The following is a 72,089-nucleotide window of genomic DNA, read 5'->3' as shown; positions in this document are numbered from 1 at the left end:
ACCGTTCCTCCGGACCGTACCCCTCCCACTCCACGAGGTACTGAAGGCCCCCCACCCGATGCCTCGAATCCAGGATGGCCCGGACAGAGTACGGGGGGCCCCCTCGATGTCCAGAAGAGGTGGAGGAACCAACCACCACCGGCCTGAGGAGAGACACATGAAACGAGGGGTTAATACGGTAATCAGGGGGAAGTAACAACCCATACGTAACCTCGTTGATTCTCCTCAGGACTTTGAACGGCCCCACAAACCGCGGGCTCAGCTTCCGGCAGGGCAGAAAGAGGGGCAGATTCTGGGTCGAGAGCCAGACCCGATCCCCCGGTACGGAAACCGGGGCTTCACTGCGGTGACGGTCAGCATTGGCCTTCTGACGATGCACGGTGCGCTGGAGGTGAACGTGGGCAGCATCCCACGTCTCCTCCGCGCGCCGAAACCAGTCATCCACTGCAGGAGCCTCGCTCTGGCTCTGGTGCCATGGTGCCAGAACCGGTTGGTAACCTAAAACACATTGGAATGGTGTTAGGTTAGTAGAGGAGTGGCGGAGAGAGTTCTGGGCATATTCTTCCCATGGCAAGAACACCGACCACTACCCCGGCTGGTCCTGGCAGTAGGACCACAGGAACCTACCCACATCCTGATTTACTCGTTCCACCTGCCCATTTGACTCGGGGTGGAACCCAGAGGTCAGGCTGACCGAGACCCCCAGACGTTCCATGAACGCCTTCCAAACCTTGGACGTGAACTGGGGACCTCGGTCGGACACGACATCCTCTGGCACCCCGTAGTGCCGGAAGACTTGAGTAAACAGGCCCTCCGCAGTCTGCAGGGCGGTGGGGAGACCGGGCAGAGGGAGGAGGCGGCAGGACTTGGAGAAGCAGTCCACAACGACCAGGATGTTGGTGTTACCTTGGGAGAGGGGAAGATCAGTCAGAAAATCAATACTAACATGAGACCATGGTCGTTGTGGAACTGGTAATGGTTGTAGCTTACCCGTTGGGAGGTGCCTAGGTGCCTTACTCTGGGCGCAAACCGAGCAGGAGGAGACGTACACCCTCACGGCCTTAGCCAAGCCCAGAAGATCAGACGATCACGGATAAGAGCAGGCACGTACCTCAGCCCAGCTGGACACTGCGGTGGAGATGGATCTGTGCGTAATGCCTGCTCTATATCCGTGTCCATCACCCATACTACCGGGGCCACAATGCTGGAGGCCGGGAGCATGGGGGTGTTGTCTCTGGGCCTCTCCTCTGTGTCATACAGCCGGGACAGTGCGTCTGCCTTCACGTTCTTCGTACCCGGAATGTATGCTAGTGTAAAATCAAACCAAGTGAAGAATAGGGCCCACCTGGCCTGGCGAGGATTCAGCCTCCTCGCTGCCCGTATGTACTCCAGGTTACGGTGGTCCGTCCAGACGAGGAAAGGGTGTTTCGCCCCTTCGAGCCAATGCCTCCACACGGTCAAGGCTCGGACAACAGCCAACAGCTCCCGATCACCAACGTCGTAGTTCTGCTCCGCCGGGCTGAGCTTCTTAGAGAAGAACGCACAGGGGCGGAGCTTGGGTGGCGTACCCGAGCGTTGAGACAGGACAGCTCCTATCCCAACCTTGGATGCATCCACCTCCACTACGAATGGTAGTGATGAATCGGGGTTGGCCAGTACTGGGGCTGAGGTGAACAGACCCCGCAGTTTGCTGAAGGCCAGGTCAGCCTCAGCAGACCAGCGGAGCTGGGACAGCCCACCCTTCAACAGGGAGGTAATGGGAGCTGCGACCTTGCCAAAGCCCCGGATAAACCTCCGATAGTAGTTGGCAAAGCCAAGGAAGTGCTGCATCTCCTTAACCGTGGTTGGAGTCGGCCAATTACGCAATGCTGAAATGCGATCTCCCTCCATCTCCACACCTGAGGTGGAAATGTGGTATCCAAGGAAGGAGACAGACTGCTGGAAAAACATACACTTCTCTGCCTTAGCATAAAGGTCATTTTCCAACAGTCGGGCCAGCACCTTGCGAACCAGGGACACATGCTCGGCGCGTGTGGCGGAATACACTGGGATGTCATCGATGTAGACCACTACACCGCGACCAAGCATGTCCCGAAACACCTCGTTCACAAAGGACTGGAACACTGAGGGAGCATTCATCAAACCATAGTGCATCACCAGGTATTCATAATGCCCCGTGGTTGTGCTGAATGCTGTCTTCCACTCATCTCCCTCTCGGATACGCACCAGGTTGTACGCACTCCTGAGATCTAATTTGGTGAAGAAGTGCGCCCCATGCATTGATTCAATCACCGACGGAATGAGGGGGAGAGGATAACTAAATCTTATCGTCTCCCTGTTCAGTGGTCGATAATCAATGCACGGGCGCAGACCTCCGTCCTTCTTCTTCACAAAGAAGAAACTCGAAGAGGCGGGTGAAGTGGAGGGACGTATATACCCCTGACGCAGGGACTCGGTGACATAGGTTTCCATAGCCACCGTTTCAGCCTGTGACAGGGGGTATATATGACTCCTGGGAGGTACAGCATCTACCCGGAGGTTTATCGCGCAATCCCCCGCCCGATGAGGTGGTAATTTAATCACCTGCGTTTTAGAGAACGCTTGCGCCAGATCAAGGTATTCAGGGGGAATGCGCACGGTGGCGGTACTGTCTGGACTTTCCACCGTGGTTGCACCAACGGAAACATCTAGACACCTACCCTGACACTCTCGCGACCACCCCGTGAGAGCCCTCTGCGGCCATGAGAAGGTGGGGTTGTGGAGTGCTAGCCAAGGGATACCTAATACCACAGGGAAAGCAGGAGATTCAATAATCGAAAAAATTTCCTGCTCAAAATGAGTCTCCTGGGTGATCATGGTGACTGGTATCGTGACTTCCGTAACAAACCCGGACCCTATAGGTCGACTATCGAGTGCTCTGATGGGGAGTGGAATGGATAGGGGAACCAATGTTATGCCTTGACGGCGTGCAAATGCCCTGTCCATAAAGTTCCCAGCTGTGCCTGAATCGACTAGCGCCTTACACTGGGGAACTACCATGAGATCGGGAAAGTGGATAGGTAGGGTACAGTGCGCAGCAGAGGGCTCTGAACAAGTGTGGGTGTTCGATACCTGGGGTGATGCGTGAATGCCCTGCCTGCCACCTCCCGGCCCAAAAGAACGTTGACTACGACGTGTGGTGGATGGTCCCTTCGTGCCACCAGAGTGGCACTGTCGCTGTCCTCCTCCGCTCTCTCAGCCGGCGGCTCCACCCAGCTCCATCCGCTCGGGATCCGAGTCGTCCAGAGTGGAAACGGGCAGACCCCTACCAGGACGTTCTCTGGCTGCCAGCAGGTTGTCCAAACGAATGGCCATGTCCACCAGTTTGTAGAAGGACAACATGGTGTCTTGGCAGGCTAGCTCCCGTCGGACGTCCTCCCGCAGATGGCACCGGAAATGGTCGATCAGGGCCCGCTCGTTCCACCCAGACCCCGTTGCCAGCGTCCGGAACTCCAACGCGAAGTCCTGCGCGGTCCTCGTCCCCTGCCTTAGATGAACCAGTCGCTCACCCGCCTCTCTACCCTCGGGTGGGTGATCGAAGACCGCCCGGAAGAGGTGAGCGAACTCCCTGTAGTCCTCCAACGCGGCTCCTCCCTCATTCCACACCGCGTTGGCCCACTCCAGGGCTTTCCCACAGAGGCAGGAAACGAGGACGGACACCTTCTCCCGCTCCGATGGTTCCGGCCTGATGCTGGCGAAGTAAAGCTCCAATTGAAGGAGGAATCCCTGGCACAGCGCCGTCGTCCCATCAAACGCCCGTGGTTGGGATATCTGGATCCCTCCGGGTGCTGGGGTGTAGGTGGCTGGATCCGGTTGGCCAGCTGGTCTCGACAGATCGGGTTCTCTCCTCTCCAGGCGTTGCACGACCTGAAGAACCCGATCCATCGCTTCCCCCATGGCACGGGTCCAGGAGCATCGTGGAATGCTCCTGGACCTGTGCCACGACTCCAGGCATGCGCTCTTCTCCCGCTGACTCCATATTTCGGGTGGGTGATTCTGTGATGTGGTGGTGTTGAAGGAGTCAGGCGCAGGAGGGTAAATCACAGAAAAACAGGCTTTAATCTGCAAAATGCAGGTTTACGCAGAACTGCGTCAAACACACTACAGGGCACAAAACAGGTGCACTGGAAAATACAAGGCACACGGGAAAATACTCCCGTCGAACAAAATACACAAGCTCCACCGAGCTTCACTAACCTTCACAATAAACAATCACCCACAAGGACAAGGGGGCAGAGGGAACACTTATGCACAGACTAATTAGGGGATTAGAAACAGGTGTGTGTGATAACGAGACAAGACAATTGTGATGATGATTGGGGCGGCAGTGGTTAGTACTCCCGTGACGACGAACGCCGAAGCCTGCCCAAACAAGGAGGGGAGGCAGCCTCGGCCGAAGTCGTGACACCTTGGCATTTTTCCTATTTTGTTGCCTTACAACCTGGAAATAAAATAGATTTTTTGGGGGGGGTTTGAATTATTTTATTTACAACATGCCTACCACTTTGAAGATGCAACATATTTTTTATTGTGAAACAAACAAGAAATAAGACAAAAAAACTGAAAACTTGAGCGTGCAGAACTATCTGTGGAGTGTATAGCTTAAAGTGGTCCTATGGACAGATACTCCAATCTCCGCTGTGGAGCTTTGCAGCTCCTTCAGGGTTGTCTTTGGTCTCTTTGTTGCCTCTCTGATTAATGCCCTCCTTGCCTGGTCCGTACGTTTTGGTGGGCGGCCCTCTCTTGGCAGGGTTGTTGTGGTGCCATATTATTTCAATTTTATAATAATGAATTGAATGGTGTTCCGTGGGATGTTCAAAGTTTCAGATCTTTTTTTATAACCCAACCCTGATCTGTACTTCTCCACAACTTTGTCCCTGACCTGTTTGGAGAGCTCCTTGGTCTTCATGGTGCCGCTTGCTTGGTGGTGTTGCAGACTCTGGGGCCTTTCAGAACAGGTGTATATATACTGAGATCATGTGACAGATCATGTGACACTTAAATTGCACACAGGTGGACTTTATTTAACTAATTATGTGACTTCTGAAGGTAATTGGTTGCACCAGATCTTATTTAGGGGCTTCATAGCAAAGGGGGTGAATACATACGCACGCACCACTTTTCCGTGATGTATTTTTTTGATTTTTTTTTTAACAGTTATTTTTTTCATTTCACTTCACCAATTTAGACTATTTTATGTATGTCCATTACATGAAATCCAAATAAAATCCATTGAAATTACAGGTTGTAATGCAACAAAATAGGAAAAATGCCAAGGGCGATGAATACTTTTGCAAGGCACTGTAGCATACATAACACTGTCATAAGAATGACATTGTTTCCATCACGGCAAACACAAGCAATAGGAAACTAATGTGATTTCTAAATTACATAAAAAGCCACTTGAGCAACACTTAAGAGATAGCACTGAACCATTCATTTCCCCCCAAGGTCTCTATCTACATATAAATAAGTTATGCTGCTTATTTTATATGCATAATTCACCTCTTCTGATGTAAATTTGAGTCTCCTGACATTTGGAGTATGATTTTCATTTTCCCTTCCAGTCATGTCGACTCGTAGCCTCGCTATTAGGATAAGGCTGTTTTGCCGTCCTCTCAGACACTTACAGTACTGTGTTTGAATTAAAAATATATAAATCTCCTTAACACTCACAAATATAGGAACAACTTAAATGTGGTTGAGTTGAGTTGAGTTTAAGTTTATTTTTACAGGGACAGTGCACATTAATCAACGTTTCAGTAAAAGTGCCGGTTTTAGCCAGCCGGCTAATTTTCAACCGCAGTCCCTGGTTGCATACAGCCTGAACATAAAAAGCCATGACAATTCACAACACCAACTAAAAAGTAAGAAACCTAATTTAAATGATATGAAAACAGATATAAAATTGCTATAATTAGTCCCTCCAGGATTTCACAGGGATTTTTTTTAGATGTTTGCGGGCAAAAATGCTTGATTTTGCTACGTCAGTTGTGAGAATTTGCAATATGCAATATTTTTGTCCTATTTGTCACGAAAATGCGCTGACGAGGGAAAAGGTTTGTTGATGAGTGGCTTGATTTAACCATATATTATGCTATAAATGTCGCATAATATGCGGGGAATTGTTGATTTAGCAAAACATTTTGCGATCTCTCTGTGTTTCATTATTTTCCTTAAATTCACAAGAGGCTGAATGTACAGTATCTCACCGAAGAAAGCATCGGAGTGAGGGAAACAGCGCCCCTCTGTCTCATTATGTGTAGCCCATCTATCTGATGCTGTCTGGTCAAAAAGAGTATGACATTGTTGCCGCCTGTAGCGTTGAATGCAAGGGAAGCCAGCGAGCATTTAGCCTCCCTTGAACAAAAAAATTTATAAAATTAAAGCCATTCAGCATTGAGCTAAACTGATTGAGCTCAACTGTGAATGGTCCTGGCACACCAAAAAAATAAAGTGTCAAGGGAAGCCAACTTGGATTTGGCTTCACACCAATCGCATCACATCAAAAGCAGAACAAAATTTACAGAAAAAACTTGAATTGTTGCATCTCGTTGTGTTGTTGTCCTCGGATGGAGATAGGGATTTTAGCCAGGTTGCGTAGGACAACAAAAAATAAAAGTGTGCACTGTATGACAGAGTCATAGACTGTTTCGGCAACATGAAAGAGAGGAGGATGTCATTGACATTTCTTTACAAGTCGGGTGAGTCAACATGTTTTTTCTACTTGCACGCACACGCACACGCACACACACACACACACACACACACACACACACACACACACACACACACACACACACACACACACACACACAAATCATTACCATGTACAGGCACATCATATTTAGCTTTGTTTGATTGGATTAAATAGTTTTTGGTATCTTTTAGTTGTCACTGTATTAAACTAAGCATAGGTGATTTGATGATGTTGAAGTTGAAATGGTGTTGGAATAGTGGAGACAGCTCTTGTTTTCTTTTCCACTTGCGGAAATTCTTTGTGGTTCTAAATCAATGGTTCTTTAGTACTCCGAAAATGTCGTAAAACATTAACTTGCTGGACCATACTGTAGGTCATGTAACTGTTTGTTACATGCAAAATGCTTTGTGGACATCACCGGACAGATGTTGCTCTCCAGTTTTGTGATGAAACAAAGGTGTGGTTGAATTCATTCTGCCACTGTGTCTTCTTATTGCCTCGGCCTTAGGCCTATGTATCATGGTGTCAAGGCATATTAACTAAAAGGTTATAGAGCAAACAACGCAATTATCACAACAAATAGATTGTAATATGGCTTTTTTTCCTCTGGTTTGGCTTCCCCGGTGATTTTACCCACGCACCCCTACTGTTCCCTACTGGTGCAGTAAAAGCAGCCTTGCCCTCAAAAGCCACATGTATGGTGTCCATATTAGGAAAGTCCATGAAAGCGGACGTCCATAGAAGAGTAGAACTTGTGACTGTCCTAATATGGACATGTTTTGTATCTCAGATAATATCTATATTTTACATTTATGTAATTTAGCAGACACTCTTATCCAGAGCAACTTACAGTAGTGAGTGCATACATTTTTATACCTTTTTCATACTGGTCCCCCGTGGGAATCGAACCCAGAACCCTGGCGTTGCAAGCACCATGCTCTAACAACCGAGTCATACAGTGTAAACTGCCGTACAACTAGTGTAAAATTATTGATCATTTACTGTACCTTTCAAACTCAATTCAAACAAATCCACATTGAAGTTATATTGTGTTACACGATAGTTATTTTTCCAACTGTGAAATAATATTACATAATGGTTTTGGATACTGTAAATACCTGCTTCTACTGGATAGACTCCCCTTACAGGTGGGAGTGCCTGCGTGTGCAGGCAGCGTTAGTTTTATAATGAATTCCTAAGTGCCTTTGTAAGTTATCCATCCAGCTAAAACGTCAACTCTGTAACTATTATGTGAGAGTGTGCAGCAGGGGGGAATCCTTTCCGTTTGTAGTTTAGTATCCAGGAGCATATAGGGAATTAGATAGGGGTTAGCCAAATTTGCATCTCAATCTTCACTGCTTCACTAATATTAATGGAGAAAAGCACAGAGTGAGATTGGGTTGAAGGAAAGTATATTTTTCATATAATATACATTCTACCTCTTACTTGATTTGCAACACCTTCCATTGCCTGCACTCTAATACAGATCTATCACAACCGCAATATTATTACACTCTACTGAAGAAGGTTAGTCCGTGAACAAGGTGAGCAAATGTTATTATTTCGACATCAAATACAGAACTTCTTCTTCTTCTTCTTCTTCTTCTTCTTCTTCTTCTTCTTCTTCTTCTTCTTCTTCTTCTTCTTCTTCTTCTTCTTCTTCTTCTTCTTCTTCTTCTTCTTCTTCTTCTTCTTCTTCTGTGCATTGACCACAGGACAAAAAGTATGGAAAGGATGACCAGACTGCAAAGTTATCTGAGACGAGAGCATCAGGAGGAATCTCCTCAGGCTTCGTAATGTATCTAGAATATATAGCATATCTACTGTATGTTGCTTCCTGATACAAATACAACAACGATGACTTCATACAGTACCACACCATTTTTGTTATTGACTGTCTTCATCACTTAGTGTTGTCTGGGCTAGTCCATACGTATTAATTGATTGGTTCACTGACAGAACTGGGAAAATAATGTCTGTCTGCGCTCTTTCATGCAAATAAACAAAGAAAATAAAAACAAGAACATAGGGTAAAACCTTTTTCCACGTGGAATCAGCTCACTGACTGTAAGTAATGTGTGATGTGGCTGTCATCAAGTTAGACCATGACCCCGTCCCCAGTCCCCCATCCTTTTGGTGTGAAACTGTGCACAGCCTAACAAGGGAAAATGTGTTCCCTGAGCTCTCTCCTTGGGAAGTAAGTGAGAAATTGGTTCCAATGGGGAAGGAAGACCCCCTGCAAGAAAGTCTGGGCCTTTCCCTCGCCATAGATATTGCATCAAACCCACTGGAACCTGATCCAGTTTCTGCTTTAGGTTCAGTCCTTGGGTACTACTGTATGTTGGGGAAACACATTAATACACTATGAAGCGGTAGAGCTGTAAAGAACACTGGTGGTGGCACCTGGTAACTCATCAATCAGGGAGACTGGTGATCCCCAAGGCTGCCTTGCATTGTGCCTGGCCCTTCTGCTATGGCCCCATAGCCTGTGTGTAAAGCTAGACAGACACTATCACGCTGTGGCTTCTCTGGTCCCATCGGGACCACTTAGCTTGCATGCCTACGTCCATGAGGGTACCAAGGATTTGGCTGAACGCAACCCCACCTGGGTTGTTGATACCTGTTTAATGGCGATCACCTGTGCTTCTTTTGAACAGGATCCGGCACCTCTCCGTTTTGGACTGTTTCGTTCCGGAACCTACTGTATTTGGCCGGATCCGATACCTCTCGTGGTATGAAAACGAATTGTCACTATTTGCAATGTAATAATTCGAATAAACGCGATCAAAGTTCATTCGAGTTGCCTCTTCATTAACACAGGTTGGAAAGCAAATGGCTCCTGCTGAAAATAGAAGACTCTAATCTGTCAGCAGTAGGCTACCCAAATATTTGATGAACTTCCAAATATTGTTTTACAAAGTAAAACGAGAGAGAGAGAGAGAGAGAGAGAGAGAGAGAGAGAGAGAGAGAGAGAGAGAGAGAGAGAGAGAGGCTTTTGACACGAGCGCATATGCCATCACCAGCGAGTGAGCTGCGCATCATTGGGTGAGTCAGTGAAACTGGAAATCATTTTTAGGACTATAATTTCCTCTTCATATTGTAGCATACAATAGGTCTCCACACACCTAGGCCTAGGCTATTGAAGGATTCAAGACAAGGTATTTTTCATTGATCTCAGATTCTCAGTTTTTCAGTGTCAAAGTAGCCTGTCATTTAGATCATTTGTGCGGTATTATGGTGCTTTCAAGACAACTGGGGTCGGAGCTCTAGAAAGAGGCCAGAGTTCCCCACTTGGAATTCCGAATTGGATGACCGTTCAAAATGAATTTTCCCAGTCGGAACTATTTTTTTCCCGATTTCCCAGTTGTCTTGAACGCATTGAAGTCGGAAGTCTGAGATTTCCCAGCTCTGAGTTCCCAGTTGGTTTGAACGCGGCATCAAAAAAGATTATGCCAAAGTCTCCAGTCATGTAAAATGATGTAGAATTGCATGAAATGCGTTCATAAAAGGCCAAACATTTCCAAAACCCTAGACCACAAACAGTTTCCAATGTGTGCAACTTCTGTAAGTGCCTCTACTCTACTGCTCTATGCCACTACACAAATGTAATGATATGCATGCAATGCTTTATTATAAAGGTGATTTTCTTTCTCATGCGTTCCGGTACCTCAGAGCTCCCTTCTCGTGCTCACTTTTTGTTCCGGCACCTCCCGATTTACAAATTAAGCACTGGCGACCACTATACCAGTGGCTCAACCAGAATGTAATTTCACCTTTAAAGATGTACTTCATGCTAAATTGAATCAGTCCTTTTGCTGTTAGTACCGCATTTACTTAGCTGTAGATGTAACAATACTGTCCTTGGAAGTACACTGATCAGAATTCTGCCCTATGCTCCTCAGAAACTCAATTTAAATGTGATTGATTTAACGCTGCTTACATGTGCAGTGAGCCATAGCGCCACTGTCCCATATTTCAATAACCGTTCAAAGCGAAGCCTCAAACATGTCTCAAATTTGCATATCACAGGAATTGATCTACACTGTCAAAGACGGTTCAAAAGAGCAGGTTTCACAAACTGTGTTTGTTTTCGTGCCTCTGTCGCGGTGCACGATAGGGAAAGCCTCCATATCAAACTCCAATCAAACACACTAGGGGCTTCAGGATCCTGATTCGTTGTAATATTTTCTAAAGGCTCCTGTGATACAGAGCACACACGTGCTGTTGACCTGGCGAAGGCTCATATATATCTTTCTTGTTAAGAGCTTATGCATGTTCCCTTATTCAACAGCGTGTTGAATTATTGATATGAGGTGATCTCTGCTGTGTATAGGTCCTATGCATACACAATAGAGGGTTTTTTCATTCATGTTCTGGGTGAACGAGGTATCCAACAGAGAGGTACAAATAGGGGGGGCTGTTATACTGACATACAGTCTGGCACCAGTTTTTATGCCTTAATATATACTATATATACAAAAGTATGTGGACGCCCCTTCAAATGAGTGGATTCGGCTATTTCCGCCACACCCGTTGCTGACAGGTGTATAAAATCGAGCACATGGCCATGCAATCTCCATAGCCAAACATTGATAGGAGAATGGCCTTACTGAAGATCTCAGTGACTTTCAAGGTGGCACCGTCATAGGATGCCACCTTTCCAACAAGTCAGTTTGTCAAATTTCTCACCCTGTTAGAGCTGCCCCGGTCAACTGTAAGTGCTGTTATTGTGAAGTGGAAACGTCTAAGAGCAACAACGTCTCAGCCGCGAAGTGGTAGGCCACACAAGTTCACAGAACGGGACCGGCAAGTTCTGAAACGCATAGCGCGTAAAAACCGTCTGTCCTCGGTTGCAACATTCACTACCGAGTTCCAGACTGCCTCTGGAAGCAACGTCAGCACAATAACTGTTTGTTGGGAGCTTAATGAAATGGGTTTTCATGGCCGAGCAGCCGCACACAAGCCTAAGATCACCATACGCAATGCCAAGAGTCGGCTGGAGTGGTGTTAAGCTCGCAGCCATTGGACTCTGGAGCAGTGGAAACGCTTTCTCAGGAGTGATGAATCCCGCTTCACCATCTGGCAGTCAGACGGACAAATCTGGGTTTGGCGGATGCCAGGAGAACGCTACCTGCCCGAATGCATAGTGCCAACTGTAAAGTTTGGTGGAGGAGGAATAATGGTATGCGGCTGTTTTTCATGGTTTGGGCTAGTCCTCTTAGTTTCAGTGAAGGGAAATCTTAAGGCTACAGCATACAATTACATTCTAGACGATTCTGTGCTTCCAACTTTGTGGCAACAGTTTGGGGAAGGCCCTTTCCTGTTTCAGCATGACAATGCCCCCGTGCACAAAGCGAGGTCCATACAGAAATGATTTGTCGATATCAGTGTGGAAGAACTTGACTGGCCTGCACAGAGCCCTGACCTCAACCTGATCAAACACCTTCGAGATAAATTGGAACGACTACTGCGAGCCAGTCCTAATCTCCCAACATCAGTGCCTGACCTCACTAATGCTCTTGTGGCTGAATGGAAGCAAGTCCCCGCAGCAATGTTCCAACATCTAGTGGAAAGCCTTCCCAGAAGTTATAGCAGCAAAGGGGGGACCAACTCCATATTAATGCCCATGATTTTGGAATGAGATGTTTGACGAGGTGGTGTCCACATACTTTTGGTCATTTAGTGTATCTATTGATGTCACTGAAAAGGAGTGTCCAAGATATGCTTGCTTGAGATATTACACTATTATTTGGCAGTTCATGCTCGATCTGAAGAAATAATGGCATGGCACATTTCATTTTCTTTTTATTCCACTGAAGCTGATCGTGCCTCCTCCTTCCCCTATCTCTCTCCCTCTCCTTCTCCACATCCTCGTGAATATTTCACAAAGTACCTAAAGAGACTACTGGTCGTATCCACTTCGATTATCTTTTTTTAAATTTCCTGGTAATATGTCCCCATCCAAGATGGAGTCTAATCCTTCTCCAAATGATCCCTATTACTGTGAGGCAAGGCAGAGAGTGCGATGATCATTATTCACCTAGCCAGGCCATCTACACTGTCACAAAGACTGGCACAAAGTCAGTCAGGTACCAGACTGTTTCAACAGGATGCCCCCTCGTCTAGGAAACCCAGACCTAGGAGCCAGATCACTAGGTCTGGGGAGGATGTCAAAAATCGAAAGGGTAAACATATTGTTCCGGGAGGGTCCTCTTCAGGCAGACAACCCATTTCAGACTCGTCCTCTCTGTCCCAACTGACGGTGTAACTTCTACAGATGTGTAAGCTGGAACATTGGTACGTTGTCGGTGGCAACCCGTCTGTCTAGAGAGACTAGTTTCCCCCACCCAGATTTAACCTATTCCAGGACTAAAAAGCGTGCTCAAAGGAGAATCTCAAAGGAGAATCTCCATAGACTATCAAAGGAGAATCTCCATAGACTATCAAAGGAGAATCTCCATAGACTGTCAAAGGAGAATCTCCATTGAAAGTGCTTTTTAGTCCAAGACTTAGTCTATGTCCAGGAAACCTGCCCTTTATGTTTTCTTTTGATATTTTAATATTTCATCTCGTTACAGAGAGATGAGTCATTGTTAGGATTTTCTAATCAATTTGTTCCATTCACTAACGTATCAAGCTTTGAAGTGTTTTAAACAAACCATACATTGAAATCCATGAATTATAGTATAATCAGGAATTTGGCAGGTCACATTAATTAAAACACAACAATTGTGACAAAATCATCAAGACTAACTTCACAAATTGACTGTCAATTGAGTCAGTGCCCTATCTTTGTCATTTACACAGACTTTCTTCTACTGAGACTTTTCTCGCATTGTGTATTTTTCTTTATTTCATGGACTAACATTGGAAATCTCACACACAATACCCCATAATGTCAAAGTGGAATTCTATTTTTAGAATTTTTTACAAATTCATTGAAAATGAAAAGCTGAAATGTCTTGAGTCAATAAGTTTTCATCCCTTTTTTTAATGGCAAGCCTAAATAAGTTCAGGAGTAAAAATATGCTTAACAAGTCACATAATAAGTTGCATGGACTCACTCTGTGTACAATAATAGTGTTTAACATGTACCACCGTGTGGACTAACATTGGAAATCTCAGCGGGCCGTGTATCATTGGGTGTCTCCTGTGGTATCAGCCAAAATAATAAACCATGAAAGACAGATCCAATTACTCCACACACTAGGCAATGGGCTGGGTACGGGCTGGTGCAGGACCCTTTTCAAACGCTATTCCTGTCATATTACCCCTCGAAGCATCCAGATAGACGATCTTTTTACATAACAAAGGACTTCCAGGAGTATTCTCAACACTACTTTTAGCCAATATTTAAACATAACAATCCACACCAGAATCGACAAATGTGAATCGTTTCAGGAAACTGGGCGTATGCCGCACGTCACTACTTCACAGGAGAGGCATTTGAACATAAAAATTTATTTTTTATCAAAATTCGTTTTTGTGCAGAAATGCCTTCTGGAACATGTGAACTTTCATGTGCTATAATAACGAACTTGTATGCCATTTGTAAATACGAATAACATTTTTAAATTACGAGCCTAGTTGGTTTTGACAGGAACCTTCCCGCTAGCCATGATTGGCTGAGATATGGGGTGGACATGTCGAGAGATGAGTTTCGGATTGGTCTGCCATGTAGCATGCTTCTGTCTATAACATGAGCAGTATGTGTAAGTAATCCTTTCTAATGCTACTTTTTTGAAAGATATCACGAAGAACTGCAATGAAGAAGTTGACAAGTTTTGAAATCAGTGGAATGCCTGGTGGAAGCAGAGTATGATAGCTAAGGAGATGGAGAAAATTCTGGTATTTGATTGCAAATGCAGAGGGAGTCGAAAAGAGAAAACACAGAAAACTGTTGTATAAAACACCTTTCTCCGGATTACATCTTCAAACTAAGGGCAACCATGGCATCCGTGACAGAGAGAGAGAAGCGTTCTCCATGTATACGGGTAAGAGAGTCTGGCTAGCTACATTTTCAGATATTATATGTTTCTAATTTAGTCAGAAAGTCATTTTCATTTCAAGTTAAAGTGTACTGTTAGCTAGCTAGCGAACATTAGCTGGCTAGCTCGCTAGCTAATGTTACATGTATGATCTGTGTAATAAACATTTTTTTGTATCTCAGAAAGAGATTTGCATTGCTAGTTATAGCCTAATGTTAGCTAGCTAGCTAACATTGAACCTAGTTGGTTAACTTTAGTTATCTGCAGATTAATTCATGGTAGTAACATTTTGAGTTGGGATTATGGTTCATTGTTTAGCTAGCTATCTAGCTGATTAGCTAGCTAGCTAGCTACACGTCTAAACAAAAGACTCCACTAAGCAAGTAACCATTTCACTGTACTGTTTACACCTTCTGTATCCTGTGCATGTGACAAATAAACATTGATTTTATTTGATATTGTTTGTGTTTACCAGAGCCGGTAATGTGAAGATCAACATGACCAAAGTCAAATTAGGATATAACGTTAGGCCAACGAGACAGTGTCCAAGTTCTAAAATTCTCCGGTAGAATGCCCTGCTTTTATTTCATCATAATCGTAAGCTATTTTCTGTAATTAGCTCGCCATTAAAATGTAAATAATTATCTTGTTGTGAGTTTATTTTCCTGTAATAATGAATAAAATTAGCTAAAGTTAAGACGTTGTCAGCTATGATATGGTCATTATTTGAACTGGCGAGCCAGCTAACTTAAAGTTAGCCAGCTAGCTAACAAGCTAGAAACAAACCAAAACATTGTTTAGAAAGTTGCTTTTAGTTGCCTGGTTTGCTAGATTGACATATCCTCAATTCATTTTGAAATGGATGGGTTTATTGGTGTTAAAATACACCAGTTATGCTATTTTGGACCACCATGCTGCTGATGTCATGCAGCATGTCATTTTTGTGTTTATACTTTTTCATAGCGACAACGACAATTTTGATGTCGGACGACAATAGAATGTTCATGATGTCATTGTGACAACTGTCTACAGACATGTCAATAGACGTAGTATAAACCAGCCCTTAGTCTTGAAATCTTTGGTTGTTTAGCACATGGCCTCACATGTGAATCCTTAAAGAGTTGGGTGGGGCTGAGGCTTAAGAGGGTGTGAATGATGCTGAATGGGTGTAGACAAAGAAGAGCTCTCCAGTAGGTGTACCAGTTTATTAATGTTCAAAGCATAATTACTTTCCCATTGTTCCTCAACTGTAGTGTATGATATACAATTTTCTAGCTCTGAGTCTATACTTTTATCAAATTTCAAATGTTGCTACATAGGACCGAATCCAGGTGGTCGGTTACAAATGTCAGTTCACTTTTCCTGTTCACAGAACAACAGCAGAAGAAGGAGTGTACCGTTGCCTGAGTGACTCTGTGCCCAGCAAGAACCGCTGAATATAATCTGAGGGGGAAATCTCTCACTGGTTAGGGGTTGTGGTGCGCAGTGGAAAACATCTTGCTTAAGGACTTGACACAATGGATTTGCGTTACCACTGAGTGGATTGGAGACGTATAAGGCCTACGGTGCACTCTCAAAGACCTACTTTGTGATTGAAAAGCTACATTATACCTGGGAGTTAGGGAGAATCAGATATGTTATTCTTGTAGGGCTCTCTGAGGTGTTAGGCTGCATGAATAAGATATGGACTGAGACACCTCACTGGTAACAGACAAGAGATCTAACATCAAACAGGGCTATTATCTCGTTACATTCTAGGATTTGAATCCAGAAAAGCTTGACAGTTTTGTCACAGCGCATATCAATTACAGGAGCCCAGATTTTAAAGGCAACTGAAACAAAGCTTTTAGGATTGCAGATAAATGTCAAAACCCAGACAAGCCTAGATGAAAAAAAATAGAAATAAGAATAATAGCAAGGGCTGAGTGCAAAAGAATCGCAAGGGCTAAGTCCTAAATGCTTCCCTAATCATTATATAGTGCACTACTTTTGACCAGAGCCCTATGTTTATAGGTCCTATAGGCCCTGGTCAAAAGTAGTGCACTATATACTTACTGGGAACAGACAAGAATTCAACATCTATTCCACGTTGGTTCACGTTCATTGAAATGACGTGGAAACAACATTGATTTAACCAGTGGGTAGAGAACAGGGTGCCATTTGACAGAAATAATCCTTTGTCGGAGAGGCGTCTGTTCAAATCGAGATTATGATCCCGTCAGTCTGCAGCTCGGTCAAATAGTATGTGTCTTTTTCCCTGAAGTAAAGGTGAGACAGAATATCATCAAGAGATAAACAACCGTTGACTCAATTGGAAGTAGCAAGTGTAAATATGTGCTGAGGTAGAAATCACCCTTTAGCTACCATAGATCTGGGATCAGATTATTCTTCCCTCTAAACCAACCTCAACTATTACGAAGATGAAATAATATCTGACACCATTATCAGTGATTAGGGGGCAACATTTACCTACTCCTTACCGATCCACTGAGACATTTACCTACTCCTAACTGATCATAACTGAGACACCAACATTTACCTACTCCTAACTGATCCTAAATGAGACCCCAACATTTACCTACTCCTAACTGATCCACTGACACCAACATTTACCTACTCATAACTGATCCACTGAGACTCCAAATAAGTATTGCGGCGGGTGAACACCGCCTTGTCACCTAGCGAGCTAATGGTGGAAGGTAGTCTAGTGGTTAAGAGTGTTGGGCTAGTAAATGAAATGTTACTGGTTCAAATCCCAGAGTCAACTAGGTAAAACATCTGTTGATGTGCCCTTGAGCAAGGCACTTAACCCTAATTGCTTCTGAAAGTCTCTCTGGTTAAAAGTGTATCCTGAAATGTAGTGTTGTCAGTCACAGTGCCACAGATGTAAGCTGCTTTGCTCTAGCCAACGACCACTGTGGAGAAGGGTCGCTGAGAAGATGACGGGCTGAGTGTTTGTTAATTGGAGCAAACGTTTAGCAGATCCCTGAGATGCAGACAACGTCCCACCTGGTTGCTTTTCCTGTCTGTCTCCAAGATGGCGGAAATTATGACAGGGCTCTTTGAGAATTTGTCTTGGCTTGACAGGAGGAAGACCTAGAGAGACGGAGCAGAATGACATCTCACTACATGTGAAATCAACAAATAGAAACATAATTTATTCATCAAACCATTCGTCAGTTCTTTTTGTCACCAGTCAAATTTTAAGTTTGGAAAAGTAATGTGTAATTTATGAAGATACGCAATTTAGGTGTCACAGATAGTAGACAAGATTCAACTGCTACGAGGTCTCATGAGGACTTTTTGTTTTTATTTTAGATGACTTCATAAAGTTCCATAGATTATTTAGCTAAGATTGGAGGCTACGTTCTCTGATTTTAGACCAGGTGTGGACAGCTCCAGCTCCTAGAATCCACATTGATAACCAGTTGTTAAAAAACAACAAATTGGGGATACCTAAAGGGGTCCTAAAATTCAAAATCTAATAGCTAAATGATCCATGGTGTGACCATCTTAAAACAATTCCATATGTTAGCGTAGTAGACTTTTAGAGGTTAATTAGTCATAATCTCAGAGGGATAGGTGGAAACGTCACTGTTTTTGTGTTTAGGCTGCTAGAGACGTCATGGGATGACTTGTATCCGCCGCAGATACAATCTAAATACTATATAGGTTATTCTAATGTAGATTTACTGACAGAGAAAAGTATGCTTTTCATTTTGGAGCTGAATTGATTGGACTCCCGACAACAGGCGTCTCAGAACTTAACGATCATGCCATCTGGAAGTGGGTGCTGTTGTAGCTGCTGATATCGATCATCCTTTACTCCTTCCCTCACAGATGGAAAGAAACTGCCATCTGGACGCAGGTGTTGTGGCTTTTTGAAAATTGGAAAGAACAAATAAATAAATGTTATAGTGCCTTTCATATGAGAGTCTTGGAAATGTGCGTGTGTGTGTGTGTGTGCGCGAGTGTGTGTGTGTGTGTGTGAATGCATGTTTGAGATTGTGTGTGTGTGATGGAAGGATGTATTTTCTGGCCATTACTATAACCAACAATAGTTATTCACTAACTTCCCCTGTCTCGAAATAGCAATACTCAGACATCCAAGTGTTTTATGTCTTTGTTATAAGAAAACTCCTCTGGCTACAAATACCATCACTTTCAACCATATTATGTGCCTCCAGCTTGACAAGGGACCTAAAAGAAATGAAAAACAGTTCGTTCTGCCCCCCCCCCAAAAAAATATATAATAATAATAATAATAATATGCCATTTAGCAGACGCTTTTATCCAAAGCGACTTACAGTCGTGCGTGCATACATTTTTGTGTATGGGTGGTCCCGGGGATCGAACCCACTACCTTGGCGTTACAAGCGCCGTACTCTACCAGCTGAGCTACAGAGGACCACGTATATATATATATTTGTGCTGATTCATTTTCAAATGCTGGTGTGTCAGTACAATAACATATCAGATGTATGTAATGAGGTGGTAGAATAGATCAGTAGGACCCACAGATGTGTAAATCCCATTCAGAACTTGGTCGGAACTACAATTTATAAAGGCTTTATACAGCATTTATAAAATCTTCATAAACACTACATAAATACTTTTAAAATAATGTATACCATACTACATAAAGAGTAATGGTCCTTACATCTGGTGCTTTGCCAAGATGTGCCATAACCCTTTTGTCATTCTTTATATAGCATGACTACATTTTGGAAAACAGTAAATGCACTGAAGCGCACTAATTCGTCTTCTTCCCTGCCTAAGCAAGTTCTGTCTGACTCTGGCATCATAACTGAGAAGAATGGGATAAGTGATGCTTTAATAATCATTTATCTCAGCAGGCTTTTCATTTGAGAGAAACGGTGGTGTAGCTGACCCTGGTCAGTCAATCGACTGCTCTTGCCTCTGCCAGCCTCTAGCTGACTCGACAGTTAACCCGTCAACTTTTAGTGAATCTTTGTTTTCATTTCAACAATTGGCTATCTGTGATGTGCTAGACACCTTGATTGATGTAAAAAAAAAAAAAATCCACTGGGGCTGATGTGTTTGATCCATTTTTGCTGCATCTCTCTGCCCCCCTGATTGCTGAATGATTGACCCATATTTTTTACCTGATGATTATATCGTGTACTATCCCCAAGGTTTGGAAGGCGTCCCATGTACTTCCCCTTCACAAAGGTGATGACCCTTTTGACCTAAATAATCCTCACCCTATTTCTAAACTTTCTTGCTTAGCTAAAATATTAGAATCGTTCTTTATTTTCAGCTAAGATCTTTCTTATCTTTTAAATGTATTGTAAATGTACATCAGTTGGGTTTTAGACCAAGTCATAGCACTATCTCTGCTGCATCCCTAGTTATAAATGATGTGGTTAACAGTATGGATAAAAGGCAACATTGTGCTGCCCTCTTCATTGACCTGTCAATTCAGAGGCTTTCATCAATTGGCATAGACCAGGTTGCATGTAACTGGTTTACAAATTACTAGACAGATAGAACTCAATGTGTATATACTGATGGTGTTAAATCAGGTTTCCTGGATATTGCGAAAGGTGTCCCGCAGGAGTCGATTTTGGGTCCTGTACTTTTTACTGTTTACATTAATAATATTGACTTGTCTGTAAAAAATTGGAACCTGCGCAGTATATGCCGATGATGCTGTTGTGTATGCTAATGCCCCCACGGTTGGCCAGGCTCTATCTGAACTACAGTCTGCCTTCATGGTGTTACAGAAAAACTTGATTGACCTGAAATTAGTATTGAATGCAGGTAAAACTAAGTATATGTTGTTCTCTACAGCGCATACAAATAACTGATGATTTAAACATATGTACTTTGGATGGTGTCAATATTGATCGTGTCCCTGCTTACAAATATCTGGGCATCTGCATTTATACAAATCTGTCTTTTAAAAAGCATATTGATGAGTCAGTTCAGAACCTGAGAATAAACATGGGTTTCTTCTGCCTCTTGCTAAATAGTAGAAAGCAGATTATTCAGTCGATGTTCCTATCGGTCATAGACTATGGCGACATCATCTATATGAACGGTCTCTACTGAGTTAGGTAAATCAGCTTTTTGTTTTCTTGCACCTTATTTGTGGAACAATCTTCAAAATGTTCTTACATGTGATGTTCTGGTGCCTCTAGGGTAATTCAGAAAGCTGATTGAGGATCTTATTACTGATGAATGTGTTTGTTTTTTATGACTGTGTTTTTCTTTCTTTCTGCTTGCATTTTGTATTTATATTTTGATGTGTGTAAAAAGAAAAGTTCAATAAATAAATAAAATGACATTTATTATTAATGTTTTCTGAACCAGATAGGCCTTCATAAAACATTTGACAAGAAAATGAGCATAAGATAAGCATAAGCTTTACGAAAGATTTCATGAAGGTTTGATACAGCCTAAAAAGCTGTTGTTTGTTTAGTGTGAACCGTAACGCGTAGCATAATGCTTATCCTTAAGCCTGTTATAAAGGTTCAATACAACCCTTAAGCCAACCATAAATCTTAGACAGAGATGTGACTATGGCCTTAACCATCGCATTAGCCTATGACCTATGTATCTTTAGTCAAACATTCTAGCTATATCACAAAAACCTCAGAAGCTAACCCTATCTCTCTGATAGTATCCTTATCTCTCTGATGCTAACTCTAGCTCTCTGATGCTAACCCTATCTCTCTGATGCTAACTCTATCTCTCTGATGCTAAGCCTATCTCTCTGATGCTAACCCTATCTCTCTGATGCTAACTCTATCTCTCTGATGCTAACCCTATCTCTCTGATGCTAACCCTAGCTCTCTGATGCTAACCCTATCTCTCTGATGCTAACCCTATCTCTCTGATGCTAACCCTATCTCTCTGATGCTAACCTTATCTCTCTGATGCTAACCCTATCTCTCTGATGCTAACCCTATCTCTCTGATGCTAACCCTATCTCTCTGATGCTAACTCTATCTCTCTGATGCTAACCCTATCTCTCTGATGCTAACCCTATCTCTCTGATGCTAACCCTATCTCTCTAATGCTAACCCTATCTCTCTGATGCTAACCCTATCTCTCTGATGCTAAACCTATCTTTCTGATGCTAACCCTAGCTCTTTTCCCCTCTTTCACTCTAGTTTCCCTGCCATAATTAATTAAACCCACTCCTGAATTTTCCAATACCTGTTTCATGTAAGTATGAATATCCTGTATTCAATGGACATTGGGTCATTATCTGAAAATGTTGTAAATAAAGAGTAATTTCATATGAAGGAACTTTCCAATAGTCATACTTTTTTTTGTACTGACTCTGCTTGTGGAACTCTCTGTTGGAACTCTTAAAAGCCTATTTGCTGTGCCAATGCTCCCACCAAGTGGCAAGTTCATCTTATGACAGTCTGTGTCACTAAAGAGTAAAAGAAAGAGAGCTCACTCTGCCAGATACCTCTACATTGATTGAAATGCTGCACAAAAGAAAACCTACGTATTTTACAAAACTGGCTGCAGTGCCTAGGAAAAAGACTGTCATGACCTCGCTCTCCATCCAAGGTGCATGAATAGAGGAGCAAGCTGCAGACATGAGCTTATTCAGACACTCTTAGAAGACAACGGAAGTAGATATCAGAAATGCATTTTTATTTTTATTAAAGCTGGAATCCTTAGTTGCTACATCCCATTTTTGGACTTAAATGTATAAATGCCTCATGAGCTTAGTTCAACTGTCGTACCCCATCAGAACAAACAAACATTGTATAGCCACAAAACATGGTTAAAACTATCATTTTGATATCATACATGGTCAGTCCTTGCATCCATAGCTCTGTCTATGAATTTGAGAGTGGTTACATTTCTCCAGGCCCATCCATCAGCTTTTTACCAAAACAGAGGTGGGGTGACCGCTTTGTTATTGTTTCATTTGAGATTTGTAGCTTTAAAACCAACGCGTTTCAGCACATTACCTCTAAGGTTTTTTTAGCTGTGGTTGCTAGAAATATAATATTGTGAACTGTTATTCAGAGCCTTTGCTATGAGACTCGAAATTGAGCTCAGGTGCATCATGTTTCCATTGATCCTCCTTGAGATGTTTCTACAACTTGATTGGAGTCCACCTGTGGTACATTCAATTGATTGGACATTATTTGGAAAGGCACACACCTGTCTATATAAGGTCCCACAGTTGACAGTGCATGTCAGAGCAAAAACCAAGCCATGAGGTCGAAGGAATTGTCCATAGAGCTCAGAGACAGGATTGTGTCGAGGCACAGATCTGGGAAAGGGTACCAAAACATTTCTGCAGCGTTGAAGGTCCCCAAGAACACAGTGGCTTCCATCATTCTTAAATGGAAGACGTTTGGAACCACCAAGACTCTTCCTAGAGGTGGCCACCCGGCCAAACTGAGAATCGGTGGAGAAGGGCCTTGGTCAGGGAGGTGACCAAGAACCCGATGGTCACTCTGACAGAGCTCCACAGTTCCTCTGTGGAGATGGGAGAACCTTCCAGAAGGACAACCACAACCTGCCATAGGTGCTTCAACAAAGTACTGAGTAAAAGGTCTGATTACTTATGTAAAAGTATGAAAATGTATACACTCACTAATTGTAAGTCGCTCTGGATAAGAGCATCTGCTAAATGACTAAAATGTAAAAGGCAAAGGGTGGCTGCTTTGAAGAATTTAAAGTCTAAAATATATTTGATTTGTTTAACACTACTTTGGTAACTACATGATTGCATATGTGTTATTTCATAGTTTTGATGTCTTCACTATTATTCTACAACGTAGAAAATAGTACAAATAAAAACCCTTGAATGAGTAGGTGTCCAAACTTTTGACTGGTACTATATATATGTGTGTGTGTATCTGGAATTCTCTTGTTACCTCTCATTCACAGGGGTCCATCTCAATAAACCTGGGCGTACTTGGAACTGCCTCTCTCATTGTCAGAGAATGCATTCAGCCTCATGGCTGCAAGGATGAGAATTATTGATGGACGCAAAGACTCAGTTCTTTGTGCACTGTGAACCAGTAGAGTTTTAATGTTGTTAATAAAATAAAACCTGATTCTGCGACGTCTCAGTGTGCAGTAATTTAGATTAGACTGAACTACGTACACCACCAGTAGAAGAAAGTCTGTGGCACACAGCTCTTCTCTACATTGTCAGTCTGTGGCACACAGCTCTTCTCTACATTGTCAGCACTTGATGTTCAAATAGAATGCATTGAAACACCTTGTATTGACATGAAGAAATGCCAACAGAGCTTTTTCAGCACACAAATAAACCTTTTATTTTTGCTTCTGAAAATAAACCACAATACAAAAGTGTCTACTGAGAACTGACATGTAAACAAGTTTCTATGGAATAAAATGTAAGTGTCAGAGTGTAGTTACAAATATTTCTGAACAATAGTACAACAGTGTCTGCTATGAACAGACATGTAAACAAAAGGTTCAAAAATAAAATGTCAAGAGTGTAGATACAAATATTTATGAGCAATATAAATATTACTGATCAATAGTAGAACCATGTCTTATGAACAGACATGTAGATAACAAAAGTGTCAATGGACTAAAATGAAAGTGTCTAGTGTCTGACTCCTGAGATGTCTGAACAACAACAGAACAAGTTAATTTCACTGTGGTCCCAGTCGTTCGGTCCATGTCCTCTTCGTGAAGTCATGCATGAACTCATGCAGCTGGTGATCGAATTCCTCCCGGAGTTTTGGCAAGAGTTCATCCATGAAATCAGCTATAGGTGCCAGGACCCTGTGAAGAGGGGGGACATTAGGAGAGTCTGGAGAGCAGTGTGCATGGTGAGGAGAGGAGGGGGGACATTAGGAGAGTCTGGAGAGCAGTGTGCATGGTGAGGAGAGGAGAGGGGACATTAGGAGAGTCTGGAGAGCAGTGTGCATGGTGAGGAGAGGTGGAGAAAGGCCAACAGAAGAGAGGAAAAGGGGGATCAGAGTAAAGGAGGAGAGTCTGAAAATATTTGTATTTATTTACGTCCAGGACAAGCTGGTGGTCGGTGCATGACGTTCCCCAGATCTTGAGATATGGCTTCAATCATTTGCAATGCCTTTGTGAGTGATGTGTCAAGGGCTGAGTCTGCAGCTCTTTTCTCCCTTCTCCTCACACCCCTGCCACTACTGCTGCTGCTCTGTGGCATCGCTGAGGAACAAGCCAGTGGAGTAGGTCTTAGAGGTGGGCACAGGATAGAGCTTCCCAGGTCCTGCATGGAGATTGCAAGGATGAGAATTCTCCACAAAAAAACAGAAAACTTGAGCGTGCATAACTATTCACCCCCCCAAAGTCAATACTTTGTAGAGCCACCTTTTGCAGCAATTACAGCTGCAAGTCTCTTGGGGTATGTCTCTATATCTAGCCACTGAGATTTTTGCCCATTCTTCAAGGCAAAACTGCTCCAGCTCCTTCAAGTTGGATGGGTTCCGCTGGTGTACAGCAATCTTTAAGTCACACCACAGATTCTCAATTGGATTGAGGTCTGGGCTTTGACAAGGCCATTCCAAGACATTTAAATGTTTCCCCTTAAACCACTCGAGTGTTGCTTTAGCACGGGGGGCCAGTATGAAAAATGTATGCACTCACTAATTGCAAGTCGCTCTGGATAAGAGCGTCTGCTAAATGACTGAAATGAAAATGAAATGATAGCAGTATGCTTAGGGTTCAATAAGCATTCAATAAGCATTTTGCTACAGCTGGCTATGCTTTCCACCTGGCTAACCCTGCCCCAGCCACCAGCTCTGCACCTTCCGCTGCAACTTGCCCATGCCCCCCCCCCCTCTCTTTCGTATCGTCTGAGATCCCCAGAGATAGGAAAGCTGCCGCGGTCATCCCCCTCTTCAAAGGGGGTGACACTCTAGATCCAAACTGTTACAGACCTATATCCATCCTGCCCTGCCTTTCGAAAGTATTTGATTGCCAAGTTAACAAACAGATCACCGACCATTTCGAATCCCACCGTACCTTCTCCGCTATGCACTCTGGTTATGCAAATCAAATCAAATCAAATCAAATCAAATGAAATTTTATTGGTCACATGCGCCGAATACAACAGGTGCAGACATTACAGTGAAATGCTTACTTACAGCCCTTAACCAACAGTGCATTTATTTTAAACAAAAAAAGTAAAAATAAAACAACAACAAAAAAAGTGTTGAGAAAAAAGAGCAGAAGTAAAATAAAATAACAGTAGGGAGGCTATATATACAGGGGGGTACCGGTGCAGAGTCAATGTGCGGGGGCACCGGCTAGTTGAGATAGTTGAAGTAATATGTACATGTTGGTAGAGTTAAAGTGACTATGCATAAATACTTAACAGAGTAGCAGCAGCGTAAAAAGGATGGGGTGGGGGGGGCAGTGCAAATAGTCCGGGTAGCCATGATTAGCTGTTCAGGAGTCTTATGGCTTGGGGGTAGAAGCTGCTGAGAAGTCTTTTGGACCTAGACTTGGCACTCTGGTACCGCTTGCCGTGCGGTAGCAGGGAGAACAGTCTATGACTAGGGTGGCTGGAGTCTTTGACAATGTTGAGGGCCTTCCTCTGACACCGCCTGGTATAGAGGTCCTGGATGGCAGGAAGCTTGGCCCCAGTGATGTACTGGGCCATACGCACTACCCTCTGTATTGCCTTGCGGTCGGAGGCCAAGCAGTTGCCATACCAGGCGGTGATGCAACCAGTCAGGATGCTCTCAATGGTGCAGCTGTAGAATTTTTTGAGGATCTGAGGACCCATGCCAAATCTTTTCAGTCTCCTGAGGGGGAATAGGCTTTGTCGTGCCCTCTTCACGACTGTCTTGGTGTGTTTGGACCATGATAGTTCGTTGGTGATGTGGACACCAAGGAACTTGAAGCTCTCAACCTGTTCCACTACAGCCCCGTCGATGAGAATGGGGGCGTGCTCAGTCCTCTTTTTTTACCTGTAGTCCACAATCATCTCCTTTGTCTTGGTCACGTTGAGGGGACGTTTTGTTTATTCCATATGTAACTCTGTGTTGTTGTTTTTATCGCACTGCTTTGCTTTATCTTGGCCAGGTCGCAGTTGTAAATGAGAACTTGATCTCAACTGGCTTACCTGGTTAAATAAAGGTTAAATAAAAAAAATCTATGAAATAAAAGGGTCATTGTCCGGCTGGAAGGTGAACCTCCGTCCCAGTCTCAAATCTTTAGGAGGACTGAAACAGGTTTCCCTCAAGAATTTCCCTGTATTTAGCGCCATCCACCATTTCTTCAATACTGACCAGTTTCCCAGTCCCTGCCGAAGAAAAACATCCCCACAGCATAATGCTGCCACCACCGTGCTTCACTGTGGGGATGGTGTTCTCGGGGTGATGAGAGGTGTTGGGTTTGCCCCAGACATAGCATTTTCCTTGATGGCCAAAAAGCTCAATTTTAGTCTCATCTGACCAGAGTACCTTCTTCCATATGTTTGGGGAGTCTCCCACATGCCTTTTGGCGAACACCAAACGTGTTTGCTTATTTTTTTCTTTAAGCAATGGCTTTTTTCTGGCCCCTCTTCCGTAAAGCCCAGCTCTGTGGAGTGTATGTCTTAAAGTGGTCCTATGAACAGATACTCCAATCTCCGCTGTGGAGCTTTTCAGCTCCTTCAGGGTTATCTTTGGTCTCTTTGTTGCCTCTCTGATTAATGCCCTCCTTGGCTGGTCCGTGAGTTTTGGTGGGCGGCCCTCTCTTGGCAGGTTTGTTGTGGTGCCATATTCTTTCAATTTTTTATTAATGGATTTAATGGTGCTCCGTGGGATGTTCAAAGTTTCGGATATTTTTTTATAACCCAACCCTGATCTGTACTTCTCCACAACTTTGTCCCTGACCTGTTTGGAGAGCTCCTTGGTCTTCATGGTGCCGCTTGCTTGGTGGTACCCCTTGCTTAGTGGTGTTGCAGACTCTGGGGCCTTTCAGAACAGGTGTATATATACTGAGATCATGTGACACTTAGATTGCACAAAGGTGGACTTTATTTAACTAATTATGTGACTTTTGAAGGTAATTGGTTGCACCAGATCTTATTTAGGGGCTTCATAGCAAAGGGGGTGAATACATGTGCACACACCACTTTTCCGTTATTTCTTTTTTAGAATATTTTTAAACAAGTAATATTTTTAATTTCACTTCACCAATTTTGACGATTCTGTGTATGTCCATTACATGAAATCCAAGTAAAAATCAATTTAAATTACAGGTTGTAATGCAACAAAATAGGAAAAACTCCAAGGGGGATGAATACTTTTGCAAGGCACTGTACATGTCCACATACTGTAGTCTAAGTGCAGTGACACTAAAAGTTTGTTCTGAGTAGTTTAGTTTCATAATTACTTTTCAGGTCAGTCTACTAGGTGTTCTCAGGAATGAAATCTTGAAGTTAAATGTCATGTCTTACTGATTTTTGCTGTTCAAACATATATAGTTCACATTTTCTATCATAAGTAACCCATAAAGTTGAACTGACCAACGAGAGTATATGTTTTTTTTAGAGAAGGGCAGGAGAATAATTAACTCAGTATGAAACTTTGAACTCACTGTTACAATAACACAGTAAAACCCAGCAGTGATTTCTGAGAAGAGGTAAGTGAAAGCAGTCAGTTGATATGTCAGTATAGATCATTATCAATAAAATGTCACTGTAAGGTGCAGAGCGTTCAATTTATGAAATAAGTTGGTCTTACTTGACTCTATTATGTTTTACTTACCAAAATAAAGTGGTAGTGAGACATTGATATTTTTGTAAAAAACACTTGATTTATTTGTGTTGTGCTGATATAGAATTATTCAGTTTTTGCAAGTTATGAATATGTAATAGTGGCATGTGGCTCTGTTTTCGAGGATTGGGGTAATTCAGAATTGTTTGACTTTATGATACTTTTACACAATGTTCTTTGCATATTTGAAGTGTTTTTCTAAAATAATATTAAGCAGTTTGTTGTGCTATGAGGTGTAATTGATCATGATGAATGGATATCAAAACCATCAGGCAAATTGACATTCAATAATGAGACAAGTCATTCCCACAATCAAAAAGGTTATGTGCACCACTCAATGACAGAGGCTAATGCAGCTTCCTGTAATGCTTACATCTCTACCTCCAGTTACTGCTAGGGGAATGAGCACTGAGATCAACAATGACTGCTAAGTTGGGTTAAAATAACAAATTGTCAAACACATAAAACAATGTTAAACATTAAGACACGACCACTGATCAAACTACTTACTACTTACACTTGAAAATAATTAGCGATTAAGTTTAATAATTTAAGTAGAAGGGGCCCTACATTTTTATGTTCAATACAACAAATATTCGTATTCAAGTAACTTCAATCAATATGCTTGTCAATCTCTCCTGGCTCAAAGTGGAGGAGAGATTGACTTCATCACCGATGACTTCGGACACCCATGCATACCCCACAAGACATGTCATCAGAGGTCTCTTCACAGTCCCCAAGTCCAGAACAGACTATGGGAGGCGCACAGTACTACATAGAGCCATGACTACATAGAACTCTATTCCACATCAAGTAACTGATGCAAGTAGTAAAATTAGATTTAAAAAACAGATTAAAAAACACCTTATGGAAGAGCGGGGACTGTGAAGCAACACAAACATAGGCACAGACACATGCACATACACGATAACATACGCACTATACACACATGTACACATGGATTTTGTACTGTAGATATGTGGTAGTGGTGGAGAAGGGGCCTAAGGGCACACAGTGTGTTGTGAAATCTGTGAATGTATTGTAATGTTTTTAAAATTGTATGAACTGCCTTAATTTTGCTGGACCCCAGGAAGAGTAGCTGCTGCCTTGGCAACAGCTAATGGGGATCCATAATAAATACAAATACAAATCGTTATATTTCAGAATACATGCAATTTAGTGTCAAAAAGTTAATAAACACAGAACAGTTAAATATTTGCAACTTAGAAAGACAACCATATGGGCAGTGATGTCACTTTATTAACATACAGTTGAAGTCGGAAGTTTACATACACTTAGGTTGGCGTCATTAAAACTAGTTTTTCAACCACTCCACAAATTTCTTGTTAACAAACTATAGTTTTGGCAAGTCGGTTAGGACATCTACAGACAGATTATTTCACTTATAATTCACTGTATCACAATTCCAGTGGGTCAGATATTTACATACACTAAGATGACTGTGCCTTTAAACAGCTTGGGAAATTCCAGAAAATGATGTCATGGCTTTAGAAGCTTGTGATAGGCAATTTACAAAAGCCTGAAGGTAACACGTTCATCTGTACAAACAATAGCACGCAAGTATAAACACTGTGGGACCACACAGCCGTCATACCGCTCAGGAAGGAGACGCGTTCTGTCTCCTAGAGATAAACGTACTTTGGTGCGAAAAGTGCAAATCAATCCCAGAACAACAGCAAAGGACCTTGTGAAGATGCTAGAGGGAACAGGTACAAAAGTGTCAATATCCACAGTAAAACGAGTCCTATATCGACATAACCTGAAAGGCCGCTCAGCAAGGAAGAAGCCACTGCTCCAAAACCGCCATAAAAAAGCCAGACTATGGTTGGCAATTGCACATGGGGACAGAGATCATACTTTTTGGTGAACTGTCCTCTGGTCTGATTAAACAAAAATAGAACTGTTTGGCCATAATGACCATCTTTATGTTTGGAGGAAAAGGGGCAAGCCGAAGAACACCATCCCAACCGTGAAGCACGGGGGTGGCAGCATCATGCTGTGGGGGTGCTTTGCTGCAGGAGGGACTGGTGCACTTCACAAAATAGATGGCATCATGAGGAAGGAAAATTATGTGGATATATTGAACCAACATCTCAAGACATCAGTCAGGAAGTTAAAGCTTGGTCGCAAATGGGTCTTCCAAATTAACAATGACCCCAAGCATCCTTCCAAAGTTGTGGCAAAATGGCTTAAGGACGACAAAGTCAAGGTATTGGAGTGGCCATTGCAAAGCCCTGACCTCAATCCTATAGAACATTTGTGGGCAGATCTGAAAAAGCGTGTGCGAGCAAGGAGGCCTACAAACCTGACTCAGTTACAACAGCTATGTCAGGAGGAATAGGCCAAAATTCACCCAACTTATTGTGGGAAGCTTGTGGAAGGCTACCCGAAACGTTTGATCCAAGTTAAACAATTTAAAGGCAATGCTACCAAATCTTAATTGGGTGTATGTAAATGTCTGACCCACTGGGAACGTGATGAAAGAAATAAAAGCTTAAATAAATCATTCTCTCTACTATTATTCTGACATTTCACATTCTTAAAATAAAGTAGTGATCCTAACTGACCTAAGACAGGGAATTTTTACTAGGATTAAATGTCAGGAATTGTAAAAAACGGAGTTTAAATGTATTTGGCTAAGGTGTATGTAAACTTCCGACTTCAACTGTAAGTATTGGCACTGACATACTTTGAGTTGGGTTACTAAAATGGTGTTAGGCAACAGGTTTCCCACAAAAAAAATTACTTAGCACAACTAATTACTTTTTACAATGTATTTTCATGTCATCCAACAAATGTAAACGCCTGAAGTTTGCTAAACAGCATTAGCGCAGCTGTTGCTTTGATCAGATTATATGAGAATAGAGCCCTTCACTGGCCTCTTCAACCTGACATAACACACACACACACAAACTCATATACCCACCCACACACACATAAAGACGGTTTCAGTAGAATGTGTGTGTGTGTGTGTGTGTTTGTGTGTGTGTGTGTGTGCGCGCTTGCATGCGTGTCTTCTTACTTTTGAGCGGCCACAGACACCACACTGGACAGGGTGGTGGACCTGCTCTCCTTTCCTCTGAATCCTCCCCCCATCCTCTTCACTCTGACCACCACCCAACGCCTTGGCTACCAGAGACTACAGAAAAGGAGAGAAAGAGAGAGGGTGTGCATACGTGTGTGTTTGTGTGTGTTTCTGAATTGAGTCAGTTGTTGATGATAATATTAATGATAAAAAAAATTTACTGCACTCTAGAGAGATGTAGGCCTAGATATCTTAGAATGTATTTACATATTTACAGACTGTGTGTGTGTGTGTGTGTGTGAGAGAGAGAGAGAGAGAGAGAGAGAGAGAGAGAGAGAGAGAGAGAGAGAGAGAGTTGTGTTTTTCCTTTTCAGCCACCCATCTCTGCTTGTCAGTCTTGATAGACCCAGGTATGCTCTTCTGGGTGAGGCTGTCAGGCAGTTGTGGAGAGCATGGCAGATCTGAAAGAGAGATGCACAAAGTGACAGTAATTATACAGCTCAACAGCATGTTTGTGTGTACATCTGTTGGTGTGAGTGAGTGAGCGTATTTGTATGTCACATACAGTGCCTTGCAAAAGTATTCATCCCCCTTGGAGTTTTTCCTATTTTGTTGCATTACAACCTGTAATTTAAATGGATTTTTATTTCGATTTCATGTAATGGACATACACAAAAGTGTCCAAATTGGTGAAGTGAAATGAAAAAAATAACTTGTTTCAAAAAATTCTAAAAGATAAATAATTGAAAAGTGGTGCGTGCATATGTATTCACCCCCTTTGCTATGAAGCCCCTAAATAAGATCTGGTGCAACTAATTATCTTCAGAAATCAAATAATTAGTTGGATAAAGTCCACTTGTGTGCAATCTAAGTGTCACATGATCTGTCACATGATCTCAGTATATATACACCTGTTCTGAAAGGCCCCAGAGTCTGCAACACCACTAAGCAAGGGGCCCCACCAAGCAAGCGGCACCATGAAGACCAAGGAGCTCTCCAAACAGGTCAGGGACAAAGTTGTGGAGAAGTACAGATCAGGGTTGGGTTATAAAAAACAAACAGAAACTTTGAACATTCCACGGAGCACCATTAAATCCATTATAAAAAATGGAAAGAATATGGCACCACAACAAACCTGCCAAGAGAAGGTCGCCCACCAAAACTCACGGACCAGCCAAGGAGGGCATTAATCAGAGAGGCAACAAAGAGACCAAAGATAACCCTGAAGGAGCTGCAAAGCTCCACAGCGGAGATTGGAGTATCTGTCCATAGGACCACTTTAAGCCGTACACTCCACAGAGCTGGGCTTTACAGAAGAGGGGCCAGAAAAAAGCCATTGCTTAAAGAAAAAAATAAGCAAACACGTTTGGTGTTCGCCAAAAGGCATGTGAGAGACTCCCCAAACATATGGAAGAAGGTACTCTGGTCAGATGAGACTAAAATTTAGCTTTTTTGGCCATCAAGGAAAATGCTACGTCTGGTGCAAACCCAACACCTCTCATCACCCCGAGAACACCATCCCCACAGTGAAGCATGGTGGTGGCAGCATCATGCTGTGGGGATGTTTTTCATTGGCAGGGACTGGGAAACTGGTCAGAATTGAAGGAATTATGTATACTGCTAAATACAGGGAAAGTCTTCAGGGAAACCTGTTTCAGTCTTCCAGAAATTTGAGACTGGGACGGAGGTTCACCTTCCAGCAGGACAATGACCCTAAGCATACTGCTAAAGCAACACCCAACACACAAGTGGTTTAATAATATAATATAATATAATAATATGCCATTTAGCAGATGCTTTTATCCAAAGCGACTTACAGTCATGCGTGCATACATTTTTTGTGTATGGGTGGTCCCGGGGATCGAACCCACTACCTTCGCGTTACAAGCACCGTGCTCTACCAGCTGAGCTACAGAGGACCACGTTTAAGGGGAAACATTTAAATGTCTTGGAATGGCCTAGTCAAAGCCCAGACCTCAATCCAATTGAGAATCAGTGGTGTGACTTAAAGATTGCTGTACACCAGCGGAACCCATCCAACTTGAAGGAGCTGAAGCAGTTTTGCCTTGAAGAATGGGCAGAAATCCCAGTGGCTAGATGTGCCAAGATTATAGAGACATTCCCCAAGAGACTTGCAGCTGTAATTGCTGCAAAAGGTGGCTCTACAAAGTACGCTCAAGTTCTGTTTTTTTTGTCTTATTTCTTGTTTGTTTCACCCCAAAAAATATTTTGCATCTTCAAAGTGGTAGGAATGTTGTGTAAATTAAAGATACAAACCCCCCCAAAATCCATTTTAATTCCAGCTTTATCAGCTCTGGTTAATTAAGTAGCTTAAAAATGACTTTTCTGCTTTCTTCCCTCACTCGGATCAGACTGGGTCTGGATCCACCCATGTCTATAGGAACGGGTCTAGTTGTCCTCGGGTCTGTTTGGAACAGGTCTCTATATTAAACAAAATGTTTTATGCATATCAGGACCGGGTGGGAAAGCTCCACCTCTTCCCCTCCTTTTCTCCCTCCTCTTCCGCTCCTTCTCCCCCCCTGTCCTCTTCCCCTCCTTCTCTCCCCCCTCCTCTTCCCCCCCTCCTTCTCCCCTCCTTCTCTCCCCCCTCCTCTTCCCCCCTCCTTCTCCCCCCGTCCTCTTCCCCTCCTCTTCCCCTCCTTCTCCCCCCCGTCCTCTTCCCCTCCTCTTCCCCTCCTTCTCCCCCCTTTCCTCTTCCGCTCCTTCTCCCCCCCCCCCCCCCCCATTCTCTCCCCCCCCCCTCCTTCTCCCCCCCTTTATTGTCCAATTGTACACAACGTCCAACGGAAATACGACTTCCGTTTATCTCAACCCCTCCGACAGACACACATGCACAAACAGAGGTTGGAGCAGGGGGCTGCCATACTATGGGGCCGGGGAGCAGTTGCTGTGGATAGACAGCATAGACATCTGTGATTCTACTAGAATACAATAGAACACAGTATAAACAGTAAATCAGTAGTATAGTCCCTCAAATTGAAGACGTACCTGTGACGAGTCTCCTGCTGTAATAATATAACAGTTAGATGTTCTTCAGTAGCTTCTCAGGCTGTAGAAACACAGTGAAGCTTCTCTTCTACAGATCGCTGAACATCAAGTCTTAATGTTAATCTAGCGACTGGAAGGAACTGAATGAAGATCAATACAGTTTATTAAGTCTTTATGTTTTTCCAGTCAGGAAGAATATCAAACTGTTGCTTATCAGTCAGGAGAAATGTTGTGTAGCTTCTCTCTACAGCATCTGACTTCATAATGTGTTGAGGCAAGAAGGGGGGTGGTGGGGTGTGTGTGGGGGGAGGAGCTGATGCGGGATTGGGTTGATCCAATGTCTGAGTGTGTCTCTGTTTCTGCTCCTCTTCATTGGACGAGTCGAGTCAGCTGTCTGTTCCCGCCCATGAGCTCCACAGTCATTGGTCCGATTCAATTCAAAATAAAATCAAGAAATGAAACGTAACATTCTTCAGGAAAAGAAACAGTAAACAGACTTTCTCTCCTCTATCAGAGCGTAGTTACAGTATTACTGAGAACCTTGTTCTAACTGACAAACATTCTGTCCTGCCAAGCTCTAGCTGTGAACCATTTGGGTGCCAGTAAAGGAATATCTGGAAATATTATTCTTACATTTCAGTTCATAATACATGTACAGTGAGGGAAAAAAGTATTTGATCCCCTGCTGATTTTGTACGTTTGCCCACTGACAAAGACATGATCAGTCTATAATTTTAATGGTAGGTTTATTTGAACAGTGAGAGACAGAATAACAACAACAAAATCCAGAAAAGCGCATGTCAAAAATGTTATAAATTGATTTGCATTTTAATGAGGGAAATAAGTATTTGACCCCCTCTCAATCAGAAAGATTCCTGGCTCCCAGGTGTCTTTTATACAGGTAACGAGCTGAGATTAGGAGCACACTCTTAAAGGGAGTGCTCCTAATCTCAGTTTGTTACCTGTATAAAAGACACCTGTCCACAGAAGCAATCAATCAATCAGATTCGAAACTCTCCACCATGGCCAAGACCAAAGAGCTCTCCAAGGATGTCAGGGACAAGATTGTAGACCTACACAAGGCTGGAATGGGCTACAAGACCATCGCCAAGCAGCTTGGTGAGAAGGTGACAACAGTTGGTGCGATTATTAGCAAATGGAAGAAACACAAAAGAACTGTCAATCTCCCTCGGCCTGGGTGTTAGGCCTACTGCTGCTAGGTAGCTCTCTCTCTGCTCTCTCCCTCCCCTCTGTCTGTCCTTGATTGCAGGAGTGAAGTCTGGTGTGCGGGAGTCAGGGTTCCAGCTGCAGCTCATTCACCATAATCACCTCAGCCTTTAAGACCCGGTCAAACTTGCCACTCATCGTCAGATCATAGTCAAGACTACCATGTTAGTTTCGCTGTTGACTCAACCTGCTTGTTTTCGCCCTTTGTGTTTTTGGCCTGTTCTAGTTACTTTTCTCCTGTGCCACAGATTATTGGAACCTGACTCCTGCCTCCGCTTCACTCCTGCCACCACCATCCTGCTTACCACTACCGGACCTTCCTTTTGGACTCACCACGGACACTAGGACGTTACGGTACCACTCCTACTCTGAACCTGGATCTGTTACCCTCCCTGTTAACCTGGACTTGCTCTTCCCCTATTATTGGAAACCTGGACAAATTTAACTTTTGTAAATAAACCTGTTAAACCTTCTCTGGCTCGGTGTAGTTGTCTGCATTTGGGTTCATATCTAGTTAAATCGTGACAGTATGATCTGACCAACATGAACCCAGCAGACAGTAGCTCGGATACCACCCCAGAGGGCACTCAGATTCGGACTGCCATAGCCAATCAGGGCATTTTACTTGGCCAACATGATACCTTGTTTAAGACTATTTCTGAGAACAGTCAGGTGCTGCTTAATCAGGTTCAATTACTCACCGATCAAGTGTCTGCCCTTACTACTCAAGTTAATAATGCACCCCTCGTGCATGGCATACAAACTGCTCCTTCTCCTGCTCCGCCTGTTTTTCTTGCCCCTCCAGCCCAGATCAGAGAGCCTTTTGTTCCTGCTCCAGAGCGCTATGACGGGAACATGGGAACCTGTGGTGATTTTTTGACTCAGTGCTCGTTGGTGTTTGAACAACAGCCCCTCACCTATGCCTCCGAAAGAGCCCGTATTGCCTACCTTATCAACTCTACTAGCGGTTCCGCTCGTTCCTGGGGATCCGCGGTCTGGGAGAGCCAGTCGGACATTTGCAACGCTTACGTTGCCTTCACCACTGAGATGAGGAAGGTTTTCGACCACCCCGTACGGGGCAAGGAGGCTGCTAAACGTTTGTTGTCTCTTCGGCAGGGGTCTCGCAGTGTGGCGGAGATGGCAGTGGAGTTCCGAACTTTAGCGGCAGTGAGTGGTTGGAATGACGAGGCATTACAAGGAGTGTTCATTAATGCTTTGGCTGAGACCTTGAAGGATGAATTGGTGTCATATGATGAATCGCCTACGCTGGATAATCTTATTTCACTCACCATCAGGTTGGATAATCGGATTCGGGAGCGCCGCCGGGAGAGGAGTGGTAGTTCCAAGCAACCTGTCTGTCGTCAACCAACTCCTCCCCGCCTCTTCCCTAAGGAGAGGGCCGAGTCTTCCCGAGTCGATACTAGGAGCACTGAATCCGAAGCCATGGAGGTGGGTCGTGCACGGTTGTCCTCAGAGGAGCGGGCACGTCGTATTCAGGCTCGGGTCTGCCTGTATTGTGGAGAAGCTGGTCATTTCGTTCCTTCCTGCCCAGTTCGTCCGGGAAAAGGGCCGGCTCATCATTAATGGGAGAAGTTTTGGTGAGCCGAGCAGCGGATTCTTCCTCTTCTCCCCGCATTCTGCTCCAGGCATCCCTCCAGTGGCAGTCCCAGGTTTTCCCTGTTAGTGCGCTGGTTGACTCTGGTGCCGATGAAAGCTTTTTGGATCGAGAGTTGGCTCAACAAATGGATTTAGAGACTGTACCTATGGAACATCCGCTGCAGGCTAAGGGTCTAAATGGACAATTGTTGACCCGTATTACTCATCAGACTGTGCCTGTTTGTCTCAGAGTGTCGGGTAATCATCAGGAGAACATTCCGTTTCACATCATTGACTGCCCTCAGACTCCCCTGGTCCTTGGTATCCCCTGGCTCATAAGACACAATCCACACATTGATTGGGTGACAGGTAGAATTGTTTCATGGAGCACATTTTGTCATGTGAATTGTTTGTGTTCTGCTCAGACCCCTGCCAGCACTGTGCCTCAACCTCCACTGGAGTCCATGGATCTCTCTGCTGTCCCTGACGTGTATCATGACCTGGCATCCGTTTTCTGCAAACACAGAGCTACTTCTCTTCCTCCTCACCGGCCTTACGACTGCGCCATTGACCTCCAGCCAGGAGCCCCTCTCCCCAGCAGTCGCCTGTACAATCTCTCCCGCCCGGAGACGGAGGCTATGGAGAACTACATTCGGGACTCCTTGGCGGCAGGTATTATTCGTCCTTCCTCGTCACTTGTAGGAGCAGGATTCTTTTTTGTTGGAAAGAAGGATAAGACCCTCAGACCCTGTATTGATTTCCGTGGACTTAACAACATCACCATTAAGAACAAATATTCTCTGCCTTTAATTAATTCTGCTTTTCCCCTCCTACATGGTGCAAATATCTTTACCAAACTGGATCTACGAAATGCGTATCACCTGGTGCGCATTCGTAAAGGTGATGAATGGAAGACTGCCTTCAACACACCCTTGGGACATTTTGAGTATCTGGTCATGCCTTTTGGGTTGTCTAATGCCCCTGCAGTTTTTCAGGCACTAGTGAACGATGTCCTTCGGGACATGTTGAATCGTTTTGTTTTTGTCTATCTGGATGATATCCTGATTTTCTCTGAGTCCTCCCAGGAACATGAACTGCATGTGCGCCAGGTGTTGCAAAGGTTGTTGGAGAACAAGCTATTTGTGAAGATGGAGAAATGTGAGTTTCATGTGTCTGAGACCTCTTTTTTGGGTTACATAATAGCTCAGGGGGAGTTGCGGATGGACCCAGCTAAGATCTCTGCTGTCACGGACTGGCCAGCCCCCTCCACCCGCAAACAACTTCAACGATTCCTGGGGTTTGCGAACTTCTACAGGAGGTTCATCAAGGACTACAGCCGCATTGCGGCACCACTCACCGCTCTCACCTCCATCTCACGACCGTTCACTTGGAATGAAGGGGCCGAATCAGCGTTCGAAGAACTGAAACATCGCTTCGCCTCGGCTCCCATTCTGATGCAGCCGGACCCCGACCGCCAGTTTGTCGTCGAGGTGGATGCATCCGACACTGGGGTAGGTGCGGTGTTTTCACAACGTTCTCCTGAAGATAACAAACTGCATCCCTGTGCTTTTCTTTCAAGGAAACTTTCTCAGGCAGAGAGGAATTATGATGTTGGCAATCGTGAACTGCTCGCCGTTAAGCTGGCTCTCGAGGAGTGGCGCCATTGGTTGGAGGGGGCGGAACAACCCTTCATCGTTTGGACGGATCATAAGAATCTGGCATACATCCAGTCAGCGAAGCAGCTCAACCCCCGTCAAGCCAGGTGGGCACTATTTTTTGGGAGATTCAATTTTTCTCTGTCTTACCGTCCTGGGTCACGCAACGTCAAGCCTGACGCCCTGTCTCGTGTTCATTCGGCTGTTGATACTGGTAGTAACCCTGAACCCATCTTGCCTCCTACCTGCAATATTGCGGCCATCACATGTGACATCGAGGGGATTGTTAGACAGGCTCAACATCATCAAGCTGACCCTGGGAGGGGTCCTCCTAACCGGTTGTTTGTCCCTGAGGCTGTTCGCTCCCAGGTACTTCAGTGGGCTCACTCGTCTCCCCTTACCTGTCACCCTGGAGTTGCGCGGACCCTTGACTTTGTGCGACGGAAGTTCTGGTGGCCCAGGATGGAGGCGGACACTCGAGCCTTCATTGCTGCTTGTACGGTATGTGCACGAAGTAAAAACTCCACCCAGGCCAGCACTGGTCATCTACGACCTCTGCCAATACCCAGCCGGCCCTGGTCGCACATTGCCATGGATTTTGTCACTGGACTTCCCCCCTCGTCCGGAAAGACTGTCATTTTTACTGTGATTGATCGTTTTTCTAAGTTCGCTCATTTTTTGGCTCTACCTAAACTGCCCACGGCCAGAGAGACGGCTGATATTTTGGTTGAACATGTGTTCCGCTCTCATGGTTTACCCTCTGATATTGTCTCTGACAGGGGTCCCCAGTTTGTCTCCCAGGGATGGAAGGCGTTCTGTAAAGCTTTGGGCATCACATCCAGCCTGTCCTCGGGATATCATCCCCAGACCAACGGGCAAGCCGAGAGAGCGAACCAGGAGATGGAGACCGCTCTCCGCTGTGTCACAGGGTCTAACCCTGGGTCATGGAGCTCCATGCTCCCCTGGGTGGAATATGCTCATAACACCTTGACTAACGCTTCCTCTGGTTTGTCTCCCTTTCTGTGTGCTCTGGGTTATCAACCTCCCCTGTTCCCTTCTCAAGAGAGGGAACTGGCGGTACCCTCGGTGCAGTCCCACATGCGCCGCTGCTTCAAGGTCTGGAGGAAGGCCAGGGTAGCTCTGTCCCGAGCTTCATCATACATGCAGAGGCAAGCCAACCGTCACCGGTCCCAGGCTCCCGGTTACTCTCCTGGTCAAGAGGTATGGCTTAAGTCACGTGATCTTCCATTGAAAGTGGAGTCTAAGAAGATGGCGCCGCGTTTTATAGGACCGTTCAAGATACTGTCTATTGTTAACCCCTGCGCAGTTAAGCTACAGCTTCCGGCCTCCCTACGGGTTCATTCCACTTTTCATGTTTCACAGATTAAGCCTGTGTCTGTTAGCCCTCTGTGCCCGCCCTCTCGTCCCCCTCCTCCGCCCAGGATCGTGGGTGGGGGTCCTGTCTACACTGTCCGGCGACTTCTGGATGTTCGCCGCCAGGGTCGTGGTTTCCAGTACCTGGTGGATTGGGAGGGTTATGGTCCTGAGGAACGTTCCTGGGTGCCCAGGAGCTTCATTGTGAATCCTGCTCTGGTCCATGAATTTCATAGGTTACATCCCGATAAACCCTGTCGGCCGCCAGGTGGCGTCCGTAGAGAGGGGGGGGGGGTACTGTTAGGCCTACTGCTGCTAGGTAGCTCTCTCCCTCCCCTCTGTCTGTCCTTGATTGCAGGAGTGAAGTCTGGTGTGCGGGAGTCAGGGTTCCAGCTGTAGCTCATTCACCATGATCACCTCAGCCTTTAAGACCCGGTCAAACTTGCCACTCATCGTCAGATCATAGTCAAGACTACCATGTTAGTTTCGCTGTTGACTCAACCTGCTTGTTTTCGCCCTTTGTGTTTTTGGCCTGTTCTAGTTACTTTTCTCCTGTGCCACAGATTATTGGAACCTGACTCCTGCCTCCGCTTCACTCCTGCCACCACCATCCTGCTTACCACTACCGGACCTTCCTTTTGGACTCACCACGGACACTAGGACGTTACGGTACCACTCCTGCTCTGAACCTGGATCTGTTACCCTCCCTGTTAACCTGGACTTGCTCTTCCCCTATTATTGGAAACCTGGACAAATTGAACTTTTGTAAATAAACCTGTTAAACCTTCTCTGGCTCGGTGTAGTTGTCTGCATTTGGGTTCATATCTAGTTAAATCGTGACACTGGGGCTCCATGCATGATATCACCTCGTGGAGTTGCAATGATCATGAGAACGGTGAGGAATCAGCCCAGAACTACACGGGAGGATCTTGTCAATGATCTCAAGCCAGCTGGGACCATGGTCACCAAGAAAACAATTGGTAACACACTACGCCGTTAAGGACTGAAATCCTGCAGCGCCCGCAAGGTCCCCCTGCTCAAGAAAGCACATATACATGCCCGTCTGAAGTTTGCCAATGAACATCTGAATGATTCAGAGGAGAACTGGGTGAAAGTGTTGTGGTCAGATGAGACTAAAATGGAGCTCTGTGGCATCAACTCAACTCGCCGTGTTTGGAAGAGGAGGAATGCTGCCTATGACTCCAAGAACACCATCCCCACCGTCAAACATGGAGGTGAAAACATTTTGCCTTGGGGGTGTTTTTCTGCTAAGGGGACAGGACAACTTCCCCTCATCAAAGGGACGATGGAGGGAAATAAATATTTGTCCCCTCTGCAAAACATTACTTAGTACAAGGGGCAAAACCCTTGTTGGCAATCACAGAGGTCAGACGTTTCTTTTAGTTGGCCACCAGGTTTGCACAAATCTCAGGAGGGATTTTGTCCCACTCTTCTTTGCAGATCTTCTCCAAGTCATTAAGGTTTCAAGCCTGACGTTTGGCAATTCGAACCTTCAGCTCCCTCCACAGATTTTCTATGGGACTAAGGTCTGGAGACTGGCTAGGCCACTCCAGGACCTTAATGTGCTTCTTCTTGAGCCACTCCTTTGTTGCCTTGGCCGTGTGTTTTGGGTCATTGTCATGCTGGAATACCCATCCACGACCCATTTTCAATGCCCTGGCTGAGGTTCTCACCCAAGATTTGACAGTACATGGCCCTGTCCATCGTCCCTTTGATGCGGTGAAGTTGTCCTGCCCCTTAGCAGAAAAACACCCCCAAAGCATAATGTTTCCACCTCCATGTTTGACGGTGGGGATGGTGTTCTTGGGGTCATAGGCAGCATTCCTCCTCCTCCAAACATGGCGAGTTGAGTTGATGCAAAGAGCTCGATTTTGGTCTCATCTGACCACAACACTTTCACCCAGTTCTCCTCTGAATCATTCAGATGTTCATTGGCAAACTTCAGACGGCCCTGTATATGTGCTTTCTTGAGCAGGGGGACCTTGCGGGCGCTGCAGGATTTCAGTCCTTCACGGCGTAGTGTGTTACCAATTGTTTTCTTGGTGACTATGGTCCCAGCTGCCTTGAGATCATTGACAAGATCTTCCCGTGTAGTTCTGGGCTGATTCCTCACCGTTCTCATGATCATTGCAACTCCACAAGGTGAGATCTTGCATGGAGCCCCAGGCCGAGGGAGATTGACAGTTCTTTTGTGTTTCTTCCATTTGCGAATAATCGCACCAACTGTTGTCACCTTCTCACCAAGCTGCTTGACGATGGTCTTGTAGCCCATTCCAGCCTTGTGTAGGTCTACAATCTTGTCCCTGACATCCTTGGAGAGCTCTTTGGTCTTGGCCATGGTGGAGAGTTTGGAATCTGATTGATTGATTGCCTCTGTGGACAGGTGTCTTTTATACAGGTAACAAGCTGAGATTAGGAGCACTCCCTTTAAGAGTGTGCTCCTAATCTCAGCTCGTTACCTGTATAAAAGACACCTGGGAGCCAGAAATCTTTCTGATTGAGAGGGGGTCAAATACTTATTTCCCTCATTAAAATGCAAATCAATTTATAACATTTTTGACATGCGTTTTTCTGGATTTATTTGTTGTTATTCTGTCTCTCACTGTTCAAATAAACCTACCATTAAAATTTATTGACTGATCATTTATTTGTCAGTGGGCAAACGTACAAAATCAGCAGGGGATCAAATACTTTTTTCCCTCACTTTAAATAGGTAGGAGCTTGGACATTTACAAGCGAATGTGAACAAGAGACATTGACAAATTAAAAAAGTTTTGACATATGCTTGTCTGAAGGAAGAACAGTACTTGCTCTGAAGCGTGTACACACTTTGTCTGTATGGAGTCTGGAGTCGCTAGCGCAACAGGCCTGCCTGCTCTGCTGTAATTTCTGCTCGGCATCAGACTAATGTTGTGCTTCAGTTGCTCTTCTCCACTCGGATGACAATTCACAAACGGGCATTCTATCAGCAGAATGCACTCTGACTGATGTCTAGCTACTTTTTTATATACATACAGTGCATTCGGAAAGTATTCAGACCCCTTCACTTTTCCACATTTTGTTACATTACATGCTTATTCTCAAATTAAAATAATAATGATTAAATATCTACACACAATAATGACGAAGCGAAAACAGGTTTGTAGATTTTTTTCCAAATGTATATAAAATTAAAAACAGAAATACCTTATTTACAAACTTTTTCAGACCCTTTGCTATGAGAAACGAAATTGAGCTCCGGTGCATCCTGTTTCCATTGATCATCCTTGACATTATCCTACAACTTGATTGGAGTCCACCGTTGGTAAATTCAATTGATTGGACATGATTTGGAAAGGCACACACCTGTCTTTATAAGGTCCCACAGTTGACAGTGCATGTCAGAGCAAAAACCTAGCCATGAGGTCGAAGGAATTGTCCGCAGACCTCTGAGACAGAATTGTGTCGAGGCCAGTGGCGACCCGTCATTCAGGGCTAAAAAATTAATAAAATAGAACTATATATAAATATATACATATATTATGTTGTTGCCTGTTTTGCATGTTATTTTGGCATTAATACATGTCACATATCAGTTTGCAAACAATGTAAAATTGCAAACATGGTATCTTTTTGTGCTTTCTTGAGTAAGGCAGCTCCAAAATGCAGGTGTTTCAGCCTAGCTCAGTGTTTGCTGTGGTGGTGGGGCAGCCAGCGGAAAATACAGATCGTAGGGGTTGGTAATGTTCTCTAGTTGCGCCGTGATTGGCTCAGTGTTCTGTCACTCATTGGGACACTACGTTACCGCAAAATGTACGGGGAGAGCTCAAAAATTCAAGTCCCTTGGGTGCTGCCATGGAGTTACATTAGAAGTGCCCATCTAAGAAGGCTCAAGGTCATTGGCCACAGATAAAACGATGTCAAATCACGTAATATCTACAGTAGCTTTGATTGGACTGATCATGTCAACATCATACTTTCAAAATCTTAGCTAGCAGTCATCATCATGAATCAAGTTGACAATCTACTGGTAAATCCTTTTCAATCATTGTCATATGAAGAGAAATTACAGATAAAAGGTATCGGTGCTCATCGGCCATTGCACATGAATATTACACAGAAGTTGGAAATTACAAATTCAACAATGAGTGGTTTGGAAGGAATCAGTGGCTAACTGCAAGCTTTGCAAAGAAACCAGTGGAGTTTTTAAAAGGAGAAACATTCAACATTGGCCATGCTGTCAATCCAGTATGATTTATGCGGCATTCAAAACAACTAGAAACTCGGAACTGGGAAATCTCAGACTTCAGTGAGTTCAAGAGAACTGGGAAATCTGAAGAAAAAAAATTAGCTCCAACTGGGAAAATACGATTTGAATGGTCATCCAACTCGGAATTCCAAGTCGGGAACTCGGGCCTCTTTCTAGAACTCCGACCTGAAAATCACTGACGTCATGATTCAACATTGTTTTTTTCCGAGTTCCCAGTTGTCTTGAAAGCACCATAAATCTAGAGAATGCCAGACTTTGATCACAAAGTTTGATTACAAATGTTGCCCACGAAGGACTGCCGTGCCACCTTCCTGTTCAAGTGAGCACAGCACAACAAGGTGAATCCAAAAATTTATTGAATGCTGCTGCATAAATGATGTAATATGCCAGGGAGATACAGTTGAAGTCAGAAGTTTACATACACTTAGGTTGGAGTCATTAAAACTTGTTTTTCAACCACTCCACAAATTTCTTGTTAACAAACTATAGTTTTGGCAAGTCGGTTAGGACATCTACTTTGTGCATGACACAAGTAATTTTTCAAACAATTCTTATACAGACAATAATTACACTTATAATTCACTGTATCACAATTCCAGTGGGTCAGAAGTTTACATACACTAAGTTGACTGTGCCTTTAAACAGCTTGGAAAATTCCAGAAAAGGATGTCATGGCTTTAGAATGTTCTGATAGGCTAATTGACATAATTTGAGTCAATTGGAGGTGTACCTGTGGATGTATTTCAAGGCCTACCTTCAAACTCAGTGCCTCTTTGCTTGACATCATGGAAAATCAAAATAAATCAGCCAAGACCTCAGAAAAATGTTTGTAGACCTCCACAAGTCTGGTTCATTCTTGGGAGCAATTTCCAAAAGCCTGAAGGTAACACGTTCATCTGTACAAACAATAGTATGCAAGTATAAACACCATGGGACCACGCAGCCGTCATACCGCTCAGGAAGGAGATGCGTTCTGTCTCCTAGAGATGAACGTACTTTGGTGTGAAAAGTGCAAATCAATCCCAGAACAACAGCAAAGGACCTTGTGAAGATGCTGGAGGAAAATTATCTATATCCACAGTAAAACAAGTCCTATATCGACAAAACCTGAAAGTCCGCTCAGCAAGGAATAAGCCACTGCTCCAAAACTGCTATAAAAAAGCCAGACTACGGTTTGCAACTGCAAATGGGGACAAAGATCGTACTTTTTGGAGAAATGTCCTCTGGTCTGATGAAACAAAAATAGTACTGTTTGGCCATAATAACCATTATTTTGTTTGGAGGAAAAAGGGGGTGGCTTGCAAGCCGAAGAACACCATCCCAACCGTGAAGCACGGGGGTGGCAGCATCATGCTGTGGGGGTGCTTTGCTGCAGGAGGGACTGGTGCACTTCACAAAATAGATAGCATCATGAGGAAGGAATATTATGTGGATATATTGAAGCAATATCTCAAGACATCAGTCAGGAAGTTAAAGCTTGGTCGCAAATGGGTCTTCCAAATGGACAATGACCCCAAGCATCCTTCCAAATTTGTGGCAAAATGGCTTAAGGACAACAAGGTGAAGGTATTGGAGTGGCCATCACAAAGCCCTGACCTCAATCCTATAGAACGTTTGTGGGCAGAACTGAAAAAGCGTGTGCGAGCAAGGAGGCCTGCAAACCTGACTCAGTTACAACAGCTCTGTCAGAAGGAATGGGCCAAAATTGAACCAACTTATTGTGGGAAGCTTGTGGAAGGCTACCCGAAACGTTTGACCCAAATTAAACAATTTAAAGGCAATGAATTTATTTGCAAATTATGGTGGAAAATGAGTATTTGGTCAATAACAAAAGTTTCTCAATACTTTGTTATATACCCTTTGTTTGCAATGACACAAGTCAAACGTTTTCTGTAAGTCTTCACAAGGTTTTCACACACTGTTGCTGGTATTTTGGCCCATTCCTCCATCCAGATCTCCTCTAGAGCAGTGATGTTTTGGGGCTGTCGCTGGGCAACACGGACTTTCAACTCCCTCCAAAGATTTTCTATGGGGTTGAGATCTGGAGACTGGCTAGGCCACTCCAGGACCTTGAAATGCTTCTTACGAAGCCACTCCTTCGTTGCCCGGGCGGTGTGTTTGGGATCATTGTTATGCTGAAAGACCCAGCCACGTTTCATCTTCAATGCCCTTGCTGATGGAAGGAGGTTTTCACTCAAAATCTCACGATACATGGCCCCATTCATTCTTTCCTTTACACGGATCAGTCGTCCTGGTCCCTTTGCAGAAAAACAGCCCCAAAGCATGATGTTTCCACCCCCATGCTTCACAGTAGGTATGGTGTTCTTTGGATGCAACTCAGCATTCTTTGTCCTCCAAACACGACGAGTTGAGTTTTTACCAAAAAGTTATATTTTGGTTTCATCTGACCATATGACATTCTCCCAATCCTCTTCTGGATCATCCAAATGCACTCTAGCAAACTTCAGACGGGCCTGGACATGTACTGGCTTAAGCAGGGGGACACGTCTGGCACTGCAGGATTTGAGTCCCTGGCGGCGTAGTGTGTTACTGATGGTAGGCTTTGTTACTTTGGTCCCAGCTCTCTGCAGGTCATTCACTAGGTCCCCCCGTGTGGTTCTGGGATTTTTGCTCACCGTTCTTGTGATCATTTTGACCCCACGGGGTGAGATCTTGCGTGGAGCCCCAGATCGAAGGAGATTATCAGTGGTCTTGTATGTCTTCCATTTCCTAATAATTGCTCCCACAGTTGATTTCTTCAAACCAAGCTGCTTACCTATTGCAGATTCAGTCTTCCCAGCCTGGTGCAGGTCTACAATTTTGTTTCTGGTGTCCTTTGACAGCTCTTTGGGCTTGGCCATAGTGGAGTTTGGAGTGTGACTGTTTGAGGTTGTGGACAGGTGTCTTCTATACTGATAACAAGTTCAAACATGTGCCATTAATACAGGTAACGAGTGGAGGACAGAGGAGCCTCTTAAAGAAGAAGTTACAGGTCTGTGAGAGCCAGAAATCTTGCTTGCTTGTAGGTGACCAAATACTTATTTTCCACCATAATTTGCAAATAAATTCATTAAAAATCCTACAATGTGATTTTCAGAATTTTTTTCTCTCAATTTGTCTCTCATAGTTGACGTGTACTAATGATGAAAATTACAGGCCTCTCTCATCTTTTTAAGTGGGAGAACTTGCACAATTGGTGGCTGACTAAATACTTTTTTCCCCCACTGTATATACAGTGAGGGAAAAAAGTATTTGATCCCCTGCTGATTTTGTACATTTGCCCACTGACAAAGACATGATCAGTCTATACTTTTAATGGTAGGTTTATTTGAACAGTGAGAGAAAGAATAACAACAACAAAATCCAGAAAAACGCATGTCAAAAATGTTATAAATTGATTTGCATTTTTATGAGGGAAATAAGTATTTGACCCCTCAGCAAAACATGACTTAGTACTTGATGGCAAAACCCTTGTTGGCAATCACAGAGGTCAGATGTTTCTTGTAGTTGGCCACCAGGTTTGCAAACATCTCAGGAGGGATTTTGTTCCACTCCTCTTTGCAGATCTTCTCCAAGTCATTAAGGTTTGAGGCTGACGTTTGGCAACTCGAACCTTCAGCTCCCTCCACAGATTTTCTATGGGACTAAGGTCTGGAGACTGGCTAGGCCACTCCAGGACCTTAATGTGCTTCTTGTTGATCCACTCCTTTGTTGCCTTGGCCGTGTGTTTTGGGTCATTGTCATGCTGGAATACCCATCCACGACCCATTTTCAATGCCCTGGCTGAGGGAAGGAGGTTCTCACCCAAGATTTGACGGAACATGGCCCCGTCCATCGTCCCTTTGATGTGGTGAAGTTGTCCTGTCCCCTTAGCAGAAAAACACCCCCAAAGCATAATGTTTCCACCTCCATGTTTGACGGTGGGGATGGTGTTCTTGGGGTCATAGGCAGCATTCCTCCTCCTCCAAACACGGCGAGTTGAGTTGATGGCTGCCGTTTTACAGCCCTCTAACCATTTGTACTATTATGTGTGTTTTTCCGTGTTATTTGTAATTTATTTTGTACATATTGTTTCTGCCATTGTCTCTTATAACCAAAAAGAGCTTCTGGATATCAGGACAGCGATTACTCACCTCGTATTGTACGAAGATTTTTTCTTCAACGAGGCGGCCGCGAAGGATATCATACAGACACCCGACAAGGCCCAAATCCCCGTCATTCGCGTGAGGAAGAGACGGAGATATCGTGGACGTAGATCGGGGTGCCTTGTAAGGATCCGACGGCGAGCGAGTAAACTGCCTCTTCCATCAATCCTATTAGCCAATCTTCAATCATTGGATAACAAATTGGATGACCTAAGATTACGGTTATCCTACCAACGGGACATTAAAAGTTGTAATATCTTATGTTTCACCGAGTCGTGGCTGAACGACGACATGGATAACATACAGCTAGTGGGCTATACGCTACATCGGCAGGATAGGACGGCTGACTCCGGTAAGACAAGGGGTGGCGGTCTGTGTATATTTGTAAACAACAGCTGGTGCACAAAATCAAATACTAAGGAAGTCTCGAGGTTTTGCTCGCCTGAGGTAGAGTATCTTATGATAAGCTGTAGACCACACTATTTACCAAGAGAGTTTTCATCTATATTTTTCATAGCTGTCTATTTACCACCACAAACCAATGCTGGCAGTAAGATTGCACTGAATGAGTTGTACAAGACCATAAATCAACAGGAAAACGCTCATCCAGATGCAGCGCTCCTAGTGGCCGGGGACTTTAATGCAGGGAAACTAAAATCCGTTCTACCTCATTTCTACCAGCATGTTAAATGTGCAACCAGAGGAAAAAAAACTCTAGACCACCTTAACTCCACACACAGAGACGCATACAAAGCTCTCCCTCGCCCTCCATTTGGCAAATCTGACCATAACACTATCCTCCTGATTCCTGCTTATAAGCAAAAACTAAAGCAGGAAGCACCAGTGACTCGGTTAATAAAAAAGTGGTCAGATGACGCAGATGCTAATCTACAGGACTGTTTTGCTAGCACAGACTGGAACATGTTCCGGGATTCTTCAGACAGCATTGAGGAGTACACCACATCAGTCACTGGCTTCATCAATAAGTGTATCGATGATGTCGTCCCCACAGTGACCGTACGTACATACCCCAACCAGAAGCCATGGATTACACGAAACATCCGCACTGAGCTAAAGGGTAGAGCTGCCGCTTTCAAGGAACGGGACTCTAACCCGGACGCTTATAAGAAATCCCGCTATGCCCTCCGACGAACCATCAAACAGGCAAATAGTCAATACAGGACTAAGATTGAATCGTACTACACTGGCTCTGACGCTCGTCGGATGTGGCAGGGCTTGAAAACTATTACAGACTACAAAGGGAAGCACAGCCGCGAGCTGCCCAGTGACACAAGCCTACCAGACGAGCTAAACCACTTCTATGCTCGCTTCGAGGCAAGCAACACTGAAGCATGCATGAGAGCACCAGCTGTTCCGGATGACTATGTGATCACGCTCTCCGTAGCCGATGTGAGTAAGACTTTTAAGCAGGTCAACATTCACAAGGCCGCAGGGCCAGACAGATTACCAGGACGTGTACTCCGAGCATGTGCTGACCAACTGGCAAGTGTCTTCACTGACATTTTCAACATGTCCCTGACTGAGTCTGTAATACCAACATGTTTCAAGCAGACCACCATAGTCCCCGTGCCCAAGGACTCTAAGATAACCTGCCTAAATGACTACCGACCCGTAGCACTGACGTCTGTAGCCATGAAGTGCTTTGAAAGGCTGGTCATGGCTCACATCAACAGCATTATCCCAGAAACCCTAGACCCACTCCAATTTGCATACCGCCCAACAGATGCAATCTCTATTGCACTCCACACTGCCCTTTCCCACCTGGACAAGAGGAACACCTACGTGAGAATGCTATTCATTGACTACAGCTCAGCATTCAACACCATAGTGCCCTCTAAGCTCATCACTAAGCTAAGGATCCTGGGACTAAACACCTCCCTCTGCAACTGGATCCTGGACTAACAACACATCTGCCACACTGATCATCAACACGGGGACCCCTCAGGGGTGCGTGCTCAGTCCCCTCCTGTACTCTCTGTTCACCCATGACTGCATGGCCAGGCACGACTCCAACACCATCATTAAGTTTGCCGACGACACAACAGTGGTAGGCCTGATCACCGACAACGATGAGACAGCCTATAGGGAGGAGGTCAGAGACCTGGCCGTGTGGTGCCAGGACAACAACCTCTCCCTCAACGTGACCAAGACAAAGGAGATGATTGTGGACTACAGGAAAAAAAAGAGGACTGAGCACGCCCCCATTCTCAATCGACAGGGCTGTAGTGGAACAGGTTGAGAGCTTCAAGTTCCTTGGTGTCCACATCACCAACGAACTATCATGGTCCAAACACACCAAGACAGTCGTGAAGAGGGCACGACAAAGCCTATTCCCCCTCAGGAGACTGAAAAGATTTGGCATGGGTCCTCAGATCCTCAAAAAATTATACAGCTGCACCATCGAGAGCATCCTGACTGGTTGCATCATCGCCTGGTATGGCAACTGCTTGGCCTCCGACCGCAAGGCACTACAGAGGGTAGTGCGTACGGCCCAGTACATCACTGGGGCCAAGCTTCCTGCCATCCAGGACCTCTATACCAGGCGGTGTCAGAGGAAGGCACTCAAAATTGTCAAAGACTCCAGCCACCCTAGTCATAGACTGTTTTCTCTGCTACCGCACGGCAAGCGGAACCGGAGTGCCAAGTCTAGGTCCAAAAGACTTCTCAACAGCTTCTACCCCCAAGTCATAAGACTCCTGAACAGCTAATCATGGCTACCCGGACTATTTGCACTGCCCCCCCACCCCATCCTTTTTACGCTGCTGCTACTCTGTTAATTATTTATGCATAGTCACTTTAACTCTACCCACATGTACATATTACTTCAACTACCTCAACTAGCCGGTGCCCCCGCACATTGACTCTGCACCGGTACCCCCCTGTATATATAGCCTCCCCACTGTTATTTTATTTTACTTCTGCTCTTTTTTTGTTGTTGTTGTTTTTTATTTTTTTGTTAAAAATAAATGCACTGTTGGTTAAGGGCTGTAAGTAAGCATTTCACTGTAATGTCTGCACCTGTTGTATTCGGCGCATGTGACCAATAAAATTTGATTTGATGCCAAATAGCTCAATTTTGGTCTCATCTGACCACAACACTTTCACCTAGTTTTCCTCTGAATCATTCAGATATTCATTGGCAAACTTCAGACGGCCCTGTATATGTGCTTTCTTGAGCAGGGGGACCTTGCGGACGCTGCAGGATTTCAATCCTTCACGGCGTAGTGTGTTACCAATTGTTTTCTTGGTGACTATGGTCCCAGCTTCCTTGAGATCATTGACAATATCCCCCCGTGTAGTTCTGGGCTGATTCCTCACCGTTCTCATAATCATTGCAACTCTACGAGGTGAGATCTTGCATGGAGCCCCAGGCCGAGGGAGATTGACAGTTATTTTGTGTTTCTTCCAATTGCGAATAATCGCACCAATTGTTGTCACCTTCTCACCAAGCTGCTTGGCGATGGTCTTGTAGCCCATTCCAAACTGTGATTAGGAGCACTCCCTTTAAGAGTGTGCTCCTAATCTCAGCTCGTTACCTGTATAATAGACACCTGGGAGCCAGAAATCCTTCTGAATGAGAGGGGGTCAAATACTTATTTCCCTCATTAAAATGCAAATCAATTTATAACATTTTTGACATGCGTTTTTCTGGATTTTTTGTTGTTGTTATTCTGTCACTCACTGTTCAAATAAACCTACCATTAAAATTATAGACTGATCTATTCTTTTTCAGTGGGCAAACGTACAAAATCAGCAGGGGATCAAATACTTTTTTCCCTCACTGTGTATATATATATATATGTATGTATGTGTGTATATATGTAGTGGGGAGAACAAGTATTTGATACACTGCCGATTTTGCAGGTTTTCCTACTTACAAAGCACGTAGAGGTCTGTAATTTTTATCATGGGTACACTTCAACTGTGAGAGACGGAATCTAAAACAAAAATCCAGAAAATCACATTGTATGAGTTTTAAGTAATTAATTTGCATTTTATTGCATGACAGAAGTATTTGATCACCTACCAACCAGTAAGAATTCCGGCTCTCACAGACCTGTTAGTTTTTCTTTAAGAAGCTCTCCTGTTCTCCACTCATTACCTGTATTAACTGCACCTGTTTGAACTCGTTACCTGTATAAAAGACACCTGTCCACACACTCAATCAAACAGACTCCAACCTCTCCACAATGGCCAAGACCAGAGAGCTGTGTAAGGACATCGGGGATAAAATTGTAGACCTGCACAAGGCTGGGATGGGCTACAGGACAATAGGCAAGCAGCTTGATGAGAAGGCAACCACTGTTGCCGCAATTATTAGAAAATGGAAGAAGTTCAAGATGACGGTCAATCACCCTCGGTCTGGGGCTCCATGCAAGATCTCACCTCGTGGGGCATTAATGATCATGAGGAAGGTGAGGGATCAGCCCAGAACTACACGGCAGGACCTGGTCAATGACCTGAAGAGCGCTGGGACCACTGTCTCAAAGAAAACCATTAGTAACACACTACACCGTCATGGATTAAAATCCTGCAGCGCACGCAAGGTCCCCCTGCTCAAGCCAGCGCATGTCCAGGCCCGTCTGAAGTTTGCCAATGACCATCTGGATGATCCAGAGGAGGAATGGGAGAAGGTCATGTGGTCTGATGAGACAAAAATAGAGCTTTTTGGTCTAAACTCCACTCGCCGTGTTTGGAGGAAGAAGAAGGATGAGTACAACCCCAAGAACACCATCCCAACCGTGAAGCATGGAGGTGGAAACATCATTCTTTGGGGGTGCTATTCTGCAAAGGGGACAGGACGACGGCACCGTATTGAGGGGAGGATGGATGGGGCCATGTATCGCGAGATCTTGGCCAACAACCTCCTTCCCTCAGTAAGAGCATTGAAGATGGGTCGTGGCTGGGTCTTCCAGCATGACAACGACCCGAAACACACAGCCAAGGCAACTAAGGAGTGGCTCCGTAAGAAGCATCTCAAGGTCCTGGAGTGGCCTAGCCAGTCTCCAGACCTGAACCCAATATAAAATATTTGGAGGGAGCTGAAAGTCCGTATTGCCCAGCGACAGCCCTGAAACCTGAAGGATCTGGAGAAGGTCTGTATGGAGGAGTGGGCCAAAATCCCTGCTGCAGTGTATGCAAATCTGGTCAAGACCTACAGGAAACGTATGATATCTGTAATTGCAAACAAAGGTTTCTGTACCAAATATTAAGTTCTGCTTTTCTGATGTATCAAATACTTATGTCATGCAATAAAATGCAAATTAATTACTTAAAAATCATACAATGTGATTTTCTGGATTTCTGTTTTAGATTCCGTCTCTCACAGTTGAAGTGTATGTATGATAAAAATTACAGACCTCTACATGCTTTGTAAGTAGGAAAACCTGCAAAATCGGTAGTGTATCAAATACTTCTTTTCCCCACTGTGTGTATATATATATATACATATAAAAACATGAGGGATTGGAAGTGATGCAGACAATTACATTGATGGAAGTTACAATCTATCTGCAATATTAAGCTGATCTACCCCCCCCCCCAAAAAAAAGACACACATTAAGGCCAGTCATGACACACATTAAGGCCAGTCATGACATACATTACGGCCAGTCATGACACACATTAAGGTCAGTCGTGGCCCACATTAAGGCCAGTCGTGGCCCACATTAAGGCCAGTCGTGGCCCACATTAAGGCCAGTCGTGGCCCACATTAAGGCCAGTCGTGGCCCACATTAAGGCCAGTCATGGCCCACATTAAGGCCAGTCGTGGCCCACATTAAGGCCAGTCGTGGCCCACATTAAGGCTGGTCATAGCCCACATTAAGGCTGGTCATGGCCCACATTAAGGCTGGTCATGGCCCACATTAAGGCCGGTCATGGCCCACATTAAGGCTGGCCATGGCCCACGTTAAGGCCAGTCATGGCTCACATTAAGGCTGGTCATGGCTACCATGCTTATGGTAGAGAAATTAACATTCTCTGGCAACAGCTCTGGTGGACATTCCTGCAGTCAGCATGCCAATTGCACATTCCCTCAAAACTTGAGACATCTGTGGCATTGTGTTGTGTGACAAAACTACACATTTTAGAGTGGGCAATTCATGCTGTAGGTGGAGCTATTTGTCAAATCATAACACCACTTGTGGAATCTCAGGGGTTGACCTTGGCATGCTCTCGCTCTCGCTCTCTCTCTCTCCCTCTCTCTCTCTCTCTCGCTCTCTCTCTCTCTCTCTCTCTCTCTCTCTCTCTCTCTTTCTCTTTCTGTCTCTCGCTCTTTCTCTCACTCTGTGTGTGTGCCTGCGTGTCTGTGGGAGAAGAGATATGCTTGTGTGTAAAGCTCATGTTCTTACTAAACAACATTGCCCCTGAGAATATCTCTACAATGGTTTGTGTATATTCTGACTGTCTTGGAAAAATAGAAACTCTAAATGTAAACCACATTGTCCACACTGTGTGTGTGTGTGTGTGTGTGTGTGTGTGTGTGTGTGTGTGTGTATGTATGTGCGTGAGTGTGTGTGTATGTGTGTGTGTATATGTGTGTGTATATGTGTGTGTGTGTGTATGTGTTTGTGTGTGTGTATGTATGTGTGTGTGTGTGTGTGTATGTGTGTTTGAATGTGTGTGTGTGTATGTGTGTGTGTATGTATGTGTGTGTGTGTGTGTGTATGTGTGTGTTTGTATGTGTGTGTGTGTGTGTGTGTGTATACGTGTTGGTGTGTGTGTGTGTGTGTGTGTTTGTGTGTGTGTGTGTGTGTGTGTGTGTGTGTGTGTGTGTGGGTTCGAAGGGGGTTCTGTGGGATTATTGAAGATAGTCTTTGAAGAGGTAAGGTTTTAGATGTTTTCAGAAGATGCTTCAGGGAGAAGCGGGTTCCACCATTGGGTTTCCAGGACAGAGAAGAGCTTAGACTAGGCTGGGCAGGAGCTGCCCTCCTGTATGGGTGGGAGGGCCAAGAGACCAGCAGTGGCAGAACTGAGTGCTTGGGTTGGGGTGTAGGGTTTGAGCATAGCCTGAAGGTAGGGAGGGGCAGTTCCGCTTGCTGCTCCGTAGCCATGGTCTTGTAGTGGATGCGAGCTTTGACTAAATTGTCATACTTGAGTAAAAGTAAAGAGGGTGGTGCGGTCTGCCGAACGTATTACTGGGGGCAAACTACCCGCCCTCCAAGACACCTACAGCACCCGATGTCACAGGAAGGCCAAAAAGATCATCAAGGACATCAACCCCCCGAGCCACTGCCTGTTCACCCCGCTATCATCCAGAAGGCGAGGTCAGTACAGGTGCATCAAAGCTGGGACCGAGAGAATGAAAAACAGCTTCTATCTCAAGGCCATCAGACTGTTAAATAGTCATCACTAGCACATTAGAGGCTGCTGCCTATTGAAATCACTGGCCACTTTAAGAAATGGAACACTAGTCACTTTAATCATGTTTACACATCTTGCACTACTCATCTCATATGTATATACTGCATTCTGTTCTATAATATTCTACTGTATCTTAGTCCATGCCACTCTGTCATTGCTTGTCCATATATGTATATTTTCTTAAATCCCATTCCTTACTAGTTTTGTGTGTATTGGGTATATGTTGTGAAATTGTTAGATATTACTGCACTGTGGGAGCTAGAAGCACAAGCATTTCGCTACACCCGCTATAACATCTGCTAAACACGTGTATGTGACAAATAAAACGCGATTTGATTTGAAGTAAAAGTGAAAGTCACCCAGTACAATACTATTTGTACTTAAGTATCAAAAGTAAAAGTAAAAGTATAAATAATTCCTTATATTAAGCAAACCAGACGGCACAATTTTTATTATATTTTTATTGACGGATAGCCAGGGGAACAATCCGACACTCAGACATAATTAACCAACAAAGCATTTATGTTTAGTGAGTCCACCAGATCAGAGGCAGTAGGGATGACCAGGGATGTTCTCTTGATAAGTGTGTAAATTGGACCATTTTCCTGTCAAAATGTAATGAGTACTTTTGGGTGTAGTGAAGTAAAAGTTGCCAAAAATATAAATAGTAAAGTAAAGTACAGATACCCCAAAAAACTACTTAAGTAGTACTTTAAAGTATTTTTACTTAAGTACTTTACACCACTGGCTAGGTTGTAGCAACCTCATGATGTAGTAGCCTAAACCTATGGATGTTCCATTGAGCTGGGTGAATGGAATATGAATGACAGTCATCCAATATGCTGTAATAGAAATAAGGCCATGCTCATTAAAAATAGCGTCCTCCCTAACTGCCACTGACACAGACACACCTACATACCCACATGCGCACACACACACACACACACACACACACACACACACACACACACACACACACACACACACACACACACACACACACACACACACACACACAAACGTACCCACACAAACCTACACACACACTTACACACCTACCTACCTACACTCACACACATACACATACACGTACACACACACACATACACAAACACACACTAATCAATTTCTACGGGAATGCCCCATAAACAAGTCAATATATTAGTTAACTATTGTTTGAAAATAATAGCTGCTTCCTTGTGGCCAGGTGTGTAAAGGTGCTCCTCTCTTTCCATCTGAGCAGAACCTACAGTATCTACCTGTGATTCACTCTACAACAGTGAAACAAACAGTAGGCAGCAGGTAACGGTTGTTAGGTTTCCCATTAATAACTACAGGGGTAAAAAGTTCAGTCAAGAGCTTAAGATTTACATTAGTAAGTCTCAACACTGCTTGATACTATAGATCCACACAGGTCCCTGTTTTCACAGGAAAAGGGTAATGAGTATCCAGGAAAAAGGCTATATGTCGCACTTCGCTATATTGTAGGAGTACTGCAGAAAGCCCAGCATGAAGTTGACAGCAGAATATGATCAATAATCTAGTTTCTTTCTAGGTTCCTTCCTTCTAGGGTTCCTTCCTTTTTCCTAGCCACCATGCTTCTGCCTCTGCAGTGCTTGCTCTTTGGGGGTTTAAGCTAGGTAACTGTAAAACACTGTAAACTACTTTGTGACAACTGCTGAAGTAAAAAAGGCTTTATAAAATATATTTGATTGAATTTAAAATGTGTATATCCTGTAATAAATGAACTAAACACCTGATCCAACACCTCTCTTCTGTCAGACCAAACAATAAGAAGGTAATACTCTATAGCTACCAGACACCAGAGTAGCTATAGAATAGAGATTTATTGTACTTATCTGAAGCATATGACTATTTGACGATGATGCACTTTCCATACATTAAAGCTGATATTTTTACCTGTTTTTACCTGTGTTTTTGATATATTGTATGACATTACATTTGATGTATCTTTCTACATATGTACCAAGATGTTCTAATACCCCCCCCCCCCCCCCCCCCCACTCCATCAATATAAATAAATAAAACATTACGAATCAATACAGTAGTAATATGTGATCTGTATGTCAAATATTTTCGTTTGACATTTTAGTCATTTAGCAGATGATCTTATCCAGAGCGACTTCTAGTTAGTGCATTCATCTTAATGGCCCAGAGCAGTCAAAAATTAGATTTTCCTGTGTTTTATATATATTTCCACACTATGTTGGAATAATATTGTGAAAATGGTGATAATGCCCTTTTAGTGTAAGAGCTGTTTGACAAGACACATGTTTTGGTGGGATGGAGATTTGGCTTTCCATGGTGACATCACCATTCAGTAAATGTGTTAATAAAACAATAAGAAAGAGAGATCCAAACCTCTCTGCCAATAACAGAACATTTTCAGACCACTCAGACCACTCCCAGACAGTCCTAGCAAAATTCTTGCTAGAGAAATTGCCCTTTGCTAAGAGGCTCGTTTTGTTTCTCTTTGACCATTTTAATTTAAAACGAATCACAGTAAGGTGCTTAATGGTTACCCAGAAATGATTTGATATTGAGATAAAAATGGCTGCATTGGACCTTCAAGATAGCTAGGTGAGACAACCACATATCACAGTCAAATATACAGAACACGAACATTCCATTCCATTCCAGCTAAACAATATGAGTATACAAAACACTGAGAACACCTGCTCTTTCCATGATAGAGACTGACCAGGTGAATCCAGGTGAATGCTATGATCCCTTATTGATGTAATTTGTTAAATTCACGTCAATCAGTGTAGATGAAGGGGAGGAGACAGGTTAAATAAGTATTTTTAAGCCTAGAGGCAATTGAGACATGGATTGTGTATGTGTGCCATTCATAGGGTGAATGGGCAAGACAAAATATTTACAGTGAGTTCCAAAAGTATTGGGACAGTGACCCATGTTTTGTTGTTTTGGCTCTGTACTCCAGCACTTTGGATTTGAAATGATACAATGACTATGAGGTTAAAGTGCAGACTGTCAGCTTTAATTTAAGGGTATTTTCATCCATATCGGGTGAACCGTTTAGAAATTACAGCACTTTTTGTACATAGTCCCCCAATTTTAGGGGACCAAAAGTATTGGGACAAATTCACTTATATGTGTATAAAGTAGTCAAAGGTTTAGTATTTGGTTCCATATTCATAGCATGCAATGATTACATCAAGATTGTGACTCTACAAACTTGTTGGATGCGTTTGCTGTTTGTTTTGGTTGTGTTTCAGATGATTTTGTGGCCAATAGAAATGAATGGTAAATTATGTATTGTGTCATTTTGGAATCACTTTTATTGTAAATAAGAATAAAACATGTTTCTAAACACTTCTACATTAATTTGGATGCTACCATGATAGCAGATAGTCCTGAATGAATCGTGAATAATGATGAGTGAGAAAGTTACAGACGCACAAATAACATACCCCCAAGACATGCTAACCTCTCACTATTACAATAACAGGGGAGGTTAGCATTTTTGGGGGGATGATATTTGTGCGTCTAACTTTTTCACTCATCGTTATTCACGATTAATTCAGGACTATCTGTAATCATGATAGCATCCACATTAATGTAGAAGTGTTTAGAAACATACTGTATTGTATCATTTCAAATCCAAAGTGCTGGAGTACCGCGCCAAAACGACAAAAAAATGTGTCACTGTCCCAATACCTTTTGGAGCTCACTGTAAGTTCCTTTGAACTGTGCTGGGTTTTTCACTCTCAACAGTTTAAATAGTAAAGTAAAGTACAGATACCCCCAAAAACGACTTAAGTAGTACTTTAAAGTATTTTTACTTCAGTTCTTTACACCACTGATTGTTATTAGCTAAATCTGACTGAGATGTGATGATAATGTTGTTAGGTTCTAAATAAACAGAGTAAAACTCACGGACGACTAGTAAAGTTCAAACCAAGTTTATTCACCCAATTGGTCAAACAGTGTCATGACTGTCTGTGAGATGCGGTAAACGAAGTCAGGCGCAGGACACAGAACTCTCGGATACGTACTTTTAATACGAAAAGGATCCAAAAGGACACAGAAAATAACTCCACGCAGGGAGGAAATAACCCGCTCACAAAATAGACAACCGTGAAGGGGAAAACAATCACACACAAAGTACAGATGAGAGACAGGGGTAATTATAAGGGAAATAATTAACATAATGACGAACAGGTGTAAACAATACAGACAAAACTAAACAAACACCGATAACATCGAACGGCAGTAGCTAGTACTCCGGGGACGACGAACGCCGAAGCCTGCCCGAGCAAGGAGGAGGAGCAGCCTCGGCAGAATCCGTGACAAACAGCTGCAAAGACAAAGACATGTTTCCACCAGCACAAGTATTTATATACTCCTATTAGGCGGAGTCAACTCCTTGCACATCTAGACATCCAATACATCTCTGTTGCTAGTCAGGAACTTAAGTGGTGTGTGTGTAATATAACTCTTCCTTGCCACTTCATCTGACCTGACCTCGGCCCGCGTTCCTCACTCCTCCCTACTCCACAGCTGTCCAACCTTGTCAGTGACTGAAACCAGACTGTTGCCCTTTGTACTGACAGAATGTAAACTTTCTGCACTCCCCCTTTCTCACTCAGTAACTTTCCATACACCTAGTTCTTATCCACCCTCCATTGACCCAAACATTTGTTATACATGTAAAGTAATCAATACATTCTAGTATGGTAACATGAATAAGTATATTTCATGCTAGAATCCAACAATGTTTAATTTATCTATTCCAGAGCTAGCACACCTGATTCAACTTTCCAACTCATCTTCAAGCTCATGAATCTCACCTAGTTATCTTAAGATTAATGCACTAACTGTAAGTCGCTCTGGATAAAAGCATCTGCAAAATGTGACCGACCGGCTCGATTCGGTCTTATGTATAAAACTTTTTTTTAAACTTTTTTTTTACATTGGATAAAAGTAGAGACTCAGAGATAGAAAATGGTATATCATACACTACAGTTGAGGAACAATGCAAAAGTAATTCTGCTTTGAAAGTTGATAAACTTGTAACGCCACTTTTGAGAAAAGGGTCCTTGAATGTTTTGGTACACCTACTGGAGAGCTCTTCCTTGTCTACACCCATTCAGCATCGTTCACACCCTCTTAAGCCCCACCCATTTCTTTAAGGATTCACATGTGAGGCCATGTGCTAAACAGTGAGTAAGGTAGTGTACTGAACAACTAAACATTTCAAGACTAAAGGCTGGTTTCTACTACGTCTATCGACATGTCTGTAGACAGTTGTCGCAGTGACATCATGAACATTCTATTGTCATCCGACATCAAACTTGTCGTTGTCGTTATGAAAAAGTATAAATATCAGCAGCCTGGTGGTCCAAAATAGCATAACTGGTGTATTTTAACACCAATAAACCCATCCGTTTAAAAATGAATTTAGTATATGTTAATCTAGCAAACCAGGCAACTAAAAGCAACTTTCTATAAACAATATTTTGGTTATTTTATAGGTTGTTAGCTAGCTAGCTAACGTTAAGTTGGCTGGCTAGCCAGTTCAAACAATGACCATATCATATAGCTGACAATGTCTTAACTTTAGCTAATTTGTATTCATTATTACAGGTGTCACGCCCTGACTCAGGGGACTCTTATATGTTGAGTCAGGGTGTGAATATTCTATGTTGTGTATATCTATGTGAATGGTCTAGTATGTGTAGATCTATGTTGGCCGGTGTGGTTCCCAATCAGAGGCAGCTGTCGCTCGTTGTCTCTGATTGGGGATCATACTTAGGCAACCTATTGGCACTCGTTAGTTGTGGGATCTTGTTCCGTGTTTAGGCTAGTTTTGTGTTCAGCCTTAGGACTTCACGTTTTGTTTGGTTTGTTGTTTTGTCGTGTGTTTATCAGTAAATAAACATGTATGCATATCACGCTGCGCCTTGGTCTGACCCGTCCTTAAACGAACGTGACAACAGGAAAATAAACTCACAACAAGATAATTATTTACAAGTTAATGGCGAGCTAATTACAGAAAATAGCATACGGTTGTGAGTATGATGAAATAAAAGCAGGGCATTCTACCAGAGAATTTTAGAACTTGGACACTGTCTCGTTGGCCTAACGTTATATCCTAAATTAAGAGTGCAGTAATATCTAACAAGTAATATCTAACAATTTCACAACATATACCCAATACACACAAATCTAACTAAGGAATGGAATTTAAGAATATATACATACAGTGGGGAGAATAAGTATTTGATACACTGTCGATTTTGCAGGTTTTCCTACTTACAAAGCATGTAGAGGTCTGGAATTTTTATCATAGGTACACTTCAACTGTGAGAGATGGAATCTAAAACAAAAATCCAGAAAATCACATTGTATGATTTTTAAGTAATTCATTTGCATTTTATTGCATGACATGAGTATTTGATACATCAGAAAAGCAAAACTTAATATTTGGTACAGAAACCTTTGTTTGCAATTACAGAGATCATACGTTTCCTGTAGGTCTTGACCAGGTTTGCACACACTGCAGCAGGGATTTTGGCCCACTCCTCCATACAGACCTTCTCCAGATCCTTCAGGTTTTGGGGCTGTCGCTGGGCAATACGGACTTTCAGCTCCCTCCAAAGATTTTATATTGGGTTCAGGTCTGGAGACTGGCTAGGCCACTCCAGGACCTTGAGATGCTTCTTACGGAGCCACTCCTTAGTTGCCCTGGCTGTGTGTTTCGGGTCGTTGTCATGCTGGAAGACCCAGCCACGACCCATCTTCAATGCTCTTACTGAGGGAAGGAGGTTGTTGGCCAAGATCTCGAGATACATGGCCCCATCCATCCTCCCCTCAAAGTGGATGGCTGAAAACTTTTTACTTTTAAACTCGGACAAAACAGAGATGCTTGTTCTAGGTCCCAAGAAACAAAGAGATCTTCTGTTAAATCTGACAATTCATCTTGATGGTTGTAAAGTCGTCTCAAATAAAACTGTGAAGGACCTCGGCGTTACTCTTGACCCTGATCTCTCTTTTGACGAACATATCAAGACTGTTTCAAGGACAGCTTTTTTCCATCTACGTAACATTGCAAAAATCAGAAATGTTCTGTCCAAAAATGATGCAGAAAAATTAATCCATGCATTTGTTACTTCTAGGTTAGACTACTGCAATGCTCTATTTTCCGGCTACCCGGATAAAGCACTAAATAAACTTCAGTTAGTGCTAAATACGGCTGCTAGAATCCTGACTAGAACCAAGAAATTTGATCATATTACTCCAGTGCTAGCTTCCCTACACTGGCTTCCTGTTAAGGCAAGGGCTGATTTCAAGGTTTTACTGTTAACCTATAAAGCGTTACATGGGCTTGCTCCTACCTATCTTTCCGAGTTGGTCCTGCCGTACATACCAATACGTACGCTACGGTCACAAGACGCAGGCCTCCTAATTGTCCCTAGAATTTCTAAGCAAACAGCGGGAGGCAGGGCTTTCTCCTATAGATCTCCATTTTTATGGAACAGTCTGCCTACCCATGTGAGAGACGCAGACTCGGTCTCAACCTTTAAGTCTTTACTGAAGACTTATCTCTTCAGTAGGTCATATGATTGAGTGTAGTCTGGCCCAGGAGTGTGAAGGTGAACGGAAAGGCTGGAGCAACGAACAGCCCTTGCTGTCTCTGCCAGGCCGGTTCCCCTCTCCACTGGGGTTCTCTGCCTCTAACCCTGTTGCAGGGGCTGAGTCACTGGCTTGCTGGTGCTCTTTCATGCCGTCCCTGGGAGGGGTGCGTCACTTGAGTGGGTTGAGTTACTGACGTGATCTTCCTGTCTGGGTTGGCGCCCCCCCCCTTGGTTTGTGCTGTGGTGGAGACCTCTGTGGGCTATACTCGGCCTTGTCTCAGGATTGTAAGTTGGTGGTTGGGGATATCCCTCTAGTGGTGCGGGGGCTGTGCTTTGGCGGAGTGGGTGGGGTTATATCCTTCCTGTTTGGCCCTGTCCGGGGGTTTCTTCAGATGGGGCCACAGTGTCTCCGGACCGCTCCTGTCTCAGCCTCCAGTATTTATGCTGCAGTAGTTTATGTGTCGGGGGGCTGGGGTTAGTTGGTTATACCTGGAGTACTTCTCCTGTCTTATCCAGTGTCCTGTGTGAATTTAAGTATGCTCTCTCTAATTCTCTCGTTCTCTCTTTCTCTCTGAGAACCTGAGCCCTAGGACCATACGTCAGGACTACCGGGCATGATGACACCTTGCTGTCCCCAGTCCGCCTGGCCTTGCTGCTATTCCAGTTTCAACTGTTCTGCCTGCGGCTACGAAACCCCTACCTGTCCCAGACCTGCTGTTTTCAACTCTTAATGATCGGCTATGAAAAGCCAACTGAGAGACCTGAGCCCTAGGACCATACGTCGGGACTACCGGCCGTGGTGACTCCTTGCTGTCCCCAGTCCGCCTGGCCTTGCTGCTATTCCAGTTTCAACTGTTCTGCCTGCGGTTATGGAACCCCTACCTGTCCCAGACCTGCTGTTTTCAACTCTTAATGATCGGCTATGAAAAGCCAACTGAGATTTATTCCTGATTATTATTTGACCATGCTTGTCACTTATGAACATTTTTGAACATCTTGGCATGGTTCTGTTATAATCTCCACCCGGCACAGCCAGAAGAGGACTGGCCACCCCTCATAGCCTGGTTCCTCTCTAGGTTTCTTCCTAGGTTTTCGCCTTTCTAGGGAGTTTTTCCTAGCCACCGTGCTTCTACACCTGCATTACTAGCTGTTTGGGGTTTTAGGCTGGGTTTCTGTACAGCACTTCGAGATATTAGCTGATGTAAGAAGGGCTATATAAAATAAAATTGATTGAATACGGTGCAGTCGTCCTGTCCCCTTTGCAGAAAAGCATCCCCAAAGAATGATGTTTCCACCTCCATGCTTCACGGTTGGGATGGTGTTCTTGGGGTTGTACTCATCCTTCTTCTTCCTCCAAACACGGCGAGTGGAGTTTAGACCAAAAAGCTCAATTTTTGTCTCATCAGACCACATGACCTTCTCCCATTCCTCCTCTGGATCATCCAGATGGTTATTGGCAAACTTCAGACGGGCCTGGACATGCGCTGGCTTGAGCAGGGGGACCTTGCGTGCGCTGCAGGATTTTAATCCATGACGGCGTAGTGTGTTACTAATGGTTTTCTTTGAGACTGTGGTCCCAGCTCTCTTCAGGTCATTGACCAGGTCCTGCCGTGTAGTTCTGGGCTGATCCCTCACCTTCCTCATGATCATTGATGCCCCACGAGGTGAGATCTTGCATGGAGCCCCAGACCGAGGGTGATTGACCGTCATCTTGAACTTCTTCCATTTTCTAATAATTGCGCCAACAGTTGTTGCCTTCTAACCAAGCTGCTTGCCTATTGTCCTGTAGCCCATCCCAGCCTTGTGCAGGTCTACAATTTTATCCCCGATGTCCTTACACACCTCTCTGGTCTTGGCCATTGTGGAGAGGTTGGAGTCTGTTTGATTGAGTGTGTGGACAGGTGTCTTTTATACAGGTAACGAGTTCAAACAGGTGCAGTTAATACAGGTAATGAGTGGAGAACAGGAGGGCTTCTTAAAGAAAAACTAACAGGTATGTGAGAGCTGGAATTCTTACTGGTTGGTAGGTGATCAAATACTTCTGTCATGCAATAAAATGCAAATTAATTACTTAAAAATCATACAAAGTGATTTTCTGGATTTTTGTTTTAGATTCCGTCTCTCACAGTTGAAGTGTACCTATGATAAAAATTACAGACCTCTACATGCTTTGTAAGTAGGAAAACCTGCAAAATCGACAGTGTATCAAATACTTGTTCTCCCCACTGTATATGGACAAGCAATGACAGAGCGGCATGGACTAAGAGACAGTAGAATATTATAGAATAAAATATATACATATGAGATGAGTAATGCAAGATATGTAAACATTATTAAAGTGGCCAGTGATTTCAATAGGCAGCAGCAGCCTCTAATGTGCTAGTGATGGCTATTTAACAGTCTGATGGCCTTGAGATAGAAGTTCTTTTTCATTCTCTTGGTCCCAGCTTTGTCACACCTGTACTGACCTCACCTTCTGGATGATAGCGGAGTGAACAGGCAGTGGCTCGGGTGGTTGATGTCCATGATGATCTTCCTGTGACATCGGGTGCTGTAGGTGTCCTGGAGGTCGGGTAGTTTGCCCCCAGTAATGCGTTCGGGAGACCGCACCACCCTCTGGAGAGTCCTGCGGTTGCGGGCGGTGCAGTTGCCGTACCAGGCAGTAATACAGCCCGACAGGATGCTCTCAATTGTGCATCTGTAAAAGTTTGTGAGGGTTTTAGGTGCCAAGCAGGCTCTGTTGCGCCTTCTTCACAACACTGTCTGCGTGGGTGGACCATTTCAGTTTGTCAGTGATGTGTACGCCAAAGAGCTTGAAGCTTTCCACCTTCTCCACTGCGGTCCCGTCGATGTGGATAGGGGGGGTGCACCCTCTGCTGTTTCCTGAAGTCCACGATCATCTCCTTTGTTTTGTTGACGTTGAGTGAGAGGTTATTTTCCTAGCACCACACTCCCAGAGCCCTCACCTCCTCCCTGTAGGCGGTCTCGTCATTGTTGGTAATCAAGCCTACTACTGTTGTGTCGTCTGCAAACTTGATGATTGAGTTGGAGGCGTGCTTGGCCACGCAGTCATGGGTGAACAGGGTGTACAGGAGGGGGCTGAGCACCAACCCCAGTGTTGAGGATCAGCAAAGTGGAGAAGTTGTTTCCTAACTTCACCACCTGGAGGCGGCACGTCAGGAAGTCCAGGACCCAGTTGCACAGGGCGGTGTTCAGACCCAGGGCCTCAAGCTTAATGATGAGCTTGGAGGGTACTATGGTGTTGAATGCTGAGCTATAGTCAATGAACACCATTCGTACATAGGTATTCCTCTTGTCCAAATGGGATAGGGCTGTGTGCAGTGTGATGACGATTGCGTCATCTGTGGATATATTGGGGCGGTAAGCAAATTGAAGTGGGTCAAGGGTGACAGGTAAGGTAGAGGTGATATGATCCTTGACTAGTCTCTCAAAGCACTTCATGATGACAGAGGTGAGTGATACGGGGCGATAGTCATTTAGTTCAGTTACCTTTGCTTTCTTGGGTACAGGAACAATGGTGGCCATCTTGAAGCATGTGGGGACAGCGTAAGATGGGATAGGGAGAGATTGAATATGTCCATAAACATGCTCTGAGGACGCTGCTAGGGATGCCGTCTGGGCCGGCAGCCTTGCGGGGGTTAGCATGCTTAAATGTCTTACTCACGTCGGCTACGGAGATGGAGAGACCACAGTCCTTGGTAGTGGGCCGCGACTATTAGATACAAATAATATTACTACACAGATCATACATGTAACGTTAGCTAGCTAACAGTACACTTTAACTTGTTAAAAAAAAATCTGACAAAATTAGAAACGTAGAATATTAGAAAATGTAGCTAGCTAGACTCTCTTACCCGTATACATGGATGAACACTTCTCCCTCTCTGTTACGGATGCCATGGTTGCCCTTAGTTTGAAGATGTAATCCGGAGACAGGTGTTTTATACAACAACCTTCAGTTTGTTTTCTTTTCGCCTCCCTACGCGTATTTGCAATCAAACGGCAGAATTTTCTCCATCTCCTTAGCTATCACAATCTGCTTCCACCGGGCATTCCACTGATTTCAAAACTCAGTCCTTCAGAAAGTGGAGAGCAACACTTTTACAGTTCTTCATGGTATCTTTAAAAAAAGTGCTAGAAAAGGATTACCTACACGTATTGAGCAGCTCATGTTATAGACAGAAGCATGCTACATGGCAGACCAATCCGTACTCATCTCTCGGTATGTCCAGCCCATCCATTATCTCAAGCAATCATAGCTAGTGGGAAGGTTCCTGTCTTTTCTGTGGCTAAACCAACTGGGCTCGTAAGTTAACCATTTTATTTGTATTTACAGGTGGCATACAAGTTTGTTATTAAGGCACATTAAAGTTCACATGTTTCAGAAGGCATTTCTGCCCAAAAAAACATTTAAATAAAAAATGTATGTTTACGTTCAAATGCCTCTCCTGTGAAGTAGTGATGTGCGACATACGCCTAGTTTCCTGAAACGTCTCACAAATGACTAAAAATTAAAAAATGTAAAAAATGAATTGGTAGTTCAGAGCTACAGCAAAATGGTGAAACATCTGGGTGTCACCAAGTAGAGGTTTGAGAAACACTGCAGTAAAGCACAGCAGAGTGCAGTATATTACAGTACAAAAAATTATAGATAGATAAAGTATTTTCAACATTCATTCAGAAGCCTAAAAATGAACCTAATTTCAACATCCAGAAATAAGTATTTTCAACGTCTGCAAAATATGTATTTTCAACATCCGGAAAAAACGTACTGTCAACAGCCGTAAAATAAGCATTTTCAAAAAAATCTGTCTGCACATGTAGCTAGCTAGCCAGTTTGTATGGCTAGCTAGCTACATGTGCAGACAGATTTTTTTGTATGTCGGAGTAGCTAAAGGAGCAATGCCCATTGCATGTATTATAAGTTAGCAGTGTGGCAGTTTCCCAAGGTTTTAGGGAAGAATGTAGCTAGCTAGGATATATTGTCAACATTGAGTTGTGGTCTACAGTCTATACAGCTATGTTACAGTCTCGTTGGCTTGTAGCAGTGGCTAGTTGGCTAGTTAACTGGCTATAATAACAGCCAAGGATGTTTTCTTGCTTATTTGTTTGTGCTCTGATTTAGTTTACACAGATGACTTCAGCCATATGAAAACCTTCCATAGCAAAATATACCTAGCTAGCTAGTTTCCTTTGCTTGTAGCTTGCCTCTCATCTGACTGGTGTTAGCTAGGTAGCTGCTAGCCTGCTACTAGCTAGTTGCTGGTCCTAGTTTTAGAACTCTGAGTTTCAGCTGAAAAGATATTAGCATTGTCAGAAATACTACAAAAAGGTAGCACATCGTTGGTTTTCCATTAGCACGTGAGAGAGAAAACGTATAGATTTATTCAAAACAATTGCCCCTACAAACTTATTCAGTCCGAAAGGTGGCAAGTCTAATGGTCACTTTATGAATGCTGTAGTCTATTTCTTAACCAACACCTAAATATTAAGCTAGGTCGGGGGAAGAATTTGTAGTTTCTCCTAATGCTAACAACCCTGTTAAAAATATGGTATGTGGTTCTCAGTAACGTCTGGACAGCTCATGAGGAGAGGCGGGGTGTGTGTGTTGTGTACCTCCAAGCAAGTTGATTTGCGAAGTTTCATCGACATTGGTGTCATATTGGCTTAGTATGATGATAGGGAAATTTGAATTTAACATTGAGCTTCAATCAATCCATCCAGAGTGATTTTCTCCTAGAGAATGTAAATGTGTTAATGGGACATACTGTACCAGCGCTCTATTGGGGAGGATGTCAAACCAACTATAGCCCTATATGCAGGCAGATCGCTCAAGAGTGACTTTGAAATTGGATGTCTATCCATGTCTTGTGGACATTGGGAAATGCCTTCAAAACCGTCCGTTAGGGACAACAGTGAGCGCTATTACCATCAAGTGGGCTTGGGTTTTGCAAGGGCTTGTCAACATCCCAATGTCTGCCTTCAATTAATAACTCTCTCTTTCCCATCTTTGCCTCTTTTGACCTCAACCTTTCCCAGTCCCCTCCCACTCACAAGCAGTGGTGGAAAAAGCACTAAATTGTCATACTTGACTAAAAGTAAAGATACCTTAATAGAAAATGACTCAAGTAAAAGTGAAAGTCTTGTTCTGAGATATTAAGGCTATTCCATGCGAGAAATTGCCAAGAAACTGAAGATCTCGTACAACGCTGTGTACTACTCCCTTCACATTACAGTGCAAACTGGCTCTAACCAGAATAGAAAGAGGAGTGGGAGGCCCCAGTGCACAACTGAGCAAGAGGACAAATACATTAGAGTGTCTAGTTTAAGAAACAGACGCCTCACAGGTCCTCAACTGGCACCTTCAATAAATAGTACCCGCAAAACACCAGTCTCAACGTCAACAGTGAAGAGGCGACTCCGGGATGTTGACCTTCTATGCAGAGTTGCAAAGAAAAAGCCATATCTCAGACTGCCCATCTTAATCTTTTATTTTTATTGGCCAGTCTAAGATATGCATTTTTCTTTGCAACTCTGCCTAGAAGGTCAGCATCCCGGAGTCGCCTCTTTACTGTTGACGTTGAGACTGGTGTTTTGCTAGCTTGTGGGAGTATGCGTGTGTGTGTGTCTGTGTCTGTGTCTCTTCACAGACTGCATTGTTCCAAAGTAGTTTTATCTGTTTTTAAATTTGTGAAGAGACCCCTGGTGGCATGTCTTGTGGGGTATGCATGAGTGTCTGAGCTGTGTGCTAGTCGTTTGAACAGACAGCTCGGTGCTTTCAACATGTCAATACATCTCACAAAGACAAGTAGTGATGCAGTCAATCTCTCCTCTACTTTGAGCCAGGAGAGATTGACATGCATGTCATTGATGTTAGCTCTCTGTGTACATTTAAGGGCCAGCCGTGCTGCTCTGTTCTGGGCCAACTGCAATTTACTTATGTCCCTCTTCATGAACTTTATATGATTAAATATATATATATATTTGCCTGAATGGATATTTAAAAAATGGCTGATATGAATTGCCCTAGTCAAGAAATATTGGCAGTGCTAAAACAAAACAATCAGCCATCTTTCTTATGTAGTATACATATGTGTTACATCATCCCTTTATGTCTGTGCGGTTTCTATAAATCAGATTTATTTCACAACCGTCAAAACTCAACTTTGCCCTCATTCTACCAAAATGTTCATCAATTCATCTTCTTTCAGCAGTTGTGGGCAAAGCAAGCACCAAAGAACTCCTGAGAGATTCCACAATAAAATTCATAATTGTCTCCATAGCGAAATATGTAACTTATTTAGTATTTTAGCCTCAACCTCCCAAATGCTGACAGACTTAATTTTCTTTCTAAAAACCAGAGAAGAAAAGTATCTTCATATGTAAGTTAGAATCTTTAGAGGTTGAACCAAAGAGCTATGCCTTCTTTGCTTCAGTATTCTCCTTCCCGACTTGCTTTTGAACCGTCACCCCATTTAGTGGGAGACTTGGCGTTGACGGGAATATGGGACGTTACGGGACGTCAGCGGGATGCCAGGGTCTGTTCTCTGACAGCTTGTGGTTCTTGTCTCTCCTAGGCCTTGTCCCTAAATGTCTCAGGCAGCGGTAAGTGCTCCTGAAGATCCTCCAGACTAAATGAGTAGAAGGAGGACCGGGTCTGAACACACAGCGAGTTCAGCGTGTGACCATTTAGGAGGTTATTTATTAGGTTTGATTATGCCATCATGTAGTCAAAATCAATGACAGATACGGCCACATAAGTGTATGTGACTGAAAAAATATAGGGCTATGTCCAACTGTCATGTATGGCTTATAGGACATGTTGTCTGATGTGACAGATTGATATTACGTATCGGTCAAGAATTCTTACAGTGTGTGACTGACTTTTGGTCACATGTTGAAATGCACCTTGTTTACTGAAAAAAAGACTGAAAAATATGCCCAAAAATACCAGCTTGTTGCATATTTCAACTTCAATGTAAGCGATTCGATACATTTCCACATCAGTATCACAATATAAGCAGCATTATGCGACTACTTTGCATATAAAATTAAAAACTAAATACAATGCACTCCAGTTTTTGGCCAGTACCACCTATTCTTTGTCCTGAGATGCTCAGTTTCCCAAACCTTGACCAGAACCTTGATCTGCACCGATCTGCATAGCACAGTGCCCTTGAGTGAGTGAGTCCCTGTTATTTGTCACTGGAAGAATATTTTTCTCTTTGGGAAAACGTACCACAAGGCCCTAGGGGATCACAGTTCTAGAAGCTGTTGTCTGTGT

The 72,089-nt window shown here is 43.8% G+C and overlaps 2 long non-coding RNA genes across 2 annotated transcripts; one reads left to right on the top strand and one right to left on the bottom strand.

The window, feature by feature from the left end:
- Positions 1-23,738: 23,738 nt before the first annotated feature.
- On the bottom strand, positions 23,739-34,803 carry LOC311133765. The gene is made up of 4 exons (XR_014613626.1): positions 34,510-34,803; positions 31,498-31,961; positions 24,730-24,955; positions 23,739-24,492 (listed from the first exon to the last, which is right to left on the bottom strand). It is a non-coding gene; the product is annotated as an uncharacterized lncRNA (long non-coding RNA).
- A 996-nt stretch (positions 34,804-35,799) lies between these two features.
- Positions 35,800-41,148, top strand: LOC311133764. Its single transcript, XR_014613625.1, has 3 exons — positions 35,800-35,900; positions 35,985-36,090; positions 40,925-41,148. It is a non-coding gene; the product is annotated as an uncharacterized lncRNA (long non-coding RNA).
- Positions 41,149-72,089: the final 30,941 nt, after the last annotated feature.

The sequence above is a fragment of the Coregonus lavaretus genome (assembly GCF_964263955.1).
Source record: "Coregonus lavaretus genome assembly, chromosome: 8".
Lineage (NCBI taxonomy): Eukaryota > Metazoa > Chordata > Actinopteri > Salmoniformes > Salmonidae > Coregonus > Coregonus lavaretus.
Note: the sequence above shows the minus strand (reverse complement) of the source record. Positions and strands in the feature narration are given on the sequence as shown.